Source organism: Salmo salar, chromosome 09 (genome assembly GCF_965601325.2).
Source record: "Salmo salar chromosome 09, fSalSal1, whole genome shotgun sequence".
In the NCBI taxonomy this organism is placed as follows: Eukaryota; Metazoa; Chordata; class Actinopteri; order Salmoniformes; family Salmonidae; genus Salmo; species Salmo salar.
In genome coordinates, this window is record NC_138299.1 from 70,417,590 (window position 1) to 70,489,678 (window position 72,089).

Genomic DNA, 72,089 nt, shown 5'->3' on the forward strand with positions numbered 1-72,089 from the left:
TGATATGTTCGATTGAGTCTCTATCTCGTTCCGTTGTGCACAATGTTTATAGCTGAAAGGGGGAAGGCAAGTCTGTTGATGATCATTCCCAGCTGTCTCTGTGAGATTCCAGTGCCCCTTGTGTCCCAAACATGTGAAAAGGAGAAGCTATCACAAGCTACAGTATCAAATACTGTAAACAGCAGTTAAATGTAGCCCTCTGTCTTGGCCACTGGGACGGTTGGGCTGTAATGCAGTACTGTTTATTGTCTTTGGCTTCATCTGTAATGAGTAATGACGTCTGTGTGGTACAATGGTACAAGGGTACTGAATATGGGCTATTCACATACTTAAGGCCAGCCTTTCAAAACGACTGTCTCCTCAGAGACTGCACATAATTGACAAGTATTGTGAAGAAATGACAGATATGAATGTTCAGTCATGAGGGTATAATCAGAAAGGGGGGCAAATATATACGATGCCGTGAAAAAGTATTTGCCCCCTTCCTGATTTTCTCTATTTTTGCATATTTTTTGATGCTGTATGTTAACAGATATTCAACCAAATCCTAAAATAAGATAAAGGGAAGCTGTTTATAAATAACAACAACAAAAAATCCTCTGTGTGAAAAAGTTATTCCCCCTGACACTCAATAACTGGTTGTGCCACCTTTAGCTGCAATGACTGCAAACAAATGCTTCCTGTAGTTGTTGATCAGTCTCTCACATCGCTGTGGAGTAATTTTGTCCCACTCTTGCATGCAGAACTGCTTTAACTCAGCGACATTTGTGGGTTTCAAGCATGAACTACCCGTTGCAAGTCCTGTCACAACATCTCAATTGGGATCAGGTCTGGACTTTGACTAGTCCTTTCCAAAAATTATAATTTATTTATTTTTAACCATGTCCATGTAGACTTGATTGTGTGTTTTGGATCATTGTCTTGCTGCATGACCCAGCTGCGCTTCAGTTTTAGTCCACAGACAGATGGCCTGACTTTCTCCTGTAGAATTCCCTGATGCAGAGCAGAATTCATGGTTCCTTCTATTAAGGCAAGTCGTCCAGGTCTTGAGGCAGCAAAGCATCCCCAAAACCATCACACTGCCACCACCATGCTTGACCGTTGGTATGAGGTTCTTACTGTGGAATGTGTTTGGTTTTCGCCAGATGAAATGGGACCCATCTCGTCCCAAATAGTTGACTCCAGTTTTCCAACATGCATCTGGAACCACCTGGATGATCATCAAAAGTATAACTTTTTGGACGACATGGGTCCCATTGTCACGTGGCTGTGGCTTGCTATATAAAGCAGGCAGACAAGCAGTGAGCCAGTCAGTTACTGTCAATTGAATGTTAGAACGGGCAAAACGAGTGACCTAAGAGACTTTGAGCGTGGTATGATCGTCGGTGCCAGGTGTGCCGCTTCCAATATCCCAGAAACGGCCAGCCTCCTGGGCTCTTCACACACGACAGTGTCTAGGGTTTACCGAGAACGATGCAACAAACAAAAAACATCCCAAAAAAAATCCAGTCAGCAGCAGTCCTGTGGGCGAAAACAGATAGTTGATGAGACTTCGAAGGAAAATGGCAAAAATCGCGCAAGCTAACAGGCGGACCACAAACAGGCAAATAACGGTGCAGTACAACAGTGGTGTGCAGAACGGCATCTCGCAACACACAACTCGTCGGTCCTTGTCACAGATGGGCTATTGCAGCAGACAACAACACCAGGTTCCACTCCTATCAGCTAAAAACAAGAAGAAGTGGGTCCAGTGAGCACTCGATCACCAACACTGGACAATTGAGGAATGGAAAAACATCACCTGGTCTGACAAATCCTGGTTCCCTGTTGCGTCATGCTGATGGCAGAGTCAGGATTTGGCGTAAGCAGCATGAGTCCATGGATCCATCCTGCCTGGTGTCAACGGTACAGGCTGGTGGCTGTGGTATAATGGTGTGGGGAATGTTTTCCTGGCACACGTTAGGTCCCTTGATACCAATTGATCAAAGTTTGAACCTTGTCGAATCCATGCCCCAAAGAATTCAGGCTCTTCTGGAGGCAAAGGGGTGTCCAACACTGTACTAGATGGCTGTACCTAATAAACTGGCCACTGAGTGTATACACGGTATATGCATATTCTATTATTCTATTATTATTTTACGTCAAATATTAGTATTATCTGTCTTGAGCCACCTGCCTTTAAAATATAGCCATATAGCTACCTTTATTGAAGAAGGCATGTTTTTAGCATTGTAGATCAATATTTGGTTTGATGCTACCTTTGGTCAAAAAGTGAAAAACGTATCTTAAGTCTGACACGTATCTCTTTGAAATAATGTATTTTGTAACCTGTCACTCATGAGGGCCCATTCATTAATTCCTTTGAAGAGTCTCATCTTAGAACACAAGCAGACTTTCCCCATGGCTTTTATGGATTGCAGCATCTTAATAAATTACCGTTTAACATCTTGGTTTAGTATCGGTTCAGTCACGTCGTCTGCCTTAATTAAAATGTTGCCTCATAAGAAGATAAACAATCCCTTTCACCAATTTACAATTCAGGCGATCGCAGCACCAGCTCCCAAGCTAATGAGATATGCAGCAGGGCATGTATATAATGCTGCTCTGAAGTTAATTTGCCGCCTCCATCTGCAACATAATAAATCTCCATCCAGCATGCGCAAATCATTACCTTTTCCTCCAGTGAATTATCATATAATTGCAGGATGTTCAGCAAAATTCAAAATATTTTTTTTCTTCACAATTTATAATTATTAAGAAAAGCCTGGCAATGGCAACCTCTGACGATTTCATTTGAAACCCAGACCGGTACTTTTGTCATAAAAATAATTGATGAGTGGATTTACACAGTGTTTCCCATTGAGAGATTTATCCATGCCCTTACTCTACTACTTCCTCACCAGCTCCTACATTGATCTGTTTAACTGGAGTATTTAGCTGTTTGTGCATGACCATTTCCTTTAACGGTAATTAACATTAGAAATAGATTATGTCTGGGCTGACAGGAGGTGCACTGCTTCACTCCAATCCAGCTCATCCACTATTTGAACTTGTTTCGGAAAAAGAACACAGCAGCATATTGTCCCATCACATGTCCAAAGATCACTCACGTGAACAGACTGGCATCAAAACATGCCAGATGTGTGTCCATTAGAATGCAATACTTCTTGAAATGAGTCTACGGAAAACAATTGTGCTCTTTTCAGAGGCTGTATTGTGAGAGATTGTTGGGATCCAAAACAAGGGCGGAGGAGGAGAAACAGATGTGGTCACTGTGGAGTCCAAGAGACAGACACAACCGGGGACACTCCTTTTTACAGCGCATGATGATGTCATCACCAGATGGTTTGCTCATTAACACCCTGGTTGAATCCCCAAACACCTTAACACAATCCATAGCTGAGGACCTACAACATGGAGCTTATTTATTACTGGCCTATATGGCAGAGTAGGCGTATCAAAGATCATGTCCCCCTTGTTTGTAGTTGGAAGCTCTGTAATCCAAAGAGCAAGATTTGTTTTTTTATTTGTTTGGAATTAGATAAAACAGTTCATTGCCCTTTCTAACGTACAATACCATCCCTGTGATTAGGCCGCTTGTGTATCTCTTCCTATGCGGTGAACTTAGTGAAGCAGAGCTGTGATGGAGCTTGGCACAGAACCTCTGTTCCACTTCAGTTTGATCCAAATGCTGCGATGCATGCAGTGTCCTGGTTTGGCCCTCCACCATCAACTGCACGGTGGGGAAACTATCCAGTGTACCCTGTGGTTATGTAGCTTTAATAACAGGAAAATCTGACCCTTTTGTACATCTACCTTCTGGATTTCCAACAACATGTCCACCCACTGGAGGCTACTGAATAAGGCCTTTATTTGACTTGATATATCTGTCTGCTCAGATGAGTCAGCTAGAAATAATTACAGTTGCGATACAACCTTGACCTACGTGTCATTGCCGAAGTAAACAGTAGACAGCCAGGTATTAGTCATAGATAACACAATTGACACAAGGTTAATTGGGGAATTACTATCCCAGAAGGTGACATTCTTCTCGGGTGAATACAATTATCTGGTCAATCTATGTGTGTATATGTAGGCTTTTTGAGAGTCAAGGCATTAAGGCAGGCAACACTGCCAAAACCGGCAATTATTTGACGATCAAAATGTTGGGTTAATGGTTGCTTAATGCTTAGGGATGCATGTAATGGCCTTCGATGTAAGGTTAGCCAATAGGGCATAGACATTGCATAGTATGGATCTCTGTTAAGTGTCTGGTCAGTTTACAGTGATTTAAAGGATACATTGAGAAAATGATAATAATTCAATTACAATGATGTAACTATAGAGAATCTGTAATTTTCCAGCAGTAAAGCAAATATGTTTATTAAGCACTTTAATATACATCAGACAATTCTGCTTAATATAGTACAGGAAATACATTTTTGAAATGAAAAGTTCAATGTACATGGTAAGTTATTTACAATCAAATTGTTTAGGGTCAATTCAAAACAATATGATGTTTGAGCGATGGCGAAAGAAGTTTGAATACTGTCCAGAATTGATCCTAAAAATGAGTCCTTCTTCCTTTATACCTTCATAGCACACCTTCAAGCTGTACTGGAGAGCGGAGGGCTTTGACTTGGGTTTATACAGTATGTATGTGACGGCTTTTCCATTTTTTTCTCACTTTAACATTGTGAAAAGCCTGCAAAAAAATATGACACACAGCTCCACATAGTCCATGAAAAACAGATGTTTCCAATCCGAGAGCACCATCTTCAAGCCCCTCCCTTCTACGGTGGAGCTGTTGCGGGGTTAACTGACATGCAGCCGCTCAGAGAAGGAAAAAAATGCTTTGTTCCAACTTTGGCTTGACAAGTATACATTTCAAACCATCCTTTAAAACCATAATATTATTGAAGTCTACTACTCAGTGAAGCCGTGATGAGTGAACCTTAAGCCGTTTTTTTTTGTGTCTTGCTCCAAAAATATACGGTAATTATCAAAATATAAGCGACACTGCAATAATAGGGGAAACAATGTTTGAATTTTGTTTCTTGAATTGCAGGTTATAATAAGCATTTCACCAACGAATGCATTCATCACCGCTTTCACTTCAGACCTTTGCATTTAAGCACCAACCTCTGTAGTTGACAGTATACGCAATGGTTATTTTAATCCATTTAAAATGCACACAAAAACACATGAAAAGTCCCACAGGGACAAAATGAAGTCACATGGGTTTAACGTTTTCAATTAACTCTCTCCCTTAGGTATCTGTAATACTACAATACACATAGCAAAGAAAATAGTATCAAGACGACCAAAATGGAGTCCAAAATAACTGCAGGCAACTTTTTGAACAGAGCACCATGATAGAGCATACAATACAACTTAAAGTGGCTTTTTCCTAAATAAATATGGTTGATTATACTTGTATAGTAAATTGCCTTAGCTATTAACATATTACACACAGCATATGTTTAGTACACTGAACGAGGTTAACACAGATTATTTTGGGTCTTCAGAAAGGCAGAGTACCAATGCGCATAACATTATCCCATGTCATTGATTATCTTGATGTCCTCTGGTAAGATGTGATGATGCACTCAGCTGTACATTGCTGTCGGTGTGTGTGATTGCAGGCAGGGCAACAAAAACGAACATACAGTATAACACAAAAACAATGGGTGTTTTTTTTTTGTTGGAACAATTACTTTGAAACACAGGAGCATTAAGGGGAGGCTGAACAAATAAATGTTTGTCATTTTCTCTATTTAAAAAGTGCATACGCTGCATATTAAATATCAATACATTAAAACGATAGTGTGCATGATTACACTGAGAAGGCTGTAACAGATGTAGGCACATTGAAGTATCAGTTCATCTAGGCCTTGTGCAGCGATCAACATTCTTCCCTAGGTTTTCTGAGGTGTTCCACTTGAGAGAGTGGACATTTTTTTTTTAAATCATTTCTTATGCAGATGAAAAAAAAAGTTGCTTTGGCACATTCCCTCCGATGTCTCCATGACGAATGGCATTCAAGACATCTGAAAAGGTAATGGAAATTATTTGTGTTAGTGGTGAGTTGGAAAACATTGCACTTTTCTGGCCTAAAAGATGACATTCTTTGAACGCATCATTCATGTAAGTTTAAGTTCTACTAATGATAGGTCAATATTGACAAGACAGTGTTTTCAGTAGTGGTGAGTGAGTCATTCAATTGTACTTTAATAACAGCATACTGTATCAACAATGTGGCCATGAATCCTAGAAGTAATATAAAGACATTCATAATAGTATACAGGGATTCTGATTTTTCAGCCTACATACCATCCCTGGATGCTTAACATACACTTCTACTATCTTCGCGATGAACCCGTTTAAAATCGTAATGAAAATAAAGCATGTCTGACCTGATCTACTTCTAATATAATGACTAAAACAATTATGTTGAACATTAGAATAACTCTATAGTTGGTGGTTAATGCTTAGAAAAAAGTGTACATTCTAATTACATCAGATTCGTTTGAGAATGAAAACTTACCAGCTATAATGGTGTCTCCTTTTTGTAGTTAAACCCAGGGTCTGATCCTTCTATCTGCAGTTTCAGTGCTTGTTTAAGGCTTAATTCAGTCTCTCCTATAGGGTAGTTCTCCAGCACATCCTGGTGCCCTCTATTCTGTACAGTCCTTGGGACAGAAACCCTCCCGAGAAAAACCTGATTGCCCTGAAGATGGTAGTTGGGGTTGGTCATAATGCCATTTCGCTTCTTCTCTGCAATGCTCTGCTGTTGGATGAATAACTGCTCTTGGGTCAGTCCCCCATCTGGCTGGGTGGAGCCGCCAACCATGATCTTACAATGAGGATCCTTCACTGCAATGTTCGCTACAGACTTGTTGAGCGCAATCCTCTTATCAAACTCGGTCATCTCATATTCCTGACCCTGGGTTGAGCCAATGCTCTTGAGCCTTTTCTTGTCTCCTGACCCCCCTTTGCCGTTGGATGTGTCATTTCCGGTCTTGTTCCCTTTGGTCGACTTGAGACCTGGCTTAACCTGAGCCCAGTCAAATTCACTTGATGGAGACCCCTGATGATGTCCAATGGACTTGGTGGTGGAGGAAGGTGAGACGATGGACTGTCGGCTCCGACTGCGAGGCAGAGAGTGTTGCTGGATTTGCTCGGTGAAGGTCATTCCGTGGAAACTATCTATCGGCACAGTCTGTGCAGTCGCGGTGGACGAGGTGGTTCTCAGTGAGTTCTCAGAACTTTTGAGGGAATTATTTGAGAGAGAGGATTTCTGTCTGTCCACGGTAGAGTCAGGAGATTCTGAAGGGGAGCTGAAGGCGTGGACCGGACCGTTCTGTAGACCACGTCCAGATGACTGCATGTCTCCAGCTCCTGTGCTGCCAGAGCTGTTGGATTTGATTGTGAGAGACTGCATTTTCCCAGCTACAGAGAGTGGGGTTTTTTGCTCCATAGTGTGTACTGGCGAAGGACTACAGCCATTAAGACTTGAGGCCCCATACTTCTCAAGAAGTTTGATGATCATTGAATGCCCCCCTTTTGCAGCCACTCGCATGGCTGTGCGTCCGAACTGGTCTGCGTGGTTGGGGTCAGCGCCATGCTCCAGAAGGATCTGCACTACATCTCTGTGCCCCTCTTGGGCAGCAATGCCAAGCGCTGTTGCCCCCTGATTACATGTATGATCCACGTGAGTGCCATTGTCAATCAAGAACCGCACAACCTTTGTGTGGCCTTGCCAAGCCGCTGACTGGAGGGCGGATCGCTTCTCGTTGTCACAAGAGTTCACGTCGGCATGATAGTTGATCAGCATCCTGACCATTTCTACATGCCCTTGCCAGCAGGACACATGGAGGGCCGTCCTTCCCTCTGTGTCGCTGACTTCCACATTGGCCCCATTTTCCAGGAAGTACTCTGCCATTGCTAGTTGATTCTCGAGTGCCAATATGTATAATGTCGGGCGTCCGTCTGCGTCTTTATAGTCTATATCAGCGCCATGACTCAGCAACAGTTCAACAATATCCCTATGGCCTTCCAGTGCAGCCACCCTGAGAGAATTCCTCCCATCATATCCTCTTTGGTCGATGCAAGACTTGTTTTCCAGAAGAATATGGACACAGTCGTAGTGGCCCTCTTGCGCAGACAATATCAGGGGTATTCGACCATCGTTATCCACCTCTGTGCATCGGGCACCTTGCTCAATGAGGGCATCGCATACTTGCCGGTGACCCTCAAATGAGGCCATGTGCAGTGGGGTCCAGCCTGCGTCATCTCTGTGATTCTCGTCCAGCCCTCTGTCCAGCAGAGTTCGGACCACCTCTACGTTCCCTTGAGCGGATGCTATGCTCAGAACAGTCCTTCCTTCACTGTCGATGCTGTCTACAGCTGCACCCCAGAAAAGCAGGGTATTGACAACAGAGGCATGGCCCATGGATGCTGCAGCAAGAAGAGGCGTTCGGCCATTGTTGTCAGTGTGATCCACGTCAGCTCCACCTTCCAGCAGCAGATCAACTACGTCCACATGTCCTTCATAGGCAGCCACAAGGAGGGGGGTCATGCAGTCTTTGTCGCAGTGGTCGACCTCTGCACCCCTGTCAATGAGGAGGCTTACGACAGAGGCATGGCCTTTACTGGCAGGCACACAGAGAGCAGCAACTGAGAGGGCTGTCCTTCCGTCCGCATCTCCATGGTTCACCTCTGCCCCGTGCTCCAAGAGGTGCTCTACGATTTCTCTGTGCCCCATGTATGCCGCTGCAATGAGAGCTGTCCTTCCTTCATTGTCTGCTTTGTTGACTTCTGCCCCGTGTTGGAGGAGGTTCAGCACGATGTCTTCATGACCTCCCCAAGCTGCGGCTCTTAAGGCCGTTCTGCTGTCGGCATCAGCACAGTCAACTTTGGCACCAGCGTAGAGGAGAGCAGACACCACCTCCGAATGCCCACCCCAGGCTGCAGACCTAAGGGCGGTCCACCCATCATGGTCTGTGTGATTGATGTTTGCGTCACAGCCGATGAGGCAATTTACGACCTTAGTGTGCCCTTGTCTTGCCGCAAGAGTAAGTGACGTTTGTCCATGGTTGTCCTCCATCTCCATGTTTGCTCTTCTGGATATGAGAAAGTTCACCACATCCAGGTTTCCACTGTATGCTGCATTGGCCAGCAAAGTTCTCCCGCTAGAGTCACATTGGTTTACAGAGGCTCCATTGTCTAGCAACGTCCGAATCGAATCCTCTCTCTCCAGTGCCTGCTGTACTATGCAAGAGGCATGGTCGTCGTCATTGTTGACGTGAGCTCCAGCTTTGACCAGAAGCTGCAGCACCTCCTGCTCTTTAGGTATGGAGGTGGAAAGAGAGTCTTTAGCGGGTGTACCATTCCACACCATCCAAAGAGCCAGGTTGAAAGGCTCTATCTGCAGGTTGGAGTTGATCAGATGCAGGGCAAACTCCTGCACCTCCAGCGGTTTGAGCTGCTTGGCCCTGCAAGTGTAACTCATCGCCACCATCCTATGTCCCTCCGCTGCATTACACAAGTACTTTTGTGTACAATGCTTAACATCCAGGAGCCACTCGGCAAAACTGTAGTGAAAGAGGATCTTAGTACCTCCGAGGCCATCAACCAACAACTTGGAGAGGATGTCCATCTTCTTCTGAAAGTCCTCCATGGTGAGAGTCATGTTTTTGGTCCAGACAGCATGGTAAAGCTCCTTGAAAGTAAGCGGCCTGCAGGCTGCAAGGATCACGTTGAGAATAGGCTGGACTCTGGCAAACTGCTTCCGGACAAACAGCCTTTGGCAGAGCCATAAGTAGAGGCCATTGAGCGTGCCGGGAATGTCACGGATCTCTCGCAACATAATGAAGTTCTCCACCACTCCGTCTAGCACGCGCTCCAGGTACAGGAAGCAGCCGCTGCTTTTGATGTGTAGCTGGTTGAGCATCTCGGCCGTCTCCTTGGTGAGGTGCTGGCGAAGGGCCTCCTCCTGGTCGAGCCGGTGGAGGATGTACTGCTGCACGTCCTTGACGATGTAGGCCTTGCGAAGGTCATCCAGGCTAATTTTACGGAATCCTAGAAAAGAGAAAAAAATAACTATTAGTTTACCACATCAAAAGCAATAAATTAAACATCAATGTTCACCCCAACTTCTTTCAACACATTTCCAAGATCAATATGGCTGTATTAGAGTTTATCAAAGTAATACAGAGAGGGTATAATTAGTCTTTCCACTGAGTTTCAGTGCTCATAGTGATCATACGAAGTTGACTAATTCCTTTTTTACATGATTCCCTTATATTCTCAAATAGATATCTGACCTTCAGAATATAGTCACTCCATTTTCCCATTGATCTTTTACCTTTGAAGAATTCTATTACGCCAACCTTTAATTTCCTAAGCCACAGACTAATTAGTGGTGAAGCCATGTTGTTAAAATAAAACCATTCAAAGGAATTGAGAGCATGACCCTGGTCTCTGGCAGAGTAATCAGTAATCAGTTCAGCATCAGTATGACAGATCTTTTGTGAAGGACTATGGAAAACAAAGCTGACGTAATTGATGCTCTAGAGGGGTATTTGATGCAGAAGACCTTTGATTCTCCTAAGAAAGCACAGTACATTATCATCCCAGCCATACATTTAACTAAAGAAATACCAATAGGATTAAAAAAGTATACAAGAAAGACTTCCATCTACATATTTTACCTTTATTTAACTAGGAAAGTCAGTTAAGAACAAATTCTTATTTACAATGACGGCCTAAGAACAGTGAGTAAACTGCCTTGTTCAGGGGCAGAACGACAGATTTGTACCTTGTCAGCTCGGGTATTTGAACTATGCAACCTTTCGGTTACTAGCCCAATGCGCTAACCACTAGGCTACACTGCCGCCCCAATATATCAATATATTTAAAGGGGCAATCAGCAGTTGAAACAATGACTTAGCACACTCCCTGCCTGTTTTTCGGTAAAAAGCTGAGGGGTGGGGCTGGAGAAAAGTAACCACTCTCAAATTCATGGACAGAGCTATGGATGCAAGGATTGTCCATGATATCAACAATATTGTTTAAAACATGTTTTGAGTCTATATAGTGTTTGTTTACATATACTTTGTTAACAAACATTGGAGTAAAATAAGCTTATATTTTGGGTTCTGGTGGGGTACGAACTAAGCTCATGAGGCATTAGTAGCTATATTCTTCAAGAATCAATGGGTACATATCATTAACTTATAAGTTCAAAAATGGATGTAACAACTGCAGATTGTCTCTTTAAAGCTCAAGGCCCAACTAATTATTTAAAAGGCCTCTCCTCACATATTTGAGAGAAAAACACAAAGTAGACCCCTGGAAGAGCTATTTCCATTTTATAGCATACAAATGGCCATAAGACAACTCTGTTGTTTCACACATTAACAGACTACACGCGACCAGCACAGACTTTTAGAAAGAAATCACCATGGGGTCTTAATTAATTACCACTAATGTGCAGTAGCAATCCTTTCCCAGACATAAAGGGGTAACTTTCTCCAGGTTAGAGCAGTCAGCTCAGGCTACACACTCAAGGTCTCAGGCCTGATGGGGGACAGGGCGAAAAAGGGACTCAGCAGAGTATTGTTCAATGTTGTTGTAATTTTTCTCAATTCTAAACTTGCCTCCTGCTGTGGGAAACGAGTAATACATTCTTTTGTTTTATCTAATTACCTATATCATGAAAAACAAGCTGTTTCTAAATATTTCCTGAAGAAATGGGCTTATTCACTGCTGTCTGGGTTAGGATAACCGGATAATTAAAATGTGCATCTTAAATTAAGCTACCTTAAACACCCTCAATGATAAATAAAACAAACACTACAAAATGGGGATCTGAGAGGGTTCTTGACAGAGACTAATGACAACATTTAGACACAATTAACATGCCTATAATCAATCAGTGCAGTAAGTACTATAAACTGGATTGCTTGGATTACATAATCAAAGTTTCTCTGTGTACATGTCTCAAACTGTCGCAAAGCCTGAGGCGTCGTTCCCTCCATGAATGGTTTTGTACAGAAAGAAGACTATGAAATCTTACCCCACACAGGGGCAATGGAGCCACACCAGTAGCAAAATGTGGTGGTAGGGTCTAGGGATGTTACAAATGGACAATTTTGCTTAAAGTTTAAACTGCAAAAGAAATACAAATTTAAGCAATAAGAAATAATCTTATCTTGTACAATAATGGTCCTATTATGTACACTACCGTTCAAACGTTTGGGGTCACTTAGAAATGTTCTTGTTTTTGAAAGAAAAGCCAATTTTTTTGTCCATTAAAATAAAATAAATTGATCAGAAATACAGTGTAGACATTGTTAATGTTGTAAATGACTACTGTAGCTGGAAACGGCTTTTTCTTTGCAACTCTACCTAGAAGGCCAGCATCCCGGAGTCGCCTCTTCACTGTTGGCGTTGAGACTGGTGTTTTGCGGGTACTTTTTAATGAAGCTGCCAGTTGAGGACTTGTGAGGCGTCTGTTTCTCAAACTAGACACTCTAATGTCCTCTTGCTCAGTTGTGTTCCGGGGCCTCCCACTCCTCTTTCTATTCTGGTTAGAGACAATTTGGCTGTTCTGTGAAGGGAGTAGTGCACAGCGTTGTACGAGATCTTCAGTTTCTTGGCAATTTCTAGCATTGAGTAGTCTTCATTTCTCAGAACAAGAATAGACCGATGAGTTTCAGAAGAAAGTTATTTGTTTCTGGCCATTTTGAGCCTGTAATCGAACCCACAAATGCTGATGCTCCAGATACTCAACTAGTCTAAAGAAGGCCAGTTTTATTGCTTCTTTAATCAGCACAGTGTTTAGCTCTGCTAACATAATTGCAAAAGGGTTTTCTAATGATCAATTAGCCTTTTAAAATAATAAACTTGGATTAGCTAACACAACGTGCCATTGGAACACAGGAGTGATGGTTGCTGATAATGGTCCTCTGTACGCCTACATAGATATTCCATTAAAACAAATCTGCTGTTTCCAGCTACAATAGTCATTTACAACATTAACAATGTCTACACTGTATTTGATACATTTTATGTTATTTTAATGGACAAAAAATGTGCTTTTCTTTAAAAAAAAAAACAAGGACATTTCTAATTGACCCCAAACTTTTGAACGGTAGTGTATGTATGACCACTAGGGCCGGGCAATGAAGTTATATCTACCACGACCATTTGGCGACATAGAACACAGCTACAGTAACATGTCAATAGCGACAATTGATAACTTTTCAGATAATAAAAAAATGTGCTGCATCAGAAGAGTCTGTATCTTTTCAGACAGTAGAATTCTGCTCCGGCATATCATGTTCTATTGTTTCCCTGACAACAATAAATGTTGCTGATTGATGTCCTGCTGTGTTTTGTATGCTGTTTTTAACGGTAGTGTAGCAAGATGTGCTCTCTACTAAATGTATTGGTAAGTCGAGGTATTTAACCTCTATGGGCTAGGCGGGACGAATTCGTCCCACCTACGTAACAGCCACTTGAAGCCTGTGGCGCGATATTCAAAACCTTAAAAATCCTATTACTTCAATTTCTCAAACATATGACTATTTTACAGCTATTTAAAGACAAGACTCTCGTTAATCTAACCACACTGTCCAATTTCAAAAAGGCTTTACAACGAAAGCAAAACATTAGATTATGTCAGCAGAGCACCAAGCCAGAAATAATCAGACACCCATTTTTCAAGCTAGCATATAATGTCACAAAAACCCAGAAGACAGCTAAATGCAACACTAACCTTTGATGATCTTCATCAGATGACAACCCTAGGACATTATGTTATACAATACATGCATGTTTTGTTCAATCAAGTTCATATTTATATCAAAAACCAGCTTTTTACATTAGCATGTGACGTTCAGAACTAGCATACCCCCCGCAAACTTCCGGGGAATTCGCTAACATTTTACTAAATTACTCACGATAAACGTTCACAAAAAGCATAACAATTATTTTAAGAATTATAGATACAGACCTCCTCTATGCACTCGATATGTCCGATTTTAAAATAGCTTTTTGGTGAAAGCACATTTTGCAATATTCTAAGTACATAGCCCAGGCATCACGGGCTAGCTATTTAGACACCCGGCAAGTTTAGCACTCACCATAATCATATTTACTATTATAAAAGTTTGATTACCTTTTGTTGTCTTCGTCAGAATGCACTCCCAGGACTGCTACTTCAATAACAAATGTTGGTTTGGTCCAAAATAATCCATCGTTATATCCGAATAGCGGCGTTTTGTTCGTGCGTTCCAGACACTATCCGAAATGGTAAAGAAGGATCGCGCGCATGGCGCAATTCGTGACAAAAAAATTCTAAATATTCCATTACCGTACTTCGAAGCATGTCGACCGATGTTTAAAATCAATTTTTATGCCATTTTTCTCGTAGAAAAGCGATAATATTCCGACCGGGAATCTCCTTTTCGGCAAACAGAGGAAAAAAATCACAAAGACGGGGGCGGTCAGGTCACGCGCCTAAGCCCAGAGTCCCTTGATCGGCCACTTGAGAAAGGCGATAATGTGTTTCAGCCTGGGGCTGGGATGACGACATTCAGGTTTTTCCCGGGCTCTGAGCGCCTATGGACGACGTAGGAAGTGTCACGTTAGAGCAGAGATCCTTAGTAAAAGATAGAGATGGCAAAGAAGTTCCAGAAATGGTCAGACAGGCCACTTCCTGTAAAGGAATCTCTCAGGTTTTGACCTGCCATTTGAGTTCTGTTATACTCACAGACACCATTCAAACAGTTTTAGAAACTTTAGGGTGTTTTCTATCCATATGTAATAAGTATATGCATATTCTAGTTACTGGGTAGGAGTGGTAACCAGATTAAATCGGGTACGTTTTTTATCCAGCCGTGTCAATACTGTCCCCTAGCCCTAACAGAAGAACTTTTAAGTACTTTTTTAGGAGAGTGTGGTATGCCGACAGGCAGCAGGCAGGCTGCGTGCAGCAGCTTGAGATTATTTGATTGACAGTTATGGTCGCCTAGTGATGGAAGTTAGTCCCGCTTCAGAAGCAGCATTACTTTACAAATGCTGTTCATATCTCCAGAGAAGGTTTCGTGTCGGCATTTAAAAAGCCGTAGTGTTGCCTACCCTAACAGACAAACAAACATGTTGTACCTGAGGCGCTTTTGACGGACCACAATTCATTATATCTGAAAAGGGTAATCGATACAGGCTACATGTAGCTGCAATTTCATATTATGAAACAAAAACAACCCCAACCCACCAGGGCCGGTCCTGGCCGTTCTGCCGCCCTAGGCGGGACAAACAAATTACCACCCCCTGCAAAATTACAATAGTCCCTATAAGAAAAATGACGTTGAAAATAAATAAAATAAAATATGTATTTTCCGGACATTTAGAATGCATATTTTCCGGGAGGTTGAAAAGGTGTCTTTTATGGATGTTGAAAGTACGTATTTTCAACTTTAATTCAGAAGCAAATTTATTTTGTATTTTATTTTACGAATTCCCATCCATGTGGTAGGCCTAACGTTTGTAAAACACCAACAAACAAAAAATGTCGGCCGGTACGGACAGGACCAAAAAAAGACGTCCAAAAGACGTCGGCCCGTGTGTAGCCTACGGTGTCGGCCTGCAATGGAATTTTATGAATGCCCATCCACGTGGTAGGCCCACCGTTTGTAAAACAGGCTGTTGCATTGGCTTTATTAGTCCTGATTCCTGTGACTAATCCATTAGGCTATTTAAGCTCTGAATATCAGCTACCCAACTTTATCAGGAGTTATCCTGAGCCTATTTGCAAAGTGTTTACACAGCGAGAAATGCAGAAGTATTTTCCTTTTCGCTATGATCAGCTCGTCAAAATTGTACGGATACAAACTTGAAACCCCTGATTATGACAATTTAGCCCACAGGAGGAAGCTCCTGGACAGCAGTTGTGAGTAGCCTGATTGTCCACTTTCCTTTGACCTATCCTGTTTTCAAGATATGTTGTTTGTTACAACTTCAGTGCATTTTTATATTTGATTGGGCGCCATTTAGTTTCGGTTCTTTGATCTGAGAAATCTGCATGCTGTAAAAAGTGTCCATCTCATTACATTATCATACATTTAATCTCCATCCTGTAGACTCCCGAAAAGGCCACATACTCTACAATATCCTATATCTGCTACGTGATTTATGTTAGATAATTTTTATGGCGGAACGCTGGTGGAGCGCCACAGCGATGCGTGTCTCCAACAGAGAGGCACACTGGGAATGGACAAGCGAAATATTTTGTGGCCCTGCCTTTGAGAAAGTGGGCACTGCTTATCACAGGGTGGCATCAGTGCTCACCTAAAAAGCCCATATGCCACTGGTTGAGAACAAAAACTTACGTGAGGTGGTAAATTTAGCTCAGAAAATGCCGACCTCGTCAATCTGCCGCCATAGCCGGCCGCCTAATCCTTCCTAATGAGCAGGCCGGCCCTGCCACCCACTCAGTAACGAAGAGTACCCCGTGCTCGCAAGACTGTCCTGAAGATACCTCTGTATCTCGGCGACGTCGGTCCCAGATATCCTACAGGCAACAGCCCGAAGACTGAACACATACTTGTGTCATTAGCAAAGAGAAAGAGCAGGTAGCCCAGTGTGAGGGAGAGAGAGGAGGAGCAGGCAGAACCACGTGCATATGTCTTGGTAATACATATCGCAATGTCTTGTCGTGCATGCCTCGCAAATTCACCAAAGTAGCCTAAAGTTAGCCATTTTCTCTCTGGTTTTATTTAAATTTACACAACTGTCCCCAGTCTAGTTAGGCTATAACACCAAAAATAATGTTTTGTGATAACTTCACTGTGATTTTAATTATATGGGGGAAACATTGTTTCTGGGATTAGGGAGTTTTCTTACGTTAAGGATCCCTACTTCGTTTAAACGTTTAAAGTGTTCACACCACTAGTAGGTACCCCTCTAATCATCACCATTGTAGCATTTCGATACATGAACCTGGCAGTACTCAAACACGTGCGAGAAACCTATCCTTGAGGAATATAAAGAATCAATGTTTTTTTTAATGACTAATTATATTCTAAAATGTCAGTCCTAATTAACAAAAACATTCGTGGTGGCTATCTGTGGAACGTTACCATTCCAAGCTATAACGGAAGCGACGAAAAACAATGCATCTAATCTGTCCTATCTAATGCAGTCACTACTAACAGAGTACAGTAGGATTATAATAACCCAGTGACCCAAAGCCTCAGTGTCAGTCAATGTTTTTAGCAACAGAGCATTTTCCACTGCCTCTCCCAGGCCCTGTGACCTCCTGCTCCACCTCAGACTGATTCTCCACTAAGCATTCTGGATGCCTTCAGCTGAGACAGGAAACCCACTGGCCTAGAGGAAGAGGCCATTGGGGGGGGGACTGAACGATATCTAGGACAGATGACCTAAAAGTCAATTTTAGCCAGCCGGGTGCCTTTGCCTCAGCATGTTGTTTTCAAAGGTTGTCTCAATGTGTAATTTAGACGTGCGTTACCCACCAAGAGAGTATCAGTGAATCAGACTACACTGTCCAGCAAATCGTATAATTATTTTTTTTTTTATTCAGACAATGATTAACAACAAATACTCTCCTTCTCTCCTACAGTTTTGAGATTAGTGGCCTCCCACAATTCCCACAAAATTCATCATAAAAACCCAAGAGGAGGAAAAGAGAGACAGCGAGTTAACCGCGGCCATCTTGAAATAGAGCATTAGCCTTGAAAACCCTTTAAAAATATTTCCAGAGGCCCATAGAAAGGGAAAGAAAGAAATGAACAAGCAGGGGCCTCCAGTCTGAACATGCCGAAGAGGCCTTTTCATTCAATTACTATAAATGGAGGAAGCTGACCTACAATTTCCACTTGAGTCATCACAGACATCACTTCATATGGCCTGAAACTCTGCTGTGCAGTCATGGCATTACCATTGTTCTCCTCATGTGGCACAGATAAACACAGGCGCAATGAGAGGAACTGGAGCCAACAACTTCAGGTCACTAGCTACACAATGAACTGCTAACATAAGTCAGCATGACTAACGTTGCGCACACCTTCCAAGAAGATTGTTGTCTTTTAACTGCAGGCAAGGACATGATGCCTGGCCTTGACACTTTTCCAGGTCAACTAGAACCACAGTAAATTCTAACTGGGGGTGGGGGCTGCAACAGTACGAGCATGGACGGCAGGGGTCTGAACAGAGAGGGACTGCTAAACAACCAACAACTGATGCATTCATCAGGGCCAGGGATGCAGCTCCGAGTACAGGCCTCGGAGCCAGCTGCTGCTCGTTACGAAACTGGATAGTAGCCAGGAGAGACACAGCCCTATGTACAATGAGGAACTGTTTTCAGATGACAAATGAGGCAGGGTGTGTGTACGTGTGTTTGGAGTGGGGGGGTGGTTACAGGTTCTGGCCCATGGACCTGGTTCTGAGCTTCAGCATCTTAAATGTATCAAGTTCTTAGCGATCCACCATCTTTAATTCATAAGATCCAAAAGATAAACAGAAAGCCAAGCTCATCTCCTCTAGCCTGCTGTAAACCCCCACTCGACAAACGCCTGTACAACAGCTGCAGAGGTCTTGGCTCCAAAAGCGAAAACTGCAGCCTTCCAAATACAAGTATGTGGAACGAGAGACTGCTTAAACCATCTGTAGAAAAATATGTTTTTTTTCAAAGGTCCAGTTGCCTTTTCATTTTGAAAAATGTTTGCTGCCCGCTCCAATATTGATTACATTAGGTAAATGTTAGTAAACAGTGGAAAGATGTTTTAGACCATTTGTTATTGAGGAAATGCAGATGGTAGTTGGTATTTATTAAGGCAGTACGAAACGAACTGTAGCCTACCCCGAGTCAGATTTATTTGTTGGGAGAAACGTAATTATGTAATTGATACAGAATTTCTCCCTCCAATTTCTATGCCATTTTTGTCCGTGCACGGCACCCTGACATGAGAAGCGGCATCAAACGTGCAACTGGAAAACAATTACATAAACATTCAAAACAATTCATTTGCAGTGTTTATCCTGACGGCACAAGCATGAACAGTTTTTGCCTGAACTTGTCCTCACCTGAATTTCAAACATGGGAGAGGAGTCCTTCCAGTTAGACCTGTTGTGGTTACTGAATGAGAGCTGAGAGCAAACAAAGACTCAGTACGGCCTAGCATTACAGTCCAATAGTCCTATCAAGCCACCTTCATGAAAACGCATCATGAGCTGCAGGAATACACTGCAGAGCCTGGAGACAGATGAGCGGAGATTTCCAGCCAATGAAACACTGTATTGTACACCAGATATACTTTGAACGGAGCGAGGGCCAGAGTATGAGATGAATAAGGCAGCACATCCGAGTGCCTATGCTCAACTCACTCTTTGACCCACAATGGGTCACTATATCTACAGCTGGGTTTCATTGTGACATGAAACCTCCTTATTGCATGCAGCTGCACCAATGACTACCTTTATTAAACTTATGGAGATAAAAATATGGAGATAAAAACCATGTTTTACAACTAAGGGCCAGTCCTTTTTCCTGACCACATGCCTAGTTACCAGAAAGAACAGTCTTGTTTTGGTTACGGTCTTGCCATGACTGAACTCTTAGTGACCTCATTTAGCCCACTCTCCATGATTTCCTGTTCTCCTGCACAGTAATGTGTTCAGTCCTAGATGCCAATCATGTTTTATTAGCCACTTCAAATAAACCTGTATCTGCTACTGGTGTGCAGTCTGGAACCATTTTGGTCAGCATGTCCACACAACAGATTTAAAGCTCAGCCCATGGAATTTTCACAGAGCTCGCTGTAAAATCAGGTACTTGCAAATGTATTCTTGGCATGCAAGTCGGCGGCAGTTTGGGATACCACCCGGTCTTTAGCAAACTTCACCGCCCGTTGCAAGGCGAACCATTGGCGAGCCAGCAATTACAAGGCATTTATTTTCCTGAAATCAAATTAACACCTAATTAAAGATCTTCTCTATCGAAACGAGAACCGACATGCATCTCTACACAGAAACCAAATAAGAATACTAATCTTGTATGTGAAACCGGGATCGTTGGTAGAGCCATGCTGCATACGAAAGGCCCTCACCTAGGAGGCAAAGAGACCCAATTCTTCAACCATATCTCGAGTCACATTTCTGCAGTGCAGCAACAAAGATGTTATAGACCTGTAATTTGCTTGGCTGTCAGACTGCTCGTGGTAAATACAGCATTCAGGGGTATTATGGTTGTCTTCAGTGCAGCCAAAGTATCAACTCAACACGCAGACCCAGAGGCTAACCAGCATACAGGAATACAGACCGGATGCACAATCTGCATATCTAAACACCAACTCAGGTGTTAACAGCAACTGGCCTCTTAAGATATTAGCTAATTATAACCTATATCTAAATATGGTTAACAATTAGATGGCCTCAATAGTATTAGAGACTTTGCAATCAAAACAAACATATCTAAATAGTGACTAGTCCAACCAAATACTATAATTTTAAGTATATTTTAGTCAGTTGAGGCTATGCATCCTGTAAGCAATACGTTCTTAGAAAATAAGTGGTCCACATATCTAGCAGTAAGTTATTTGAAAAGTCACTTCCACTTCTAATGATTTTACCCATACTACATCCAAGCTTCCTGCATCAATGACAATGATAGGCAGTCCAAACACCGCCTTCGTCCCTCTTCGGGGAGCATTCCACTCATGGCACAGAATAAATAAACAGTCCTAGATGCTTTATAGCTGTATTTGTGTTGTCAGCAGGCCAGAATACAGTATATTGAGGTCCCTCAAGTGAGGCCTCTCCATTTGCCCAAATAGTAAGAAAAACAATTCCCAGGATAAAGATGTTAAGAGTGCTGTGACCTTCTTGCTGAGGGGCCCTATGCTCTGCAGCCCCTCGTAGCCACACTTCGGTCTGCGGACAAGATCTGGTCTGAGAGCCGTGGTGGGGGCTGGAGAGTGGGGCAAGCCCACTTCAAACAGGCCCGCTATTTTAATTTCTGGTCAGTGGTGGTAAATCCGGCCTGTCACCTGGCCTTGGTGCAGAGAAAGGTCCATTCATGGCTGGAGCTGCGGAGGAGGAGTAGAAGGAGGCACAGCTCCTCACTAGGGTGGGCTCGAGCCTCTCTCTGAAGATATGTGAGAGAAGGAAACAAAAACACATACCTACCCGAAACCGGGCCGTATAAAATACAGCAGATATCGTGACTTGCCACTCAGTATATCAGCAATGTTCAGAACTGTACAATAATATCATTGAAGATTGATGGTCTTTTTAATCCACTATCCAGAGTCAGGAACAGTTGAAGTTTGTCAATATCTCAAAAGATGGTCTTAAATCAAGATGACTGCAGGTCTCAATCTCAAACGAATGAGGGAAATGGCACCATCTAATTAGATGTTTTTTAGGGTGGAGGATGGTTTAAGAGAACGGATGTGGCATAAATACTGATACACAAGCGTGGGGGGAGTTGAGATAAAGGTATGTGTGTTGTAGACATTAGCTATGGGAAAGATTTGTGCTCAAGAGTCCAATGGATAAATCTTAATAAAATAAATGAAGTGGAAAATAGTTTGTTCCTATGGAGGGCAGAATAATGTCCCCTGGATGGGTTTAGGCTTTCAACCACCATTCCTGGGTGAATAACTGAAATATGCCCGTCTTAAAATCCAGTTGCTATACATAGCCAAAAGGAAAATACCATAAGTGTGTGTGTGTGTGTGTGTGTGTGTGTGTGTGTGTGTGTGTGTGTGTCAGCCAAACTTTATTTTGACAGATGGTAGCCATTACCATTCAGTGACACTTCCTTGATTTGGAGATCACACAGGAATGCATCATGCATTTTGAATGAGTTTTCACGTGATTAGTCAGTCATTTTCAATGACGACCTCAATGTTTCAGCATCAACAGGATGCACACCGCTAACAAAGAGTGCAGGGCAAACAGATAGTAGGAACAATCGAACGGTCCGCGAAGAGGCTGTTTTAGCTTAAATCTGCAATAGACTAGTGTATATCAATCCCGAAAGAAAACAGAACATTACTTCAAAAAGTAGGACCTTTCTTCTTTGGAGAGACTGAAGATAGCTGTTACATTAGTGGTTGAACAGACTTTTTTTCAGAAGTGTTGTGCTAAGCTACCATCTTTAACCCTGATCTTGTTAACCATCAGGCCAAATTTATTGCAAAGTCTGAGATATTCCACATGTATTAACTCGAGTTGTTAAAGCGATGAAGATATCTGCAGTTGAAAAAAAATGGTCTGTTTCTGTTTAAAAGGCTTTTCCATGTCCCACCAGGCCCCCTTCTCCCTGCTCTCCTTTTGCCGAAGGCCCAGTTAAATTGGCACAGATTCCACCCAGCTCACAACCAGAATCGCTGCCTAAGTGTTTCCACCTCACTTGCCCAACGATGGCCTTACAGTAGCACAGAAAACACAGAGGGGAAAGTCAACCATGCTACAATAGGCCGCCTGACACACAATGTAAAAGAGCAGCCTTGCAACACATGTACAACCTTATGTGCCTTCTTCTGGCAGACGTTCACATAGCGTACAGTACACAGCGATCATAGAGGGTTTGTGAAATGGACTCTGTACAATCTGACTCAGCCTAAAAGGATTCTTAAATTTTTTTATTTAAGCCTCTTCACAGATGGCACATTCGTTTGTTTGTGTAGCAATAGCAGAGCGGACGTGATGCTGCTGGCTAGTCGGTGGCTCACTCTTCCTGCATGGTCTCTGAAGTGTTGAGACTTCCCAAAGCACATTCCTCTCGGAGAGAGAGAGAGAGAGAGAGAGAGAGAGAGAGAGAGAGAGAGTAAGATAGAGCGAGAGAAAGAGACATGGAATTGAGCAAGTACTCAGGAATTCCAAGTTTGCTCCTCAGGTAGAAAAGTAAAAGTCATCCTTAATAACGGAATTCCCTTTGAGTTCAAAGCCATGCAAAACTGTGTTTCCCATACTGAGATGACAAATGTAGGATTATTTATAAGGATCACTTGAGCTGGATGGTGGCCCACCCAATGCTTAAGCTTCGAAATTACCCTTCCGTCAGAAGTTGTTCTCCAAAGGCAATCTTTACTATATTCATGCGACCACAAAACACTGTGTACTGGTCTTCAAACACCTCCTCCACTCAGGACAAAAGGGTTATTTCTAATAGTCACATTCGGTTGCTTTGCAGATAGTGTAACGCATGACTCTGCCAACAAACGGGCCTTGTAAACAATATGGAGGAGTATTTTTTGTGTATGCTTGGCCTCAACAAGTCTTTTGGTCTATTTTGGTCATGCGCTACAGGATTTGTAAGTATTCTCACAGCGGTTATAGTAAACCAGTGTGACTAATGGAAGATAAAGTAAGTGTGTATGTGTGTAGAGGGGCTGCAGAGCTGAATGGTAGCTGATGGCGTGTAAAAAACAAGGCACTGAATACAGACAGAACAAAAACGAATAGTTTGAATACATCAAGAGATTGGAGTTTGCATTCTGTGTAGTTTTATGAATGTTACACCGATCACAGAGTCGCAATTCAGAAGCGCAAGCCACTTTATCAAATGTGTAGACTTTGATTCTGTGACTAATGGTACAATAGCTGGGAGCGTTAAAAACATGTAACAGACAGGTAAAACGTAACTCCCTTTTTAATTATGTGTGGTATTTACAGTGACAGTAGACATGGGTTTGTCCCTTATCAAACAGACAACAAAAGGGAAAGAGGAGGGGAGTCAAAGCGAAAACACAAGAGATAACTGTTGTTTATCAGATTGTTCCACGGAGAATAATCCTCTCAATAAAACCATATCAAAACAACCAAAAGACAGGGCTGTCTGTTTAAGCAGCGAGAAGCTTGTAAGAAATATCCCAGTAATAATTAAAATCACTATTATATCAGGAAGCAACTTCCTGATAAGGATTATCATGTGGGATTTAGATTGGTGGCATGTACCAGCGGTAATTCCATCACCAACCTTTGGTGTTGTCTCAAATTAAATCTGCCGATCTATGGTTGGAGGCAAACACAACATTCTGATACATTTCCGCTCAGGATGAGTGGAATAACTGAAAAGTGTCAATCGTATGCAAATTGGACAAAGCCTTCCACTAGGGATGTGCATCTTTCCCTTTGAAGACGATTCTATACGTACACTACATGACCAAAAGTATGTGGACATCTGCTCGCCGAATATCTCATTCCAAAATTCTGGGCATTAATATGGATTAGGTACCCCCTTTGCTGCAATAACAGCCTCCCCTCTTCTGGGAAGGCATTCCACTAGATGTTGGAACATTGCTGAGGGGACTTAATTCCATTCAGCCACAAGAGCATTAGTGTGGCCGGGCACTGAGGTTGGGTGATTAGGCCTGGCTCGCAGACGCCGTTCCAATTCATCCCAAAGGTGTTCGATGGGGTTGAGGTCAGGGCTCTGTGTAGGCCAGTCAAGTTCTTCCACACCAATGTCGACAAACCATCTCTGTATGGACCTTGCTTTGTACACTGGGGCATTGTCATGCTGAAACAGGAAAGGGCCTTCCCCAAACTGTTGCCACAAAGTTGGAAGCACAGAATTGTCTAGAATGTCATTGTATGCTGTCACGTTAAGATTTCCCTTCACTGGAACCAAGGGACCTAGCCCAAACCATGAAAAAACAGCCCCAGACCATTATTCCTCCTCCACCAAACTTTACAGTTGGCACTATGCATTCGGGCAGGTTTTGTTCTCCTGGCATCCGCCAAACCCAGATATCCTCTATTGGACTGCCAGATGGTGAAGCGTAATTCAATACTCCAGAAAAAGTGTTTCCACTGCTCCAGAGTCCAATGGCAGTGAGCTTTACACCACTCCAGCCAATGCTTGGCATTGCAATGGAAACCCATTTCATGAAGCTCCCGACAAACAGTTATTGTGCTGACATTGCTTCCAGAGGCAGTTTGGAACTCGGTAGTGAGTGTTGCAACCAGGGACAGACGATTGTTACGCGCGTCAGCACTCGGCGGTCCCGTTCTGTGAGCTTGTGTGGCCTACCACTTTGCGGCTGTGCCGTTGTTGCTCCTAGACGATTTCACTTCATAATAAAAGCCCTTACAGTTGAACGGGGCAGCATAGGGAATAAAAATAAATGTTTTATTGCATGGTGCAAGACTGAATGCAATTCATTGATTATTGAATGTTATGATGGACACAGCTTTGTAGAACCAAAACACAGCCCCTCCTCAACAAACTGGAACTCGAGAACTAATCCTTTGCGGTGCTGCAGTTCGCGAACGATATTGTGTTATTACCCTCATGCAATGTTTTACGCCAAGTCTTTCATAATCTAGTCCACAACTAGACCTTGTTTGAAATGTATCATAAATAATTTAGTTTCTACGCCTAGCAATCAACAAATGGACATTGTTTAAAGCACACTTGAACAACTCTGTCACAAATGACAGCTCTAATAAGCCCCTTGTAGTGAATGACATGTGAATGAGAAGCTTGTATAATCATGACTCTTTCGAGTTTTCAGTTCATCGTTCGCCGATAGGGGTCCTGCGTGCTCTGGGCGTTACTGACTGAAATGAACGAAATTAGTTGAAACATTCATTCTTTTGACTGAACGAGTTGAAGAGATCTGAATCAGTAAAAACAGCTGAACTTCCCATCACTACTGTGTGTGTGTGTGTGTGTGTGTGTGTGTGTGTGTGTGTGTGTGTGTGTGTGTGTGTGTGTATGTGTGTGTGTGTGTGTGTGTGTGCGTAAATTATGTATGTGGTGTATACTATGTAGGCACCTGGGCTGAGCCATAAGGGAGACTAGGCATCTACCACACTCACTACCAGATGTTTTTGGTCCCCCCCCACTTTGAGTTCTGAAAACACCACCACCCACTAATTAACGTGCCATTTTTGCAGATGAAGTGTTTGAGCTAGTAAGGTATCAATATTTACTGTTTACAAATGAACTATGACATTTCACCCCCGTTCCAAAATCGAAGGGTTTTGTCCATTTGGAAGTTTTCACATAGTGATCTTCTCGTCTATCACTTCGGCCATGCAGTGCACCTCTCAAAAGTGATTGTGGTCCTCGTTATGAAATTATCAACTTTACCTTGTATGTCGAAATATTACCATATACACTAATTGTTTAAAGCAAAATTACCACAAAATTACCATATACACTGATTGTTTAAAGCAAAATTACCAAAACTATTGCTGATGGTAACCTCGAATAATCAAAATGAAATCTATCTGTAAGCTCCGTTCAGCAGGTATAGCCAGATGAGTGTTGTCTCCTGTAGCGTACTTTTAATCCGGCAAAACACATTTTCAACATAGATAACAATAACCTAGCAAATGACATAGGTTGTCACTCAACTAATAAAGCCTATTATCACAAAATCCATGTAGCATTAGAATGCTGAAGGTGCCGTGCAGATGTGCAAGATCAGGAACAAACTGCCTGCCTCGCGTTGGTCAGCGCGCGAAGCTGGGCACAGTGCACATTTTGACTAGGCTACTGATATTGCCTGGGGTTGTCCGGCATGCAAAATGACTTGTTGATCAATGACTGTCAACAGTTGTCGCAGAAGATGAGAGGCATTTTCGGAAAGTTAGACAGAATGTAATATGAGCAACAACAAAAATGTGAACCAGCTATTTGTAACGTTTGAATCAATTTTCTGACAGACTCATGCTACATTTGGTTAGGTTTGGGGTCCCAGGACTGCACTTGTGTCTTCATCATTTGAATCGGGGTGGATGTGTATCGGTGAATCATTATATCCCTAGCTTCCTCTCAGATCCATTTCAACAATGTATCTGTGTGTTCTGTAGGTTGATGATGGTATGGAAAGGAGACATGACAGAGCTATGATTCATCAGCTGCTATGTTATGTTAGATTAAGACTGTTAGGCAGTAAGGTCCAGGTCACCGGTGTAAACTGGTTTAATAAGAAATTAATGTCACTGCAGCCCTTCCAGCAACTGTTACATTTAATTGTCTCGATGCAATGCTTCCATTTTAATTTCATATCTATTTTATGTCCATCGGAATTAACATGCCTGGTCCACAATAGGTTCAAAATATCGATTAGAGAAAAAAAATCCTCTAGCAAATTCCTGCTCATGTTATCGATGTACAAAAGATAACACTGCTATAGAAGAGCTTCAGGCAGGTTTCCAAAGCCCAACGTTTGCTTTTGATCCCAATTCGATCCCAAGTCTTTAACTGAGATCCAAGTAAGTATTTTTACATAGCGTATGTAAATAATTTAGAATCTCTCTAGACATTTCTTGTGATGTGTTTGCCCAGCTACATTGATATTTGCAGTTATTTGGCAGAATATGTCAGCACATGTCACGTCCTGACCAGTAAAAGGGGTTATTTGTTATAGTAGTTTGGTCAGGGCGTGGCAGGGGGTGTTTGTTTTGTGGGTTTCGGGGTTTTGATGTGTGTTCTATATTTTCTATTTCTATGTTCATTCTATGTTCCCTATCTATGTTTTGGCCTGGTATGGCTCTCAATCAGGGACAGCTGTACTTTGTTGTCGCTGATTGGGAGCCATACTTAGGTAGCCCTTTTTCCACCTGTCTGGTGTGGGAAGTTGTTTTTGCATTGCTGTGAGAAGCCTGTGAAACTGTTCGTTCGTTGTGTTGCTTCTTGTTTTGGTTTTTGCTGGTTCACTGTTTATATTAAAATATGATGAACCCAACGCACGCTGCGCCTTGGTCTCATTCCAACAACGGACGTTACAGCACATCTTCTTGTTCAAAAAGTGCCAGCTTCCCTGCGTTAACCCTTCACCCAATGCCAGAAACACACACCTAAACTAGCATTGGAATTCTATTCAGAAAACAAATTGTTATTGCCAACCACTTTCTGAACAGAGCACAGAATGAGCAGAGCTGTTTAAATGGGGTTTTACATAATGTTTCAAGCAGCAACAGGAGGGCATCTGAATCCCCCACATGTTGTGTTTGGAGAGGTAAAGGGGACACACAACCGACAGGTTCTGTGGCGGGTATTACACCCACACTCTCTCTTCTGGTTTGATTAATGCTACGCCAGCCTCTCTGCTCATCACCTAATAGTGGGCTGGTATTGTGACAACTAGATAATGGCTGCTAGTTCGACTTGCCATGGCGTACAGAGCAGTAGTCGTTTTCGTAAGGCATCGTGATATTTAGACGTTCTGTGGCAGGCCCTAATCTTTCTAGCATTTGATGATGTTAAAATGCCTTCGGAATTAGCCTTTTCTGAGTCGACTCGGCTGGAAGCACAACATGACATGTGCTTTGTTTAATGGCTGCAGAAAAGGCTGACATTTATCACAATACGCAATAGAAAAGTTTGTATTGCGGAAGAACATGGCATAACCTGCTCAGTAAGAGTTTAAATATAAGTGAAAAGAGTAGGCACTTTGCTAGGATCGCCTAGCAAAGTGGAAATCCATATATCTCTTGAAAAACATCAGATTAATGTATGCAAATAAAAGCAGTTAGAATTCTGTTTTCTTCTTCAAGGAGACAGACCAGTGTCAATACAAAATGCCAAATCCCTGTTAATTGTTTGTGTGGCCATGTGTTCTGTCTAAAGGAAACAACAATTATTTTGCAATACATTTTCCTCCTTTCGGTGATAGAACAACCACATTTTACAGTAATACCAAATACTGTACAAAAGCATCACCATATGGATCCCAGATATGGACCCCATCACCCTCTTAATTTGGGTGCCTGTATGAACTCACACATTCTTTTTTTACCTGTGAACAGTTTGGTGATGACCTTGTTTTGGCGGCGTGCTGAGCAGATGAGGAGGAGCCAGGGTGGGAGGTACTCGTGGTGGCTGGCCAGGAGCTCAGCGATGGTCCTGGGGGTGCCTGAGCCTGAAGACCTCTGTTCTCCCTCACCCAGCTGACAGCCTTCGTCGATGGAGTCAACCAGGAGGAAGAGGGCCTGCTGAGGTGGCTTGGCACTCAAGAGTGGGAGGAGAACACACCTTTAGGGCAAGAGAGAAGAGGAGAGAGACTTAGAACTCTCTCTGTGCACCTAACGCTTTCCACCCCAAGCTGATGCTGTTGAAGAGAGGTGAGGATCATTGCCGACGTACATCAACAAAAATAGATTTAATGTCGGTCTAAGTCACAAGTTTGACTGTATCTTAGAAACTGTCTCTCTATCCACAGTTCAGCTTTCAGGCCCTTGACAGGCCTTCACAGTGCAAATGCACATCTTTAGGGAATTGAAACCTGCAGTTATAGATAACAGGTGACACCCCCCCCCCCCAAACACTTCTGAAGAAAATCCTGGGGGAAAACACTGGACTGTATGTACTGCATATAGACTGTATCCTAAATATTTGTTCTTAGCCGGGAGATGAAATAACAGAATTTGAACAGAATTTCAATTGAAAACAGACAGAGCAGGTCCATATTAATCAAATGAAGATGTGACAGCTTACAAGGCCGACGACTGTCTGGAATAGCCAGGAAAATCTTTTGAAAATCATTAAAAAAATCGCTGTCTGTGTTTGAGCCTACACACCCAAAAAAACAGCCTCAATACACTGTAAATAATGTATAGTATTAAACCACATCAATCCTGGTCTATACTCACAAACCCAAGGGTTTAAATGCTGCATTAACCTTGAAATAACATGAGCGTGCAAGACAAAGGGAAAAGTGAAGACCCCATTTGCTAATGTGTATTATGACTACGTACATAAATGCCATGAAGCCAGCATTGTATCTGTCCCGTTTTATTTTCCCAACCTGCATGCTTGTGCTGGCAAAACGTCTGTGCCTGTGTACAGTACAGAGCTGCTACCCCCAGCCTGATTCCAGTCTTGAGACATTTTCTTTTGCTGTTGTAAATTACCACCACCGCTAAAACAGCGCTTAGTTATGCATGCCCTCGCTGATCAAATTGGAGCCTTTTAAACATTACTTTTAGTCAGACTGCAATTCCAATGCAAGGGCTCAGCAAACACTTTCCAGCCAAACCTCCCCTCCAAACCTCTATTTTCCAACAGCTCAATTTCTCAAGTGCAAGAAAAGGAGGGTAGTGCGCAGTCATCAACCTGCAAGCTCCATCATTACATCGCTCCATCCCAGAGAAACATGGCCGATTGCTCTTTCTGACGGCTGCTGCCCCACATCGAATCTGTAGCACAGACAGGAAAACCAGCCAAGAGGAATGCCAATCTGCAGAGTTTGTGTACTGCAAACAACTACAGCAATGCCGCCTGCAGACAAACAAATTCACAGAGACAGCAATGCGGGCCTTGTAATGAGACAAAAAGCTATTATTTTCCTTACAATCAACTGCTTTTATAACTGTTGATAACTGACTTTCCTGCGGGAAGAAGACAGGGGCTTGAAATGAGCACAACAATGGGCTGGCTGCCAGACTAACGTCCAAAGAACCGCAGCCAATGATGAGTGTATTTGTGACGCACCCTTTGCCTCGTACGTTAACACTTACTATTTTGGTTGTTCTTATTCCGTCCTCGACATACGTAAATAGCGGAGACCAATTATCATTTAGAGAAAGAAAGAGAATGTGAAATGTCCCTAATGCACCCGCCATCTGTTGTGCTGCAGTCCCCATCTTCCACGGCCCGGCCACATTGTGCAACGTGGGCTTCGCTTTGAAGTTTCAGTGAAGATGTTTAGGCCGACAGGCAGCACTGGGCACCTTGCTCACGTCTTACACATTTACTGCAACACTTTTATGGAGTGGGGGCTGAGCCTGAAATTTCCTTCATCATGCAATGGCGCAGGGAGACTGTGGCTCAGGTCCAATATACTGTGCATGTCCGGCCATGACACCATTCTATTAATGGAAAAGAACAGCAGGTGGGTCAACTACTCACTGCAGAGACCCCATTGAAAAGCAATAGCGACTAGCACAGGGCCCACTGGATACCTGAACGAGACTCTTTTAATTAAGAAAATGAAGATTTCTTCATTTAAAGATTCCATTTAGAGAAAAAGCCTGCTCAGCTTCTTTGCCTTAGTCAGGAGAGCTTAGCAGAAAAAGACTGCATGACAACAGCTGACTCATGGCCCAATCAGGGGGTGGGGAAAGAAAAAGCAACCAGCTCCCAATCTGGAAAATGCATATTACTAATTTATACATAAAGCATGGTGTAATTCCAATCATATTCTCCTAACAAATCAACCTGATAGAGACAATGTGAGGGGTTCTGCTGGGAGCAATGTGGATTCTGAGAATTTAGTAAAATGGCAGCCATGACACAGCAAGCGCTGTTACCCCATTGCATTAGCAATTCTCTAACTTCCTCCAAAATCAGTAAGGAACTCATTTTATTCCTTCTTGGATTGAGTGATTTCACAGACATACATTGACGGTACATGTTTCTCAGCCTGTCATTGGTCAAGGACAGCAAAAACAAAACCAACAAGAAGTTGTGCAACAAAAATGTATGTAAGCGGTTACAAAGAGACTTCAGAGTGCTTCATGAAAAACTAAGCACTTTTCACACCGAACATATGCCACATTTATGCAGAGGTGAATTGGTAACATGCCAACTACGCTGGAATGAAAAATGCTAGCATTTTGTCAAAGAGGAGTAAAGTACAGCAAAGCGTTTATAAAGTGATGGGGCTCTCAGACATGTCAGCATAACACAATGTGAACTGGTGCTGCAGAACAAAGTAAAACCATGTCAAAAAGCTCAAACAACTGCATCTCCACAACCCACAAGCCTCTGCAAGAATATATTTTTTTTCTTTTTACATTTTCTGATAAACTGGCATAAAGCTATTCGGCCCACACTTCATATCTCCATGGGCTCCCCCCTCCTCCCTGCAGTAGCGAGGAGTAATGGATTGGTCGACTGGATTTACTGAATGTGTGCTTTTGAACAAAGCATTTTCTGAATTGCAGCGTACTGTTTTTCTCAGGGGGAAAAAGTATGTATAAATGGTGTAAATCCTACTAAATTCAGCAAAAAAAGAAAATGTCCCTTTTTCAGGACCCTGTCTTTCAAAGACAATTCATAAAAATCAAAATAACTTCACAGATCTTCATTGTAAAGGGTTTAAACACTGTTTCCCATGCTTTTTCAATGAACCATAAACAATTAATGAACATGCGCCTGTGGAACGGTCGTTAAGACACAAACAGCTTACAGACGGTAGGCAATTAATGTCACAGTTATGAAAACTTAGGACACTAAAGAGGCCTTTCTACTGACTCTGAAAAACACCAAAAGAAAGATGCCCAGGGTCCCTGCTCATCTGCGTGAACGTGCCTTAGGCATGCTGCAAGGAGGCATGAGGACTGCAGATGTGGCCAGGGCAATCAATTGCAATGTTCGTACTGTGAGACGCCTAAGACAGCGCTACAGGGAGACATGACGACAGCTGATCGTCCTCGCAGTGTTAGACCACGTGTAACAACACCTGCACAGGATTGGTACATCCAAACATCACACCTGCGGGACAGGTACAAGATGGCAACAACAACTGCCCGAGTTACACCAGGAACGAACAATCCCTCCATCAGTGCTCAGACTGTCCGTAATAGGCTGAGAGAGGCTGTACTGAGGGCTTGTAGGCCTGTTTTAAGGCAGGTCCTCACCAGACATTACTGGCAACAATGTCGCCTAGGGGCACAAACCCACCATTGCTGGACCAGACAGGACTGGCAAAAAGTGCTCTTCACTGACAATTCACAGTTTTGTCTCACCGGGGGTGATGGTCGGATTTGCGTTTATTGTCGAAGGAATGAGCATTACACCGAGGCCTGTACTCTGGAGCGGGATCGATTTGGAGGTGGAGGATCCATCATGGTCTGGGGCGGTGTGTCACAGCATCATTGGACTGAGCTTGTTGTCATTGCAGGCAATCTCAATGCTGTGCGTTAAGGGAAGACATGCTCCTCTCTCATGTGGTACCCTTCCTGCAGGCTCATCCTGACCTGACCCTCCAGCATGACAATGCCACCAGCCATACTGCTCATTCTGTGCATGGCAAATCTGGTGCAGTCCATGAGCAGGAGATGCACTGCAGTACTTAATGCAGCTGGTGGCCACACCAGATACTGACTGTTACTTTTGATTTTGACCCCCCCTTTGTTCAGGGACAAATTATTCAATTTCTGTTAGTCACATGTCTGTGGAACATGTTCAGTTTATGTCTCAGTTGTTGAATCTTGTTAACTTCTTTGGGATAGGTGGCAGTATTTTCACGGCCAGATAAAAAAAACGTACCCGATTTAATCTGGTTACTACTCCTGCCCAGAAACTAGAATATGCATATAATTAGTAGATTTGGATAGAAAACACTCTAAAGTTTCTAAAACTGTTTGAATGGTGTCTGTGAGTATAACAGAACTCATATGGCAGGCCAAAACCTGAGAAGATTCCATACAGGAAGTGCCCTGTCTGACAATTTGTTGTCCTTCTGTTGCATCTCTATCGAAAATACAGCATCTGTGCTGTAACGTGACATTTTCTAAGGCTTCCATTGGCTCTCTAAAGCCGCCAGAAAGTGGAATGGGGTGTCTGCTGTCTCTGGGCGAAGAACAGCAGGATAATTTGTAAGTGGTCAGCCTGGGGACAGTGACACTGGAGATGCGGGGTCACGAGACTACTCCATTCTTTTCTTTCAGCCTTTGAATGAATACAACATTGCCCGGTTGGAATATTATCGCTATTTTACGAGAAAAATAGCATAAAAATGTATTTTAAACAGCGTTTGACATGCTTCTAAGTACGGTAATGGAATATCTTGAATTTTTTTGGTCACGAAATGCGCTCGTGCGTCACCCTTCAGATAGTGACCTGAACGCACGAACAAAACGGCGCTATTTGAATATAACTATGGATTATATGGAACCAAAACAGCATTTGTTGTTGAAGTAGAAGTCCTGGGAGTGCATTCTGACGAAGAACAGCAAAGGTAATTACATTTTTCTAATAGTAATTCTGAGTTAAGGTTGTCCCAAACTTGGTGTGTGTCAAAATAGCTAGCCGTGATGGCCGAGCTATGTACTCAGAATATTGCAAAATGTGCTTTCGCCGAAAAGCTATTTTAAAATCTGACACCGCGATTGCATAAAGGAGTTCTGTATCTATAATTCTTAAAATACTTATGTATTTTGTGAACGTTTATCATGAGTAATTTAGTAAATTCATCGGAAGTTTTCGGTGGGTATGCTAGTTCTGAACATCACATGCTAATGTAAAAAGCTGTTTTTTGATATAAATATGAACTTGATTGAACAAAACATGCATGTATTGTATAACATAATGTCCTAGGAGAGTCATCTGATGAAGATCATCAAAGGTTAGTGCTGCATTTAGCTGTGGTTTGGGTTTATGTGACATATATGCTTGCTTGGAAAATGGCTGTGTGATTATTTGTGTCTATGTACTCTCCTAACATAATCTAATGTTTTGCTTTCGCTGTAAAGCCTTTTTGAAATCGGACAATGTGGTTAGATTAACGAGAGTCTTATCTTTTAAAATGGTGTAAAATAGTTGATTGTTTGAGAAAATTGAATCGTGGTATTTTAGTTGGTTTTGTATTTCGTGCCGTGCGATGCCATTGGCAGTTGGCTTGGGTTTCCGCAGGCGGAACGGGGTTCCGCTAGCGGAACGTCTGTCCTCAACAGGTTAAGTTCATACAAATATTTACTAGAGGTTGACCGATTATGATTTTTCAACGCCGATACTGATTATTGGAGGACCAAAAACAGCCGCTGTGTAACGGTTGTCGTCGGGGATAGAGGACCAAAACGCAGCAGGAATGTGGATGCTCATCTTGTTAATTTATTTTAAATCAAGAGAACACCAAAATAACAAAATGAAGAACTCACGAACAACAAAACAGTCTTGTCAGGCACACTCAGCAAAACAAGAAACAATCTCCCACAAACACTAAACCAAACACATACCCATATATAGGACTCTCAATCAGAGGCAACGAGAAAACACCTGCCTCCAATTGAGAGTCCAACCCCAATAAACTAGACATAGAAATACAAAAGACTAGAGACCACATAGAAATACAAACATAGAACATTACCCAAAAACCCGGAAATAATAAATCAAACGCCCTACTAAATAAACCACCACCCCGAACCACATAAAACAAATACCCTCTGCCATGTCCTAACCAAACTACAATAACAAATAACCCTTATACTGGTCAGGACGTGACACGCTGCCGATTAATTGGACGATTTTTTTATTTATTTGTAATAATGACAATTACAACAATACTGAATGAACACTTATTTTAACTTAATATAATACATCAATAAAATCAATTTAGCCTCAAATAAATAATGAAACATGTTCAATTTGGTTTAAATAATGCAAAAACAAAGTGTTGGAGAAGAAAGTAAAAGTGCAATATGTGCCATGTAAGAAAGCTGACGTTTAAGTGCCTTGCTCAAAACATGAGAACATATGAAAGCTGGTGGTTCCTTTTAACATGAGTCTTCAATATTCCCAGGTAAGAAGTTTTAGGTTGTAGTTATTATAGGAATTATAGGACTATTTCTCTCTATACGATTTGTATTTCATATACCTTTGACTATTGGATGTTTTTATAGGCACTTTAGTATTGCCAGTGTAACAGTATAGCTTCCGTCCCTCTCCTCGCTCCTACCTGGGCTCGAACCAGGAACACATCGACAACAGCCACCCTCGAAGCAGCGTTACCCATGTAGAGCAAGGGGAACAACTACTCCAAGTCTCAGAGCGAGTGACGTTTGAAATGCTATTAGCGCGCACCCGCTAACTAGCTAGCCATTTCACATTGGTTACACCAGCCTAATCTTGGGAGTTGACAGGCTTGAAGTCATAAACAGCGCAATGCATTGCGAAGCGCTGCTGGCAAAATGCACGAAAGTGCTGTTTGAATGAATGCTTACGAGCCTGCTGGTGTCTACCACCGCTCAGTCAGACTGCTCTATCAAATCATAGACTTAATTATAATATAATAAACACACAGAAATACGAGCCATAGGTCATTAATATGGTCGAATCCGGAAACTATCATCTCGAAAACAAAACATTCATTTTTTTCAGTGAAATAAGGAACCGTTCTGTATTATATCTAACGGGTGGCATCCCTAAGTCTAAATATTCCTGTTACATTGCACAACCTTCAATGATATGTCATAATTACGTAAAATTCTGGCAAATTAGTTCGAAACGAGCCAGGCAATGAACGCAAGAGCAGTGACACAATTTCATGTTAGCAGGCAATATTAACTAAATATGCAGGTTTAAAAATACACTGCTCAAAAAAATAAAGGGAACACTTAAACAACACAATGTAACTCCAAGTCAATCACACTTCTGTGAAATCAAACTGTCCACTTAGGAAGCAACACTGATTGACAATAAATTTCACATGCTGTTGTGCAAATGGAATAGACAACAGGTGGAAATTATAGGCAATTAGCAAGACACCCCCAATAAAGGAGTGGTTCTGCAGGTGGTGACCACAGACCACTTCTCAGTTCCTATGCTTCCTGGCTGATGTTTTGGTCACTTTTGAAAGTTGGCGGTGCTTTCACTCTAGTGGTAGCATGAGACGGAGTCTACAACCCACACAAGTGGCCCAGGTAGTGCAGCTCATCCAGGATGGCACATCAATGCGAGCTGTGGTAAGAAGGTTTGCTGTGTCTGTCAGCGTAGTGTCCAGAGCATGGAGGCGCTACCAGGAGACAGGCCAGTACATCAGGAGACGTGGAGGAGGCCGTAGGAGGGCAACAACCCAGGAGCAGGACCGCTACCTCCGCCTTTGTGCAAGGAGGAGCAGGAGGAGCACTGCCAGAGCCCTGCAAAATGACCTCCAGCAGGCCACAAATGTGCATGTGTCTGCTCAAACGGTCAGAAACAGACTCCATGAGGGTGGTATGAGGGCCCGACGTCCACAGGTGGGGGTTGTGCTTACAGCCCAACACCGTGCAGGACGTTTGGCATTTGCCAGAGAACACCAAGATTGGCAAATTCGCCACTGGCGTCCTATGCTCTTCACAGATGAAAGCAGGTTCACACTGAGCACATGTGACAGACGTGACAGAGTCTGGAGACGCCGTGGAGAACGTTCTGCTGCCTGCAACATCCTCCAGCATGACCGGTTTGGCGGTGGGTCAGTCATGGTGTGGGGTGGCATTTCTTTGGGGGGCCGCACAGCCCTCCATGTGCTCGCCAGAGGTAGCCTGACTGCCATTAGGTACCGAGATGAGATCCTCAGACCCCTTGTGAGACCATATGCTGGTGCGGTTGGCCCTGGGTTCCTCCTAATGCAAGACAATGCTAGACCTCATGTGGCTGGAGTGTCAGCAGTTCCTGCAAGAGGAAGGCATTGATGCTATGGACTGGCCCGCCCGTTCCCCAGACCTGAATCCAATTAAGCACATCTGGGACATCATGTCTCGCTCCATCCACCAACGCCACGTTGCACCACAGACTGTCCAGGAGTTGGCGGATGCTTTAGTCCAGGTCTGGGAGGAGATCCCTCAGGAGACCATCCACCACCTCATCAGGAGCATGCTCAGGCATTGTAGAGAGGTCATACAGGCACGTGGAGGCCACACACACTACTGAGCCTCATTTTGACATGTTTTAAGGACATTACATCAAAGTTGGATCAGCCTGTAGTGTGGTTTTCCACTTTAATTTTGAGTGTGACTCCAAATCCAGACCTCCATGGGTTGATAAATTGGATTTCCATTGATTATTTTTGTGTGATTTTGTTGTCAGCACATTCAACTATGTAAAGTAAAAAGTATTTAATAAGATTATTTCATTCATTCAGATCTAGGATGTGTTATTTTTGTGTTCCCTTAATTTTTTGGAGCAGTGTATATATATATATATATCTATCGGCAAATCGGTGGCCAAAAATACCGATTACCGATTGTTATGAAAACTTGAAATCGGCCCTAATTAATCGGCCATTCCGATTAATCGGCCGACCTCTAATATTTACACATGTTAAGTTTGCTGAAAATAAACGCATTTGACAGTGAGAGGACGTTTTCTTTTTTGCTGACTTTACATCTAAAGCTGGGCGGACACTACTTGTTTTTAGCCCGATCTATGGGCTCCCGATCACATTCCGGCGCATTTTTGCAAATCATAGGAAATCAGAGCAAACCCAGCATAAAAAGTAACGCAGCAGCCAGTAAAGTGTGAGCACATACCCAATTTGCGAATGATGGCTGTCACGGGCTCCCGGGCACTCAACAGTCACTTACGGCGTTCCGATAATTTTCAAACATATTGAATACTGTATATTCGGCCTCAAATCAGCCATTATCACCAAGTGTGAGCAGTGCTCAGAGCAGGTGTGAGGCATGTCCCATCGTCAGCCATTCAGTCACTCAGAACTATAAAGGTTCTGAGTGACTGAATGGTGTCAATGTAAATGTGAGAGGTTCTCCAATCGGTAGGCCCAGTAGAACTGGCAAAAATGGTGCAGTGTATTTTAGCCTTTCGCATTAACTTGATTCAAGGTGCAAACAGCAAATTAGTTGGCTTACGGACAAAAAGCGGCATCTGGTAATGGATGTTGCAAAATAAAACAAAAATGTTCAGGCTTCCTAGAAAATGTAGTCTAGAGCTGTCTTATAAACAGTGCTCAATAGACAGCTCAGTTAATGCTAGATAGAGACAGAAGTGGCTAGCGTATACAATTAAATAACCTGCACAAAAGCAACTTATTTTGTACTTTGGACCAAGAAAACAAAACACGAGTTCAATTTGGCATAAACCGAAAATGTATTTAAATGGCTTAAAAGCAGAAAAAGTACACAATTTAAGATAGTTGAATGAACAAAAACAGGTTTAAGCCCTACACTAACCCCTGAACGCCCAGACAAGGTGTGCATTCCCCGGGTCAGATGGACAGTTATTCAACACTGTCAGTGGGATCTGAAATTTCATCCCTTCCAACTCCACGACCCCCTACGCCTTCTTCTATACCCCTGTTAAATTTGACTCTGGGACACGCTACACAGTACCCACATGCTAGATGTCTGACGAAGTCTGATGACGCAGACTGTCGGGAAAATGAGATGGTCTCCTGTATTTCACCCTGATGATGAAACACAAGAAAACATAGTGAGCCAGACAAAGCATAAGTAACTCCCCCTCCCATTCACTCTGGTCAGAACGAGACAGAAGAAGAAGGCTGATATGCTGCACGGCGTTGCAGGATTGACGTCCTCTGAGAGCACAGAAGATCAACCGCAGCGGGGGCTTTCATTTCACATCACTTAGCGACCTCCTAACGTGCGCAGGCAACAGCTCAGTTAACGTTTAACCCGTTCGTCATGCAAACACGCAAAGGGGATCTGATGCACATGTTTGGGCTTTTTAGTGCGATAACACCACCCTCCCATACCCACTGCCCCTGTATGCCAAGTCAAAGCGACGAGGACAGAGAGGCTGGCTCCAGAATGCTGAGTCATCGCGGCATCCTTTAAAAAGTGGCCTAATCTGCATTGAGTTTTTCTGCCGCCGAGTAACGCAAGAGGGGTGCGCAGCCTTTCATCTTCAATTAGCATCCTCTTTTTTCGCTCCAACTGCCGCTCTGCAATACCCAACGCCACTAGCAATTACTAATTGAAATGACTACAATAAGAGTAAATGTACTGGTACAACTTTACAATAAGTGTCCCTTATAATAATGTATTTCCATGGTGTGCAGGTACAGTGTTATCCTAGTGAAGGTAAACATTGTTTCATGGTACTTACCACTGTTGCACCTGTGGAATGCACAAATTCAAGAATTTGCCAATAAACTCAGAGTTGAGATGCATTTTTAGGATATATGATCATGACACAGGTTTGTGAGGTTAGGACAACCATGTGTGACTCACCACCTGGATTCGGTCTTATATAGCAAAATTTGAAATTGTGTTTTTTACATTGGATAAAAGTAGAGACTCAGAGCTACAAAATGGTGTATCATACACTGCATTTTTGAGGAACAATGGGAAAGTAATTCTGCTTTGAAAGTTGATAAACTTGTAAACTCACTTTTGAGAAAATGGCCTTTGAATGTTTTGGTATCTAGTGAAGAGCTCTTCTTTATCTACAACTATTCAGCATCGTTTACACCCTCTTAAGCTTTAGCCCCACCCATCTCGTTTTGCTCTCGGAGCGTTCAGAGCGCACACTTGGCGCTCAAGCCAATGATTTGTTAACCTGTTTAGGATAGGGGGCAGTATTTTCACGGCCGGATAAAAAACGTACCCGATTTAATCTGGTTATTACTCCTGCCCAGAAACTAGAATATGCATATAATTGTTTGATTTGGATAGAAAATACCCTAAAGTTTCTAAAACTGTTTGAATGGTGTCTATGACTATAACAGAACTCATATGGCAGGCCAAAACCTGAGAAGATTGCAACAGGAAGTGCCCTCTCTGACCATTTCTTGGCCTTCTATAGCCTCTTTATGGAAAATAGAGGATCTCTGCTGTAACGTGACATTTTCTAAGGCTCCCATAGGCTCTCAGAAGGCGCCAGAACGGGGAATGATGACTCTGCAGTCCCTGGCTGAAAAACAGTAGCGCATTTGGATAGTGGTCGATCTGAGAACAATGAAACGGGTGCGCGCGTGCACGTGAAGAGTCCATTTTACATTTTCAGTCTTTGAACGAAAACAACGTCACCCGGTCGGAATATTATCGCTATTTTACGAGAAAAATCGCATAAAAATTGATTTTAAACAGCGTTTGACATGCTTCGAGGTACGGTAATGGAATATTTGGAATTTTTTTGTCACGATATGCGCCGGCGCGTCACCCTTCGGATAGTGTCTTGAACGCAAGAACAAACGCAGCTATTTGGATATAACTATGGATTTTTTGGAACCAAACCAACATTTGTTGTTGAAGTAGAAGTCCTGGGAGTGCATTCTGACGAAGAACAGCAAAGGTAATCCAATTTTTCTTATAGTAAATCTGAGTTTGGTGAGTGCCAAACTTGGTGGGTGTCAAAATAGCTAGCCATGATGGCCGGGCTATCTACTCAGAATATTGCAAAATGTGCTTTCACCGAAAAGCTATTTTAAAATCGGACATAGCGATTGCATAAAGGAGTTCTGTATCTATAATTCTTAAAATAATTGTTATGTTTTTTGTGAACGTTTATCGTGAGTAATTTAGTAAATTCACCTGAAGTTTCGGTGGGTATGCTAGTTCTGAACGTCACATGCTAATGTAAAAAGCTGGTTTTTGATATAAATGTGAACTTGATTGAACAAAATATGCATGTATTGTATAACATAATGTCCTAGGAGTGTCATCTGATGAAGATCATCAAAGGTTAGGGCTGCATTTAGCTGTGGTTTTGGTTTTTGTGACATTATATGCTAGCTTGAAAAATGGGTGTCTAGATTATGTCAGGAGAGTACCCAGCCAGAAATAATCAATGTTTTGCTTTCGTTGTAAAGCATTTTTGAAATCGGACAATGTGGTTAGATAAAGGAGAGTCTTGTCTTTAAAATGGTGTAAAATAGTCATATGTTTGAAAAATTGAAGTTTGGGGATTTTTGAGGAGTTTGTAATTCGCGCCACGCCCTATCATTGGATATTGGAGCGGTGTTCCGCTAGCGGAACATCTAGATGTAAGAACATGAAAACAGCTAGCTAGCCAGGTAAACAATGAACCTAGCTAGGTAAACAAAGTGTAAGATCACACACATCACGTAACGTTCGCTAACGAGCCAGCCAGCTAACGTTAGCTAGTTAAGGGCTTGTAAGTAAGCATTTCACAGTAAGGTCTACACCTGTTGTATTCCGCGCATGTGACAAATAACACAATACATTTAAAAAAAGACGAGTTCGACATGATTACCAACACAGACTGACCAGCTCAAATAAACAGATGCATTCTACATGGTAGACCAAATCGAACTCCTCTCTCGGCATGTCCAGCCCACTCATTATCTCAGCCAATCATGGCTATGGGGAAAGTTGCTGTCTTTTTCTGTGGCTTAACCAACAAGGCTGGTAATTTAACAATTTTATTTGTATTTACAGATGGCATACAAGGTTGTTATTAAGGCATATTTTTATTTTATTTTACCTTTATTTAACTAGGCAAGTCAGTTTAAGAACAAATTCTTATTTTCAATGATGGCCTAGGAACAGTGGGATAACTGCCTTGTTCAGGGGTAGCAGGCATTATAGAAAAATAACAAAGGTTTTACAAACAATCTCTCAAGCACAAGCCCACGTGCTACTGAGTAGTCAGCATTGATTTATTTGCTTACTTTTATGAATACATCTTCCTGTCCAACACTTTTTTAGATGTTGAAATCAAGTGGCCTACCTGGTGAAGAAGATGCTTATTTCTCAATATGAGATTGTGTTGCCAATTGCGTCTTTCTATGCTCATTACACATTTAAAAAACAAAGACTAGACAGCTAACACTAACAGTCTGTGGCAAACATCCTGCCAGCGGTACGTGATACCGCAATGTCGTGCGTCACCAGTAGAGGTCGACCGTTTAATCGGAATGGCCGATTAATTAGGGCCGATTTCAAGTACACCTTTATTTAACTAGGCAAGTCAGTTAAGAACACATTCTTATTTTCAATGACGGCCTAGGAACGGTGGGTTAACTGCCTTGTTCAGGGGCAGTGCGACAGATTTTTACCTTGTCAGCTCGGGGATTCAATCTTGCAACCTTACAGTTAACTAGTCCAACGCTCTAACCACCTGCTTTACATTGCACTCCACGAGGAGCCTGCCTGTTACGCAAATGCAGTAAGAAGCCAAGGTAAGTTGCTAGCTAGCATTAAACTTATCTTATAAAAAACAATCAATCAATCAATCATAATCACTAGTTAACTACACATGGTTGATGATATTCCTAGTTTATCTAGCCTGTCCTGCGTTGCATATAATCGATGCGGTGCGCATTCGCGAAAAAGGACTGTCATTGCTCCAACGTGTACCTAACCATAAACATCAATGTCTTTCTTAAAATCAATACACAAGTATATATTTTTAAACCTGCATATTTAGCTAAAAGAAATCCAGGTTAGCAGGCAATATTAACCAGGTGAAATTGTGTCACTTCTCTTGCGTTCATTGCACGCAGAGTCAGGGTATATGCAACAGTTTGGGCCGCCTGGCTCGTTGCGAACTAATTTGCCAGAATTGTACGTAATTATGACATAACATAGACTTAGGGATGCCACCCGTTAGATAAAATACGTAACGGTTCCGTATTTCACTGAAAGAAAAAAACTTTTTGTTTTCAAGATCATAGTTTCCAGATTCGACCAAGGCTCGTATTTCTGTGTGTTTATTATATTATAATTAAGTCTATGATTTGATAGAGCAGTCTGACTGAGCGGTGGTAGGCACCAGCATGCTCGTAAGCATTCATTCAAACAGCACTTTCGTGCGTTTTGCCAGCAGCTCTTCGCAATGTTTCAAGCATTGCGCTGTTTATGACTTCAAGCCTATCAACTCCCGAGATTAGGCTGGTGTAACCGATGTGAAATGGCTAGCTAGTTAGCGGGTTGCGCGCTAATAGCGTTTCAAATGTCACTCGCTCTGAGACTTGGAGTAGTTGTTCCCCTTGCTCTGCATGGGTAACGCTGTTTCGAGGGTGGCTGTTGTCGATGTGTTCCTGGTTCGGGCCCAGGTAGGAGCGAGGAGAGGGACGGAAGCTATACTGTTACACTGGCAATACTAAAGTGCCTATAAAAACATCCAATAGTCAAAGGTATATGAAATACAAATCGTATAGCGAGAAATAGTCCTATAATTCCTATAATAACTACAACCTAAAACTTCTTACCTGGGGAATATTGAAGACTCATGTTAAAAGGAACCACCAGCTTTCATATATTCTCATGTTCTGAGCAAGGCACTTAAACGTTAGTTTTCTTACATGGCACATATTGCACTTTTACTTTCTTCTCCAACACTTTGTTTTTGCATTATTTAAACCAAATTGAACATGTTTCATTATTTATTTGAGGCTAAATTGATTTTATTGATGTATTATATTAAGTTAAAATAAGTGTTCATTCAGTATTGTTGTAATTGTCATTATTACAAAAAAAAAAAAAAAAGGCCGATTAATCGGCATCGGCTTTTTTTTGGGTCCTCCAATAATTGGTATCGACGCTGAAAAATCATAATCGGTCGACCTCTAGTCACCAGTGGTGGGAAAAGTACCCAATTGACATACTTGTGTCACATCCTGACCAGTAAAGGGGTTATTTGTTATTGTTGTTTGGTCAGGATGTGGTAGGGGGTGTTTGTTTAGAGTGTTTCGGGGTTTGTTGGGCTATGTTATTATGTAAGAAGGGTGTTTGTTTAGAGTGTGGAGGGGTTTTTGGTCTATGTTCTAGGTTAGTGTTTTTCTATGTTCAGTCTAGTTTTCTACTTATATGTTTAGGGTTTGTTGATTGACCTTCAATTGGAGGCAGCTGTTCCTCTTTGCCTCTGATTGAAGGTCCTGTATAGGGGTGTTTGTGTTATGGGGGTTTGTGGGTAGTTGTCTCCTGTTTTGTGTCTGTGCACCTGACAGGACTGTTTAGTGTCGTTTGTTGTTTTGTATAGATGTTTCTTTTGGTTTTCCTTCTTTTAATAAAAATAAAGAAGATGAGTATACACATTCCCGCTGCGCCTTGGTCCAATCCTTACGACAACCGTGACAACTTGAGTAAAAGTAAAGATACCTTAATAGAAAATGACTCAAGTAAAAGTCACCCATTAAAATACTACTTGAGTAAAAGTTTTAAAGTATTTGGTGTTAAATATACTTAAGTATCAAAAGTCAAAGTATAAATCATTTGGCACATTTACCAACACTCAGACATAATTTACAAACAATACATTTATATTTAGTGAGTCTGCCAGATCAGAGGAAGTAGGGATGACCAGGGATGTTCTTCTGATAAGTGTGTGAATTTGAAAATTGTCCTGTCCTTGTAAGCATTTCAAATGTAATGAGTACTTTTGGGTGTCAGGGAAAATGTACAGAGTAAAAAGTACATCATTTTCTTTAGGAATGTATGGAATAAAAGTTGTCAAATATATAACTAGCAAAGTAAACAGATACCCCAAAAAACTACTTAAGTAGTACTTTAAACAATTTTTACATAAGTACTTTACAATACAGTGCTTGACAGAAACTGAGCATTCATTTTCCATCATGATCATTGATACTCACGTATGTGAGTTGTTGGGAGTTGAGACAAAACAAGCGTATCATTAGAAGGTTAAGTTATCCTCTAATACAGTTAAATAATGCCTGAAAACTGTTGGTCTGATTAAAGAAGAAATAAAACTGGCCTTCTTTAAACTAGTTGAGTATCTGGAGCATCAGCATTTGTGGGTTCAATGACAGGCTCAAAATGGCCAGAAAAAAATTACTTTCTTCTGAAACTCATCAGTCTATTCTTGTTCTGAGAAATGAAGGCTATTCCATGCAAGAAATTGCCAAGAAACTGAAGAACTCTGGTCTTCTAGGCAGAGTTGCAAAGAAAAATCCATATCTCAGACTGGCCAATAAAAAGATTAAGATGGGCAAAAGAGAAGACACTGGACAGAGGAACTCTGCCTAGAAGACCAGCATCCCGGAGTCACCACTTCACTGTTGACGTTGAGACTGGTGTTTTGCGGGTACTATATAATGAAGCTACCAGTTGAGGACTTGTGTGGCGTCTGTTACTCAAACTAGACACTCTAATGTACTTGTCCTCTTGCTCAGTTGTGCTCTGGGGCCTCCCACTCCTCTTTCTATTCTGGTTAGAGCCAGTTTGCGCTGTTCTGTGAAGGGAGTAGTACACAGCATTGTGCGATATGGCCAAAATCTCATATCCCGATATAGGTCATTTCATATCCTGAAACAATACATATCACGATATAGCACATTTTCTGTCAATTCAATGAATAAATAGTTTATATAAAATGACCACGTGTAAAGGCCTATTTCTCATTACATTTTGAATTATACTCAACAAATCAAAGGTACTTACTCATATTTGATTATTTCTCCTTTTATTTAGAACCGTTGTGCAAATTTTCAATTAAGCATGTAACAAAATATAAAATACGAATGTATAAAATCAACAAAAAAAAAGGTAAATAGAAAACACTTCAACTATAGTTGCAAACCAAATAAATATAGGCCTAAAATATATATATATATTTTTGGGGGCTTGCCTGTTTTGCATGTTATTTTGACATTAATACGTGTCACATATCAATTTGCATTTGGTACCTTAGGTCGAGTGTTAGCACCAACTCACGAAACCCCCGTTTCTCGACCGTGTAAATTGGGGCCATGTCTTTGTAGATGTAAGTTGTAACGGCAGCTGTTATCTCCTTCCATCTTCCATCTTCCTGATACTTTGCCATATGGTGTGCCGTGGACAAAAGCCTCTTGCAATGTCGAGGGTTTGTTTTGAGCACTCAACTGTACTTTTTTGGGTCTCATCTGTAAACCCTCTCCGTACTGAATTCACATGATTCTAGCGTACAGTTGAAGTCGGAAGTGTACATACACCTTAGCCAAATACATTTAAACTCAGTTTCTCACAATTCCTGACATTTAATCCTAGTAAAAATTCCCTGTCTTAGGTCAGTTAGGATCACCACTTCATTTTAAGAATGTGAAATGTCAGAATAATAGTAGAGAGAATAATTTATTTCAGGTTTTATTTCTTTCATCACATTCCCAGTGGGTCAGAAGTTTACATACACTCAATTAGTATTTGGTAGCATCGCCTTTAAATGGTTTAACTTGGGTAAAGCATTTCGTGTAGCCTTCCACAAGCTTCCCACAATAAATTGGGTGAATTTTGGCCAATTCTTCCTGACAGAGCTGGTGTAACTCAGTCAGGTTTTTTAGGCCTCCTTGCTCGCACACGCTTTTTTAGTTCTGCCCAAACATTTTCTATGGGATTGAGATCAGGGCTTTGTGATGGCCACTCCAATACCTTGACTTTTTTGTCCTTATGCCATTTTAACACAACTTTGGACGTATGCTTGGGGTCATTGTCCATTTGGAAGACCCAGCTTTAACTTCCTGACTGATGTCTTGAGATGTTGCTTCAATATTTCCACATAATTTTCCATCCTCATGATCCCATCTATTTTGTGAAGTGCACCAGTCCCTCCTGCAGCAAAGCACCCCCACAACATGATGCTGCCACCCCCGTGCTTCACGGGTTGGGATGGCTTTGCAGCCTCCCCCTTATTCCTCCAAACATAACGATGGTCATTATGGCCAAACGAGTCCTATATCAGTTTTGGAGCACTGGCTTCTTCCTTGCTGAGCGGCCTTTCAGGTTATGTCGATATAGGACTCGATTTACTGTGGATATAGATACTTTTGTACCCGTTTCCTCCAGCATCTTCACAAGGTACTTTGCTGTTGTTCTGGGATTGATTTGCACTTTTCGCACCAAAGTACGTTCATCTCTAGGAGACAGAAAGTGTCTCCTTCCTGAGCGGTATGACGGCTGAGTGGTTCCATGGTGTTTATACTTGCGTACTATTTTCTTTTGATTTTCCCATGATGTCAAGCAAAAAGGCACTGAGTTTGAAGGTAGGCCTTGAAATACATCCACAGGTACACCTCCAATTCACTCAAATGAGGTTGATTAGCCTATCAGAAGATTCTAAAGCCATGACATCATTTTCTGGGATCTTCCAAGCTGTTTAACTTCTTATGGCTGGGTGGCAGTATTGAGTAGCTTGGATGAAGAAGGTGCCCAGAGTAAACTGCCTGCTACTCAGGCCCAGAAGCTAAGATATGCGTATTATTAGTATATTTGGATAGAAAACACTCTGAGGTTTCTAAAACGGTTTGAATGATGTGTGTGAGTATAACAGAACTCATATGACAGGCTAAAACCTGAGAAAAAATCCAATCCAGGAAGTGGGAAATCTGAGGTTTGTAGTTTTTCAAGTCTTTGTCTATCCAATATACAGTGTCTGTGGGGTCATATTGCACTCCTTAAGGCTTCCACTAGAGGTCAACAGTCTTTAGAACCTTTTTTGAGGCTTCTATTGTGAAGTGGAGGGGAATAAGAGCTGATTGTATCAGGTGTCTGCCAGATGGGCATGAGCTTCAGCCATGCGCACGCCTGTGAGAGGTAGCCGAGTTGCATTGCATTTCTAAAGACAAAGGAATTCTCCGGTTGAAATCTTATTGAAGATTTATGATAAAAACATCCTAAAGATTGATTCTATACATCGTTTGACATGTTTCTACGAACTGTAATGGAATTCTTTGAGTTTTTCGTCTGGCCTGCGCGTCGTGAATTTGGATTTGTGAACTGAAGGCGCGAACAAAAAGAAGGTATTTGGACATAAAGGATGGACTTTATCGAACAAAACAAACATTTATTGTGGAACTGGGATTCCTGGGAGTGCATTCTGATGAAGATCATCAAAGGTAAGTGAATATTTATAATGCTATTTCTGACTTCTGTTGACTCCAACATGGCGGATATATTTTTGGCTTGTTTTTGTGTCTGAGCGCCGTACTCAGATTATTGCATGGTGTGCTTTTTCGGTAAAGCTTTTTTGAAATCTGACACAGCGGTTGCCTTAAGGAGAAGTTTATCTAAAGTTCCATGCATAACACTTGTATTTTCATCAACATTTATGATGAGTATTTCTGTAAATTGATGTGGCTCTCTGCAAAATCACCGGGGGTTTTGGAGGCAAAACATTACTGAACATAACGCGCCAATGTAAACTGAGATTTTTGGATATAAATATGAACTTTAACGAACAAAACATACATGTATTGTGTAACATGAAGTTCTATGAGTGTCATCTGATGAAGATCAAAGGTTAGTGATTCATTCTATCTCTATTTCTGCTTTTTGTGACTCCTCTCTTTGGCTGGAAAAATGGTTGTGTTTTTCTGTAACTAGGCGCTGACCTAACATAATCGTTTGGTGTGCTTTCGCTGTAAAGCCTTTTTGAAATCGGACACTGTGGTTGGATTAATGAGAAGTTTATCTTTAAAATGTGTAAAATACTTGTATGGTTGAGGAATTTTAATTATGAGATTTCTGTTGTTTGAATTTGGAGCTCTGCACTTTCACTGGCTGTTGTCATATCGATCCCATTAACGGGATTTCAGCCATAATAAGTTAACCTCTCTAGGCTAGGCGGGACGAATTCGTCCCACCTACGTAACAGCCACTGCTATCCTGTGGCGCGATTTTCAAAACCTTAAAAATCCTATTACTTCAATTTCTCAAACATATGACTATTTTACAGCCATTTAAAGACAAGACTCTCGTTAATCTAACCACACTGTCCGATTTCAAAAAGGCTTTACAACGAAAGCAAAACATTAGATTATGTCAGCAGAGTACCAAGCCAGAAATAATCAGACACCCATTTTTCAAGCCAGCATATAATGTCACCAAAACCCAGAAGACAGCTAAATGCAGCACTCACCTTTGATGATCTTCATCAGATGACAACCCTAGGACATTATGTTATACAATACATGCATGTTTTGTTCAATCAAGTTCATATTTATATCAAAAACCAGCTTTTTACATTAGCATGTGACGTTCAGAACTAGCATACCCCCCGCAAACTTCCGGGGAATTCGCTAACATTTTACTAAATTACTCACGATAAAGTTCACAAAAAGCATAACAATTATTTTAAGAATTATAGATAGAGACCTCCTCTATGCACTCGATATGTCCGATTTTAAAATAGCTTTTTGGTGAAAGCACATTTTGCAATATTCTAAGTACATAGCCCAGGCATCACGGGCTCGCTATTTAGACACCCGGCAAGTTTAGCACTCACCATAATCATATTTACTATTATAAAAGTTTGATTACCTTTTGTTGTCTTCGTCAGAATACACACCCAGGACTGCTACTTCAATAACAAATGTTGGTTTGGTCCAAAATAATCCATCGTTATATCCGAATAGCGGCGTTTTGTTCGTGCGTTCCAGACACTATCCGAAATAGTAAAGAAGTGTCGCGCGCATGGCGCAATTCGTGACAATAAAATTCTAAGTATTCCATTACCGTACTTCAAAGCATGTCAACCGCTGTTTAAAATCAATTTTTACGACATTTTTCTCGTAGAAAAGCGATAATATTCCGACAGGGAATCTCCTTTTCGGCAAACAGAGGAAAAAATCCCAAAGGCGGGGGCGGTCGGGGTCACGCGCATAAGCCAGTGTCCCTTGATCGGCCACTTGAGAAAGGCGATAATGTGTTTCAGCCTGGGGCTGGAATGACGACATTCTGTTTTTTCCCGGGCTCTGAGAGCCTATGGAAGACGTGGGAAGTGTCACGTTAGAGCAGAGATCCTTAGTAAATGATAGAGATGGAAAACAAGTTCAAGAAATGGTCAGACAGGCCACTTCCTGTAAAGGAATCTCTCAGGTTTTGACCTGCCATTTGAGTTCTGTTATACTCACAGACACCATTCAAACAGTTTTAGAAAATTTAGGGTGTTTTCTATCCATATGTAATAAGTATATGCATATTCTAGTTACTGGGTAGGAGTGGTAACCAGATTAAATCGGGTATGTTTTTTATCCAGCCGTGTCAATACTGCCCCCTATCCTAAACAGGTTAAAGGCACAGACAACTTAGTGTATGTAAACTTCTGACCCACTGGAATTGTGATACAGTGAATTATAAGTCTGTAAACAATTGTTGGAAAAATGACTTGTGTCATGCACAAAGTAGATGTCCTAACCGACTTGCCAAAACTATAGTTTGTTAACAAGAAATTTGTGGAGTGGTTGAAAAACGAGTTTTAATGACTCCAACCTAAGTGTATATAAACTTCCGACTTCAACTGTAGGTGGTAAAAGAGGTTAGTGGTGTTTGAGCCTGTTGTCGGGACCGGCCTGCGGCATATTTTGCATAGGACGGTTTTCTGGTCCATGTCAGACTTTTCATACCCAAACCACCCCCATGCGACCGAAGTAGCCCCTCTTTTAGGTACGAGCTCCCTGTCTCTGTGCTCTGTGTCACGTTCACTCTCCTCCATGTTTGTTTGTGCTGCAAATTTCCTTCCACACGGCATGTGTAGAAGAATGCAAAGCGTCGTCCAATTGACAAAAAATATTGCCCGTAAAGAGAGTGATTTGCGACACAACGAAATAAACTATAGAGCATAATATGAAACGATAGACGTTTTTCTATCGTCACACGATATATATCGTCATATCGCCCAGCCCTACACAGAGTTGGATGAGATCTTCAGGGTTTTCTAATGATCAATTAGCCTTTTTTAAATTATAAACTTGGATTAGCTAACATATCGTGCCATTGGAACACAGGAGTGATGGTTGCTGATAATGGGCCTCTAATCGCCTATGTAGATATTCCATTAAATATCAGCTGTTTCCAGTTAACTTGTTATGGATAGGGGGCAGTATTTTCACGGCCGGATAAAAAACGTACCCGATTTAATCTGATTATTACTCCTGCCCAGAAACTGGAATATGCATATAATTATTAGCTTTGGATAGAAAACACTCCAAAGTTTCTAAAACTGTTTGAATGGTGTCTGTGAATATAACAGAACTCATTTGGCAGGCCAAAACCTGAGAAGATTCCAAACAGGAAGCGCCCTCTCTGACCATTTTTTGGCCTTCTTGATCATCTCTATCCAAAACTGGGGATCTCTGCTGTAACGTGACATTTTCTAACGCTCCCATAGGCTCAGAAGGCGCCAGAACGTTGAATGATGACTTTGCAGGCCATGGCTGAAAAACAGTAGCGCATTTGGTAAGTGGTCGATCTGAGAACAATGAGACTGGTGCGCGCGTGCACGAGACGACTCCATGTTTTCATTTTCAGTCTTTGAACGAAAACAACGACTCCCGGTCGGAATATTAGCGCTTTTTTACGAGAAAAATCGCATAAAAATTTATTTTAAACAGCGTTTGACATGCTTCGAAGTACGGTAATGGAATATTTTGACATTTTTTGTCACGAAACGCGCCGAAACACCCTTCGTTACCCTTCGGATAGTGTCTTGAACGCACAACAAAACGCCGCTATTTGGATATAACTATGGATTATTTGGAACCAAACCAACATTTGTTATTGAAGTAGAAGTCCTGGGAATGCATTCTGACGAAGAACAGCAAAGGTAATCCAATTTTTCTTATAGTAAATCTGAGTTTGGTGAGTACCAAACTTGGTGGGTGTCAAAATAGCTAGCCCGTGATGGCGAGCTATCTACTCAGAATATTGCAAAATGTGCTTTCACCGAAAAGCTATTTTAAAATCAGACACCGCGATTGCATAAAGGAGTTCTGTATCTATAATTCTTTAAATAATTGTTATGTTTTTTGTGAACGTTTATCGTGAGTAATTTAGTAAATTCACCGGAAGTGTTCGGTGGGAATGCTAGTTCTGAACGTCACATGCTAATGTAAAAAGCTGGTTTTTGATATAAATATGAACTTGATTGAACAAAACATGCATGTATTGTATAACATATTGTCCTAGAAGTGTCATCTGATGAAGATCATCAAAGGTTAGTGCTGCATTTAGCTGTGGTTTTGTTTTTTGTGACATTATATGCTAGCTTGAAAAATGGGTGTCTGATTATTTCTGTCTGGGTACTCTGCTGACATAATCTAATGTTTTGCTTTCACTGTAAAGCCTTTTTGAAATCGGACAGTGTGGTTAGATAAAGGAGAGTCTTGTCTTTAAAATGGTGTAAAATAGTCATATGTTTGAAAAATTGAAGTTTTCGGATTTTCGAGGAGTTTGTATTTCGCGCCACGCCTATCATTGGATATTGGAGCAGGTGTTCCGCTAGCGGAACGTCTAGATGTAAGAGGTTTTAAAATAGTCATTTACAACATTAACAATGTCTACACTGTATTTCTGATCAATTTGATGTTATTTTAATGGACAAAAAATATGTGCTTTTCTTTCAAAAACAAGGACATTTCTAAGTGACCCCAAAAATTTGAACGGTAGTGTATATATTTTGACAAATGAGTCAATTCAATTAAGTGGCTAATGTTCATTTGGAGGAAAATAGAAATGTAATGTTTGGAAAAACTTCCTTCAACTTTCTTAGCAAAAGGATCATAAAGGAAAAAACATTGACACACTGAGTGAACAAAATACTGCCAAGAAACTCAAACCTGGTTATCAGATTCAAGCCATGATCACTTTCCAAGGTTCCTTTGCTCCCACATACAGATTTGCCTGGCAGTTATTCAAACTACTGCACGCTCATTTAAAAATCCCCCTTACAAACAAACCCCAAAAGCTCTCACCTAAACAAAAAAGAACCTGCCCTTTCAGCACATTTCCTAGTGCCTTGAGCTTTTAGAGTGCCCACATGACTGAGTTTATTCCACCTATTTATTTGTGCTCTTTTGTCCTGAGGAAAAAAGCTAGACATACCGCAGGGAGACTATTTGATCGTTTTAAACGACAAGGTCAAATTAATTCCACTGTTAGTCCTCTAGTCAAAACAAAGTAGCGGCCATTGCTAGAGGGAAAGCATGTTGCAATTAGATGGCATGAGTAAATTTGTGAGATTCCTTTGTATATTATCAAGTTTGAGCAGTTTTGTTGGTTATCAACAGTCCTATACGGTGCTTGAATTCCCCACCACCCACCTTCCTCCCAGGTTTTCACACTTTGTTGTTGTTTCTATCAAGATTAAGATTAAAGGTGTATATAACAATAGCACACAATGGTGAATGGAGAGGATGGCAGAGCATAGGATGGAAACCAGGTTGAACCATGTTTAATGTATTGACACAACCAGTGATTACGATCAACAAACATGCTTGTTTGGCCAAGGAATTTGACCGACCCCTCTGGCACTCACATGCTGGTAAGGTTTTAAAACCGAGTCTGAGGTCAAGGCTCCGCCAGTCTTGTTTACCAGGAGCCTAACCTTTACAAATGAACACACACTATTATTCATTCTTGAGCAACAATATAGCCTCGTTTTTGGAACATGTTTACCTGAGATGAGATTCCATTTCTAAAGTAAATTAGGGGAACCCTAAGTTTGGAAAAATAATACACTTTTATAATCCTCCATTGCTTGCTTTGCCTATTGAACATGTCAGAACACAAAGATAGAGCGGTGGATATGGGCTGTGATACACTTCCCAACTTTCTGCAACCTGATAGGATCTAGTATTTGTGTACAACAGAGCCCAAGATTCTTTTACACCAGAGATGGTGATAAGACATTCTCCAGAGTGCATATTTACTCCACAAACAAAAGGCTGTAATCTTCGTTGGATAAGAATTCTGTCTGTTGTCCACAGAGTCTGAACCAAACCTCAAGCGGTAAAGAATGCACTTGTTTAGGCCAGGCTGGGATGTTGATGCTGTCTGTGAGAAGCTTTCCATTCCCTTGACACTGACCAGAACTGGACCTCTGTCTGTCCACTGGTTGTTTATGTCCCCCATGTTAACCTGCCTTTATCTCAAATTTCACAGTCAAGTCCCAGGCATCAATAGTGGCCTTATTACTATAATAACTGACACAGGGCTACTTCCTCAGCTTCTTTTGGGAAAGATGTAAAAGACCAGGGAAATCAATGAGTCCATTGGCCATTTAAAAATGATTTACCTTTCTGAACGTTTGACCCACTTTCCCAGTGTGTGATGTAGAGATGGTGCAATAAGCATCACCAGATGGCCAGACAAGAGGCATGTGTGTTCAACACTGCATTCCATCCCATGTGTGTATAGTATAGACTGGTTGACCCATCGTGCTGACAAGTCGTGCAAGTAGCATACACACAAGGCAGTTCCTTTAAAAATATAGGTTCAAACCCCTTTTAAAGCCCCAGTCTTACAGAGAGAAAAGTCTGTGTGGATCACATTATATGACCAAGCTTGATCCTGTACGGTACTTTGTTTCACATGTGCAGCCCACATATTCATATAGGGCAGTCCGTCACACACTTCCAAGCAGTACGTTCTTCCCTCCAGCCAACTGAGCCTGGGTGCCACTTAAAATAACTGACCTTTTTCTCAACTAAGGGCTAGCGGGGACAATCCCACAGCATGCCACAGAACGGGAAAACAACAACACAAACACTATGTCAATGGGTAGGGGGACAGAGGACTGCTGGGATAGGGTTAAGGGAAGTGTGTGAGCAGTAAAAGTGGGAGGGGTGGGGTAAGGACAGGGGGGTGAAGGGAAGGGGGTGGGGCAGCAGTCTTCACCTACCTCTTGAAAGCCTCAGTGGGGTTTCTCTCACACTCCCCGGGCTGCAGGACGCTCTGCACCGCTGGATCGCGCACCTTCTCCTCGTAACCCGGCAACAGGCCGCTCCGGCAAATCTGGGCCACCAGACCTCGGATGAAGCCGCCCAGGCAGAGTGTGTCCGAGTCGTCCGCCCGGCAGAAATGGAAGGCCAGACTCTGCTGCTGCAGCCCCCGATGAGTGCCCTGGGCTGAAGAGGGCCACAGGAGCTCCGTGCACAGGGCCGTCTTCCCACTCCCAGGCCCCCCCACCAGCAACACCCCCCAGGCGGTGGCCTTCCCAGAGCCTGCTGCGGAGCTGCCGCAGGGGTTAGATGCGCCCGTGCCAGAGGCACCGGCCTGCTTGCTGGGAGTGCTGGTCAAACCACTCAGGCCATTAGTCTTTTCCTGGAGACAGTGCTGGATCTTGTGGAAGACCCACTCCCTGCAGTAAAAGCGCTTCCCCTGCAGCAAACTGGTTTGGGCCATTTTGAGATACTGCTGTTCTGGCTTTTCCTCATAGGGCTTTCCTTGCCCTCACATTTTCAACCCAGAGTAGGCCAGCTGTAAATTTGAGTATCCATTTTTTTGCCTCCACATGTGCCTTTTCAAGTTGATCGCAGCTGTCCTTAGTGTTGTGATAAAGCCAGTGTGCAACTGAAGCTCCCTTCTGAGAAAACAGAATGGCTGTGGGCAAGAAAAGCAGTGTTTGGGACGTCGCTGAATATCTGGGGCAAAAAAAGAGTCACAATTGAGGCTTGTACTGTACATTTTCCACTAACTTCTTCCATGGCTTTCTCATTGGCTGGACTGAATGCTCAGTGTTATTCCAGGTTTGTTGCTTTAACATGGTGTTGTGCATGACAGGGCACAGTGCTTTGAGTGCATCCACTATCAAACTCAACCAATGCTTGATAAAATTAGCCCTGAGAGTCAGTGATTTGTTTCCCTTAATACATTTCATAGGGAAACTGGAGCGGGTATATAGTTTCCATTACATTAACATTTGAGAGTGCCAGAGTTGTGTTGGTCTCTCCAATAACATTGATTGCCTGGTCACTTTCCTGGAATAAACAGAAGCTTGCTGTAAAAAAAAAATCAGATTACAGATTCATCTGTTATCTAGCCTATACAATTACACAGTTCACTCTCATTGTAAAAATGCATAGCTTTGCAGAATGGGGGAGCGTGTTTATAACACAGTAACTAACAAGACATTGTCGATGGTCCACACTCTTGGATTCTTGTCAAGGTTTCATTCAGTATCTCTAACCTACTCACTGATCTCCCGTCCTTCCTAGGTGGCTTTAAATCGCAAACATTTCACATCCGGGGAAAAACTCCAAATGAGAGGACCCCCTTTATCTGCATACAGCGACATTAATGCTCCCTATCCCACGATGCAATAATGACAAAAATAAATAGCTTAGAAGTGTAGTTTCTTGTCAGATCGGCAATACAGTGAGTGTAATATGGATATCAATTTAAAACACGTGTATTATGTCTGGTAAATGTTATTCACCTTTCTCCTGTTTTCTAGGCGCCCACCTCATCGCGTAACCAATAGCCTGCTACAGCGCTCTCATTTTGGAAATACATGACAAAGAGGCAGTTTTAAACTCATAAAAGAAATGCAACCGCAAGCAAAAGCCTACAAATATGTATTAGGGGTAAACTGTCATAGGTATCGATGAAAAGTGGGCCAAACGACTGGTCGGGCTACGCCGTCTTTTGTATGACAAAAAAACCTCACCCATTTCAAATGAAATAGAATTTAAGACCTTTAGTCAGTCTAAAAACCTACACTATCTAAAAAATAATGGCAATCCTACAAACAAAGAATAGGTCAATGACCTGAATGCGGTCCTTAATCTTGTAAAATACAATGTAAAAAGTGGTTTTTAACTTCAAGCAAATGTGGAACGTTTGCCCATTTTTCAATGTTACAGTTTCAAATACCGTATAGCCTACGGCTTCTCACCTCTTGCTGAATCCCCCTTTTCATTTGGTTGCTGTGTCCGTGGTTAAACCATTTGTCTCTCTAACCAAATGCTATGCTTTAAAAGCAATGTTTGATTGGCTTAATCTATTTCTAAACCCAATCTTCGATTTTTTTCCATCAGCGTCTTTGCATTTCTCTTTCTTTCAGCAGCCGCGGCTCCTCCTGCTATCCAACACAGCGCTGCAGCCTACTATACTTAACCAGTGTCTCAGCCTCCAAACATTCTAATATTCTATCTCCTTGCATTCAGAGCACACACGCAGGATGGACGCAAAGTCTGATGGGAATTAGAGTTTTATAGGTAACAAAGCCGCCATTAAAAGGGCCTTAAAATAATAAACACATTGACTTTCTGCGTTATAGGACATTAATAACGAGTGTAAAGTTTGGAGTTGAAACCATCGCAGCAGTTTTTCTCTTTATTTACATAGATGTTTAACAATGCTAAATTAATGTTATTACAACAATGTTGCATAGAGTAAAAAGTGTTTCAGACATTTCCACACACCTTATAATCACTGATGAAGGTTGACCATTGAACTAAAGGCAAAAAAGAATGACTTTGCAGTTCCAACACATGCTTGCACATTGTGATAAAAACAGTGTTGCTTGTGCCTGGTACATTCTCTCTTGCAGATCACACAGAGTCTAAATTAGTGTTTTAATTTCCTAGTAAATACCTTCCCTTCTTGTAAAAGCGTTGCCTGACTCTCACCATCTGGAGAAGGTATGTTTATAGAGATGCCCCCAGTGGACACGACAGCGGGAGATGAGCAAATCTATATATTGAACCCAGCCTTTCTCCCATAATCACACACATACACACTAATCTCTCCTCTGTCTATTCCTCCAGTGCTGTTAACCTCCCATTAAAACAGTATGCCGTGCAGTTTCTCTGCAGAAAAGTAGGGATCTGCGTATCATCTGGCTGTTCACACAAAAAATGACAAACACCATCAAATCCAACAACACCATTCACTCCATAGAATCAACATCTGCATGGCACTATTGTGAGAGAAGAGGGGTTCTTAATGTGCACTGCACTCCATTCCAATGTCGGCTGGAGCTTGTGTGTTGCGAGTTCATTCCCTTAAGGTGTGGTAAAGCTGCAGGTTGCTGTTCATACCATGCACAAACTGCTCAGTGGGGGTATCCAACAATGCAGCCAAGCCAATCTGCGAAATCTGGGCAATTGCAGCGATTTCCCCTCTCTGTGCCAGTTAAATACCAACGGGTACATTTTTTGCCCAAAACACAGGCTTTGGCAGTCATTGTGTGCCATAATAATGATTATCCTTTGTAAATATGTCAAATATATTCAGATTAAATGTGGCGTCAACAGTGTAACCCACTTGGTGTATACTGGTTGGCAGCGGGTTATTTGTTTAGGGAAACTGATGTAGAGGGAGAGCGTCCATGTCTTTGCCATTTTGTATTTCTTACTGAAATGTTAGCGGATGCTCTACTGCCCTGTAAAAAGGTTGTGGGTATATAGGTATCTTAAACACATACTGAGCCCTTCAGGGCCTGAGAGGGTAGGTTAATGGGTTACTGCTGGCTTTTCATATTGCACTGCCTTGCCTTGCAATGTAAGGCATAAATAATGGGACCTTTAAAATGGCAATGAAAACCAAAAGATATTGGCCATTTGCTGATGCAGAATGCAGATCTAACATTTGTAATATAATGTATCTAAACACTAAAGATAACAAACAAAGCCCAGTGGACTCCAATTTGCATCCTACATTTGAGTGAATACACTTCAAGCTTATTCCACTCAAATACTACAGCATGCATTCCAAAATATGTTTTTTTTGCACGATCATGCATGCAAATCAATGTATTTCACAGTGAAGACAATGTAACAATGATGAACAGTAAGGGCATTGAGGGATTTTTTTTTTACATGAAATATCGCTCGCACTCTCTGAACAGTCTCTGAGTAAAATGCAATTGGCAATCACGGATCCCAGCAGCAGCTCAGCGTGTGAATAATAATTTGCAATCACTCGATGTGGCTCCTTGATTTGAGCATGGTCCAAGAACAAGTACTCTTTTTAAGGTGTGTGTGTGTGTGTGTGTGTGTGTATTTATTACCATATTTACCAAATGAGAATATCCCATTATAGGGACATATTTAGAGACTAATGACATTTGGGTTGACGCTAGCGACATTTAGAACGTTTGCATAGAAAATAGATGCAAAAATGACCTGCTATAGTGCGTTTCCATTGAACTGTCTCATGTCGATAATAACAGCTGGACGTAATGACAAAATAAAAAGGACAAAAAATGCAGTGTTTCCATTATCCATTTAGGCAAATTGTGCATTAATAAATAGTTGATAGTCTGTGCCATGGTGGAACTTGCACTCCTGCAGCCTAGAGCTGAAATAATTGAATGGTTAAAACATGAATCTGCCAACCAAAAAAGGCATTCTTGAAAGTCAAGACAATCCTTGGCTTGTCCTGCAAAGAAACATAATTTGTTATAGTTGAAAAATAGATTTCGCAAGCAGTAGGCATTTAGAATAAACTGTGGAGTGGAGCTTTATAGTTACGTGATGACACCGCGTACCTTAAATTATTTGGCAATCATTTATTCTAAAAACACGGTCTCCATCAACATTTTTCTCAATAAAGAAAGTGCGACAAATTAAAAATGCAACCCTGTCGAATGGATAAAAGTTGTGTCGATCTTTAAAACATTTCTCCTATAGCTGACATTTCCATTACACATCTTTTTTGCAACATTCCTTTTGTCAAATATACCTGGGTCAATGGAAACCTGCCTATTGACATGACCTTCTCCCATCTTCTCTAATTGTAAATATGAAAAACACTTAGATACAAGCATGCATTTGAACTAACATTTTATCTTCTAAAGGCTTGATATGTTGATGTTGATATGTTGATATGTTGATGATATGTTGATGTTGATATGTTGATATGTTGATGTTGATATGTTGATGATATGTTGACACTACTTCCTTGCTGTTGGACCATTATTGGACCTAAACATGTTTCATGTGTTACGCTTTCCTCTCACTGTCAGTTACAAAAATCCTTGGAAGAGCAAAGTCCTCAGGGCTACAGAAACCAGTTGAGGGAAACTCAAGCGGCATGATTCAACAGAGTCCTACGACCCCTCAAACAACGAAGGCAGTTGGCATTTTCAAGGCGAGCTCCACTACGTTTGAGGTTAAATATCATTGTGTTTCGAGGACCATGATGAATTAGCTGCCATCAGGACAGGGAATTAAAATGCAATAGGCCTACTTTTTGTTGTTCTATGGTGTGAATTCACCTCAACTGGCATTATGTCGTTAGACAGGATGTCAGAAATCACACCAAGGCCAAGTCAGGCAATTAATACAACATTTAATAGCGTAAACCTATTTGGTTCACTTTCATCCGTCAACCTATAATGAATTTTATTTTCTCATGGAAAATAATTTTGTTCCTTGCCGTCATTTTGTCTCTGAAAATAAATAACCATCGCTGCCCCAAAGAAATCTGGAATTGGAGAATAATGCTGTCCCACTTGGCACACACTGGTTGACTCAACATTGTTTCCACGTCGTTTCAATGAAATTGAACCGATGTGGAATAGAAGTTGAATTGACGTCTGTGCCCCGTGGGGTCTATCACTTTATAAGACTGATTCACCCCGCTCTTGGACCAAGTTGACTCTTTGTACAAGGTTGTCTAGCAGACTGGAACTAACAACAACTATTCTCTGAAATATTAATATCCATGGAGTGCGAGTGTGTCGTGGCCGTCAGTGGAAAACTGGCACAACATTCAGGCAAACATGTGTGATGCATTACTAGAGGGGGAAGTCTTCTGTCTCTCTCTGTGCCTCCAGGCTACATCTCCCACTATCGATGCTAAATATCCTGTGACTTCCCAGAGCTACTATTTGTCCCAGAAAGGCCCTGTTTACTGTGTACAAAATATCTCCACTCTTCGTCCCTTTCTTGGAGTAATCACTGATCCGACAAGGTTTGATTGGTCAAAGCAAGGGGATGGAAACTACACTATCCATCCACGTACAGATCAGTGATGACTTCAAGGAAAGATACATTTAAAAAGTATTGAAAGGGGGGCACTACATTTCATGCATCCCATAGAAGGTTAATTCACTGAGGTAATGCTTTTAATGGAGGCTTTTAATGAATTGCTGAGTGTGGTTTTAAAATCAGTGTTCCAATTTAAGTCATCCATCATTCTTATTCTTTCCCTATGATACACAACGTGTGGTAATTACAATGGCTATGTCATTGAAATCAGAGCAAGGGTTGTACGAGTCAACACTCATGTAAAGGTACCCTCATATCAAACAAAACCAAATAGTTTACAGGGATTCTATCACAGCTCCACTCCCAAATTACGTTCCCAAATTCTCATTGTAAATTCATAACCCCTTGAGTGCTGAATAATTAATTCTAAAATAACAGAAGAAGACATCAAACAATAACATGTCATCTTCAGAAATCTAGGACGTGGAAATTGGATCGTGAGAATTGTAAAACAATGCAGATTTTAATAATTTATAAAGACTTGGTGGAATCGAAAGCCTAGTGACAGACCCCCAGACTGTGGTGGATACTCATAATAGAGTATTAGTTGTCTGTTTCTATGTCTCTCTGACTCCTTTGAAAAAATAACTGCTTTGTCCCTATGCATTTTGCTTACCTAACCGGCTCATCCAAGAGCTACAAGTTTCACAGCTCTCTTTACTTCCTTACTTTCCCCTTATTAGATCTATTGGATAGGAGCGCCTCTGGAGGAAAGATATATTGTGCAATGACTCTTTTTCATCATAGTGCACTAGCATGTCCCTTGAGACAAACCCATAGAAGGAAAAAAAGGATGTTCACAATGAAAGAGCACTGCATTCTCTCTGGGTGCGGAGTGATGCCCTCGTGCAATCTTTCTGGGTGCAGGGTGATGACATCAAACAGAGAGAATAAACTCTTGGTGCTTCACTACACCGTTGTTTGCATGGTAATTGACACCATTAGGATTCCTCACATTGCACAAAGGACTTGAACTCATTTAAGTAGTGGTTAGAATATGTAAGACATTCTAGTTGCAAAATGGATCTGAATGGAGGCCAACAGGTTGCGGGTTGAGACCTTTGTTGGCCAAAAAACATACAGTAATTACTCATTTATTACTAGTAATTAGAAATGCATTATGAGCGTTCATGTAACATTAATCTTTTGGGCCACAAGGTCTCCAGCACTGCTGGTTTGCATCCTTCCCAACTAATCAGGGGTCGATTCAGACATATGGCACCAGCAGATTAGACTTTCTGGCCTGCTGGTGATATAAATAAATCAAACCAGGGAGAAATGAGGCATAATAAGTCATTTGATTAGAACTCTTAGAACTGCAGAAGTGATTAGGGGCGGATGGATACCTTAGCTGCTTCTCCGTCCAGACAGTCCCACTTCATTCCCCTTGCAGTGACCTCCAACTGACCTGGAGGTGACATGGCTATCTGATGTGTTGCCACACTGCTGTCCAGTTTAACGACTGGTTCAGCTCCCAGCACGTTGTGTTTGTGCAGGCCATAAAGTCTGAGGTCGCGAGCTGCCTATTTTTATAGATTTCCTGGGACAATGTGAATTTGGTGCCTTTTAAAAAGGAGAAGGATGCTGGGAAGGATCTTCACTATAAGAGAGAATATTAAAAAATGTGTGAGAAGACAGGCGACAAAGGTTTTAATGTCTTTTGCATTTGTCTTATTAACTTAGTCTGACTATCAAGGTTAGTGATGACTGGAGAGAGACCATCAGGGATATCTGCACCATGGTGACCCTCTCAACAAATGGTACCGGAGAGGCCGAGGTTGTACCAGGCGTCATGCATTCTCTGATTAACCGCACGCACTCGCGCGCGCGCGCGCACACACACACACACCACACACACACACACACACACACACACACACACACACACACACACACACACACACACACACACACACACACACACACACACACACACACACACACACACACACACACACACACACACACACACACACACACACACACACACACACCAAGAGGTCAGAGGTTGCCACACTTGCAGAAGTCTTAATATGTTTAACAGACTATGTTTAACCTATGACTAATTTGATGGTTTAACAACCATTGCCTTGCCTTCCACTGGGAGTCAAACTACAGCATGCCAAATGCCTGTGCAATAAAACGTATATGATAGACACAAAAGCAATGGAAAATGTTTAGATTCAGTTGTTGATTTGCAATGTTATGTATATAACACTTCAATTACACCTCAACAATGTAGACTTACCCTCATACTGTTAGGGTATGAAGTGTTTATTTATCACTACCTTAATGGATAGCATAATTCTACCCTGTACGATTCCAAGGCTCCGCACTAGTGTTGTCGGTGTTTTCAGAAATATACATGATGCCTACATCGCTTCTCTCTCGTTAACCATGTTTCAACCTACCTTCACTGTGGTTTCGGTATTGCTGAGGAGATTACACTGTCAGGCCCTCTTAAGGTAACCATTCTCAGGGTGGCATTTGATTTCCCTTCCTCACTATGCAATTACTGCCTAAACTGGGCTCTGTCTGAAGCCTTACCAGGTGCTGTTGGAAATTGTGTGTTTGGCGAGAATGCCATCCGTTCAGGGAATACCAACATTATCATCTCCCTTGTAGGCCTTTTATGGATCTCTGTAATTGATAAAGGTTACGAAACACAGCTGAAGCCATTGAAAAAGGGTCATATTGAATATTTTAAATGCACTGTTAGGCCATGGCTGAACATACTGTATATCGTCATGAATGTGGCCATGAATCCATGCCATTTTATCTCAGTGGATCCAAACTGCATTCACAGTGTAAGCTACCCATCTGGCCCTGGCACAATACTTCACTGTACAGTGGCGTTAAGAATGGCCTGTTGACAAATGGACCAGGTCTACTGGAGCTCTTCCGTGACTTATTTACCTCCCCCTCAAAAGGGGCAAAAGCATGTTGGCTACAGAAAAGCTCGCTTCATGTCCAGATGGCCATGCCATGTCGTTGAATGGTCTCCGTTGAGAGTGAAAGAAGGCTGGTTTCAGTAATTTTCTATATGCGGGAACATTTTTACTTATAAAATGTTGTGTACTCAACAAAACAGTGTTCACCACGTAAACCAGAAAGAGTCATTTTAATTCAAACATGTTTTCTTTATTATTCATTTAGACTTATTGCAGAACCGATCACCCTCATTTATATGAACCGTCCATTCTGAGTGGGAGAGGACGACAAGGAATAGGGGGGCCTCAAAGCTGTGGAACATAACATGACTACGTGGAAACCAGGCTTGGTATTGGCAGAGGAAGTGAGATCCTAGATCCATGTTGTTCTCTGGACCATCTGGAGATATATGGAAGCCAGTCGTATGGTGGTGCTGTGCTGCATAGGTGGAAGAAAGAGAACATATGGCTTGTGAACCTCACCAATAGGGGTCTATGAATGCTGTGATGTCAGGCTTTCAAGCCTATTCAAACGTGTTCTCCTGCTCGTTAAAAGAGAGAAGAAGTGGAAAGATGGTTAAATGAAGGATTTCTCACCGTCGTTTTGTTTTCTGTGGTGTTGTGAAGAGTTAACAAATGCAAATCGTGTTCATGGATCATTTGATTTCCAGGCTTTGTCTAGCTACAAGCCAACAAAATTCCCGGAAAAGAGTTAGTGTGGCCGAATCTATGTCAAATGCTTCAACTGAAGATCATTTTCCTGTTTTGCCACACGATGACCATTCAATAACGTCATTGTATCTTAAGCAAGCATAGACGTTTTCCGGTGTCCACATGTCATTACTAGTTGGCGACATTGTGTCACATGAATGTGGAGCGAGAGGTCACCTCGACTGGAGGAGTGCGTTAGCGCCAGCGCTGAATATTGACACAATACAAAAGAAGCCAAGTTTCACCAGCTATCCGTCACATCTCGGAGGCATGTGAACTATGCATGACGAAGTAGGGATCTGTAGGGAACCGTAAGTGGACGTCGAGCTCACAAGTGTGTATTGTTTAACTACAGCCCAAGTGTGGATGATGGAGTCAGAGGATGTTTGTTTGACTGAGTAGCCAGAGGACAGTTTGGAATAGCATGACCTTTCAGCATTGCCAATTATGTTAATGTGTTTTTGTTTATCTGCTTGTTATATAATTCGGTGTTATGTCATGCTGTTACTAATATCAAAAGGTAGTTTTCCGACTTTGTAACAGTTGTGAAATTTGATTCAGTCTGTTATTTTTGTTGTTGTTGAGTATAGAAATAAATACTGGAATTGAGACAGATATACAATAGATCCAACAAATGTTTGATAGTAGCCTCAGGGTTGCCTGTGAGCTGTCCTTGTCAGCGCCGGTCAAGGTTAGAAACTTTTAGCCTTCTCACTTATTTAGTCTGTTGTCACTTTTTTGTTTACTTTACAGTATGCATACTGATATGAGAAAAAAAATCCTGGATGCTAAGAAGAGTATCTAGCACTCTACATCATAAATGTGACAGTTGTCAAATAAAAAGGTCATCTCATATTTATGTCAAAACCACGTTTGGAGAAAATGCGTTATTTATAGAATTGAATTTGAATTTGAGGCATTCACAGTTCAATTATGAATTGAGCCCAACCCTGACGCACACAGGCCATCACTGTCAAAACAAACACACTCACCCGCTGGTAGTGCAATAGGTCAGGCTTCACCTGAGACTGTCCCCTGTGTTACAAAGCGTGACGAGAGTACTGAATCACCATAATGCACATATATAGATTTTTCGAAAATGTTTTGCCCGGCTACAGCCCAATAATGTTACACTATACAGTACCAGTCAAAAGTTTGGACACATCTACTCATTCAAATTTTTTACTATTTTCTAACCAGTAAATTATGAAACAACACATATGGATGTAGTAATGGATGTAGCAACCAAAAAAGTGTTAAACAAATCAAAATATATTTGAGATTCTTCAAAGTAGCCACCCTTTGCCTTGATGACAGCTTTGCACACAACGGCTCAGCCGCAAAGTGGTAGGCCACACAAGCTCACAGAATGGAACTGCCGAGTCCTGAAGCGCGTAGTGCGTAAAAATTGTCTGTCCTCGGTTGCAACACTCACTACCAAGTTCTAAACTGCCTCTGGAAGCAACGTCAGCACAAGAACTGTTCGTCAGGAGCTTCATGAAATGTGTTTCCATAGCCGAGCAGCCGCACACAAGCCTATGATCCCCATACGCAATGCCAAGCGTCGGCTCAAGTGGTGTAAAGCTCGCCACCATTGGACTCTGGAGCAGTGGAAACATGTTCTCTGGAGTGATGAATCACACTTCACCATCTGGCAGTCCGACCGAGGAATCTGAGTTTGCGGATGCCAGGAGAACCCTACTTGCCCCAATGCATAGTTGTCAGAGCGTGACCAGGGGTGTGTTCTAGTCATTGTATTTCTATGTTGGTGGTTTGTATGGTTCCCAATTAGAGGCAGCTGGTAATGTTGCCTCTAATTGGGGATCATATTTAGCAAGCCCTTTCTCCCACATGCTTTGTGGGATATTGTTTTGTTTAGTGCTGATGTGTGCGCTGTTACTTCACGGTCGTTGTTTGTTTATTGTTTTGTTTAAGTTTCACTAATAAAAGCTGTGGAACTCGAATCACGCTGCACCTTGGTCCGTCTATCCCAACAACCGTGACAATAGTGTCATCTGTAAAGTTTGGTGGAGGAAGAATAATTGTCTGGGGCTGTTTTTCATGGTTCGAGCTAGGCCCCTTAGTTACAGTGAAGGGAAATCTTAACGTGACAGCATACAATAACATTCTAGACGATTCTGTGCTTCCAACTTTGTGGCAATAGTTTGGGGAAGGCACTTTTCTGTTTCAGCATGACAATGCCTCAGTGCACAAAGCGAGGTCCATACAGAAATGGTTTGTCGAGATTGGTATGGAAGAACTTGACTGGCCTGCACAGAGCCCTGACATCAACCCCATCGAACACCTTTGGGATGAATTGGAATGCCGACTGCGAGCCAGGCCTAATCGCCCAACATCAGTGCCTGGCCACACTAATGCTCTTGTGGCTGAAACGAAGTAAGTCCCCTCAGCAATGTTTCAACATCTAGTGGAAAACCAGAAGAGTGGAGGCTATGATAGCAGCAAAGGGGGTACCAACTCCATATTAATGCCCATGATTTTGGAACGAGATATTTGACAAGAGTGTCCACATACTTTTGGTCATGTAGTTTATCTGCGTCCCACTTTACAATATGCGTCCCTTTTCTCTATATTTCCTACATACAGTATTTATAAAATACTTCAGTATGCAGGTATAAAAGTAGTCTTCAGGTGGCCTCTGGATACATGCCCGTCAACCGTAGGCAGCAATGAAGCATGTCATTGGCTCACTAATAGGGGGATCATGGATGGCTGTATAATGAGAGCAGAGCCCTGTCAGTGGCCGTCTGCAGACGTCCTTCCCAACCTGCCTTGCAGCAGTACCGCCCAGCACTGTCGAAGGCCTTAAATCTCGTCTGCTGCTCTGCTGATGAGCCAAAGGCGTCCATCTCCCACAGACAAAAGCTATTATGTTTCCACTGAATCCCCAGTATACTGGAGGACAGGAGTTTGCCTCTCTCCATCCAGCTCTGAATCAAACTCCATCCTGTCAGGCAAAGGGTGGTGTGTTTGTGTGTGTATGTATGTGTGTGTGCGTGCGCGCTAAGTTCATAGCCATTAAGGGCATTCTCTGTGTTCTGTCATTTCACTATTACGGACAGTAGACAGAAGTAGGGCAACAGGAAGCAAAACATTTTTCAAAGGACATTTCTGGAAAAACACTGGTCTGGTTTACAGGCCGAAGTAACGTTTTTGGTTTGGTCCAAAATCTGAAATTATGTATCTCCAAGTGTATTTTCTAGGCCAGTACCGTAAGCTAGAGTCATAGCAAAACACACTAGGCCTGTAAGGAAGCAAATCCATCTTGGCATTTCTCTTCCTGCAACACCAGCACAAAGCCTTACTCTATATGTTCTTGTCCACTCTAATTCTTGCAAGTCTAATCGGTTCCAGAAGTTCATAAACATCTGCTGTCAGAAGTTAGTTTGTGTCAAACTAGCCTGGCTGCAGTGAGTGTCAAACAAAACTTCCTAGTAGAGATAAGCACGGTGCTGGGAAATGGAGAGCAGTAGAGGTCCGCCAGCTGACACGTTCTCGATCAGAAGGACTTGGCTGTAAACAGGGGTTAACTGATTCAGATCTACTGATAGTGCCCATGAGAAACGCCGGAGCTGCCTCCTCATTGAGGTTGTTCAGAGAGAAAAAAAACATGTCTCTTAACATTAGACGCACAGTTTTGTTGAACATACTATTTTTACATGGTAAGGGCAAAGCATCACATAGATAACATAATACAACATATGGGCAGCACACCAGAAAGTAATGGACCAGCTTGCATTTAATTAAAACCTCTACAGGATCGGTGGGTCCCCCGTGGGACGGTTGAGCTAATGTAGGCTAATGAGATTAGCATGAGGTTGTAAGTAACAAGAACATTTCCCAGGACAGACATATCTGATATTGGAAGAAACCTTACACATTTGAGCATTCTTGATCCAAAATTTTGAACAGAAATGCAATGGTTCATTGGATGAGTCTAAAACGTTGCACATACACTGCTGCCCTCTAGTGGCCAAATTCTAAATTGTGCCTGGGATGGAATAATACATTATGGCGTTTCTCTTGCATTTCAAAGATTTCAAATACAGAAAGCTGTTGTTTTTTTCTTTCTAAACTCATCAAAAAAGAACATACCTTTTTCAGGACAATGTCTTTCAAAGATAATTCGTAAAAATCCAAATAACAAATAACAGATCTTCATTGTAAAGGGTTTAAACACTGTTTCCCATGCTTGTTCAATGAACCATAAACAATGAATGAACATGTACCTGTGGAACGGTCGTTAAGACACTAACAGCTTACAGACGGAAGACAATTAAGGTCACAGTTATGAAAACTTAGGACACTAAAGAGGCCTTTCTAGTGACTCTCAAAAAAACTAAAAGAAAGATGCTCAGGGTCCCTGCTCATCTGCGTGAAGGTGCCTTAGGCATGCTGCAAGGAAGCATGAGGACTGCAGATGTGGCCAGGGCAATAAATTGCAATGTCCGTACTGTGAGACGCCTAAGACAGCGCTACAGGGAGACAGGACGGACAGCTGATTGTCCTTGCAGTGGCAGACCATGTGTAACAACACCTGCACAGGATCGGTACATCTGAACATCACACCTGCGGGACAGGTACAGGATTGCAACAACTGCCCGAGTTACACCAGTGCACAATCCCTCCATCAGTGCTCAGACTGTCCGCAATAGGCTGAGAGAGGCTGGACTGAGGGCTTGTAGGCCTGTTGTAAGGCAGGTCCTCACCAGACATTACCGGCAACAGTGTCGCCTATGGGCACAAACTCATCGTCGCTGGACCAGACAGGACTGGCAAAAAGTGCTCTTCACTGACGTTTCACGGTTTTGTCTCACCAGGGGTGATTGTCGGATTCGTGTTTATTGTTGAAGGAATGAGCATTACACCGAGGCCTGTACTCTGGAGAGGGATCGATTTGGAGGTGAAGGGTCCGTCATGGTCTGGGGAGGTGTGTCACATCACAGCATCATCGGACTGTGCTTGTTGTCATTGCAGGCAATCTCAACGCTGTGCGTTACAGGGAAGACATCCTCCTCTCTCATGTGGTACCCTTTCTGCAGGCTCATGCTGACATGACCCTCCAGCATGACAATGCCACCAGCCATACTGCTCGTTCTGTACGTGATTTCCTGCAAGACAGGAATGTCAGTGTCCTGCCATAGTCAGTGAAGAGCCCAATCCCATTCAGCATGTCTAGGACCTGTTGGCTCGGAGGGTGAGGGCTAGGGCCATTCCCCCCAGAAATGTCCGGGAACTTGCAGGTGCCTTGGTGGAAGAGTGGGATAACATCTCACAGCAAGAACTGACAAATTTGGTGCAGTCCATGAGGAGGAGATGCACTGCAGTACTTAATGTAGCTGGTGGTCACACCAGATACTGACTGTTACTTTTGATTTTGACCCCCCCCCCCCCTGTTCAGGAACACATTATTCCATTTCTGTTAGTCACATATCTGTGGAACTTGTTCAGTTTATGTCTCAGTTGTTAAGTTTGCTGAAAATGAACGCAGTTGACAGTGAGAGGACGTTTCATTTTTTGCTGAGTTTATTATCTTTTACCAGATCTAATATGTTATATTCTTCTACATTCATTTCACATTTTCACAAACTTCAAAGTGTTTTCTTTCAAATGGTATCAAGAATATGCATATCCTTGCTTCAGGTTCTGAGCTACAGCCAGTTCGATTTGGGTATGTCATTTTAGGCGAAAATTTAAAAAGAAGGGGCGGATCCTTAAGAGGTTTTTAAGCTCGCTAGCTACCTATCCCACCTACTGTGTACTGGGGTTCTAAAAGCCTGCCGAACTACTGCCCTCGCCTACGTCAACAGCGGGAGCGAAGAAAACTGTCTACCGTTGTCCTAGCTAGCTCACCCCGCCTCTTCTTGTGTGGGGTTTATTGTGGTTGGTATCTAACGTTATGGTGCATTACCGCCACCTACTGTACTTTAGCACCCTTGCCTCTCGCCTGTGTACCAGAGTCCTAGCTTAAAAATGGACCAATAGAAGTATAAAGAGGGGCTCCTGCAGATGCACGAATGCCCACATGCAGGAAAGCCCGAAATTGCTGCCGGCAATTGCACACTTCTCAAATTTCTAGGCAGGACGTCAAAATTGGCCATGTATCCTTTGCCGATTAGGCTATCCCGTAACACCTGGCGGCGCAGCAAAAATGCTAAACTATTTTCCAGAAGAATAAGGAATAACTTTGTGAAATGTAAGTAGAATGCGTATTTATTCACCAAATTATGTTCAAATTACTTTCGTATGAATTTTGAATTCAAATGTTGAGCAACTGGTGTTAATCAGCCCGTTCCCTAGCTAGCTAGCTAGCTAGCTAAGTCAATATCATCGTGAAAATTGGCATTTTACAGATCAACAACTAAACTAACTAATCAGAGTTTCTGCAATGTGTCAATTGTCAATACCCGGACAGTTTTTAAATCATGAATCAGTGGACTTGCTAGCCAGCTAAAGACATATAGCAAATCGTTTTTCCCCCATTTGTTTTCAGGGACTAAAGTCGGCACCTGATCGCCTTTCACTCCATTGCATTGGCTTGGTGGGAGAAAACAGTCCTACCACACTCATTTTTTAGGTAAGACATTTAAACAACATCTGATGAAAAGCTTAGGAAATGCAGGCAGCTGTGTTCTGTTCAGTCTAGACTTACTAGCCAAGTTATTATTTGTGCATTCTGTTGATGAGTCTGTTTTACTAGCTGCATGCAGTGTGTTTTACTAGCTGCATGCAGTCTGTTTTACTAGCTGCATGCAGTGTCTGTTTACCTATCTAAAGTTAGCTAACTTTCTCTTGCCACTTTCCCTTCCCCTATTGTGTTGCAAATCAAATCAAATCAAACTTTATTTGCCTCATGCGCCGTGTAGACTTGCTTGAAGTGAAATGCTTACTTACAAGCCCTTAACCAACAGTGCAGTTCGAGAAGAAAATATTTACCAAGTAGGCTAAAATAAAAAGTAATAATAAAAAGTAACACAATAAAAGTAACAATAATGAGGCTATATACAGGGGGCACCGGTACCGAGTCAATGTGCAGGGGTACAGGCTAGTTGAGGTAATCTGTACATGTAGGTGGGGGCAA

At 42.1% G+C, this 72,089-nt stretch overlaps 1 protein-coding gene across 3 annotated transcripts; it reads right to left on the reverse strand.

The window, feature by feature from the left end:
- Positions 1 to 4,353: 4,353 nt before the first annotated feature.
- LOC106611627 (ankyrin repeat domain-containing protein 50) lies at positions 4,354 to 57,499 on the reverse strand. 3 transcript variants are annotated; one of them, XM_014212032.3, is made up of 5 exons: positions 57,245 to 57,499; positions 55,250 to 55,991; positions 28,794 to 29,029; positions 6,548 to 10,083; positions 4,354 to 6,050 (listed from the first exon to the last, which is right to left on the reverse strand). In XM_014212032.3, exons 2-4 carry the CDS (start codon positions 55,750 to 55,752, stop codon positions 6,551 to 6,553), a joined length of 4,272 nt encoding a protein of 1,423 aa, XP_014067507.1. In that variant the 5' UTR covers positions 55,753 to 55,991; positions 57,245 to 57,499; the 3' UTR covers positions 4,354 to 6,050; positions 6,548 to 6,550. The 3 variants fall into 3 exon arrangements, with proteins under 3 accessions (XP_014067507.1, XP_014067506.1, XP_014067504.1); XM_014212031.3 differs by having other exon boundaries at positions 55,250 to 56,327; XM_014212029.3 differs by having other exon boundaries at positions 55,250 to 56,347.
- Between the last annotated feature and the right edge of the window lie 14,590 nt (positions 57,500 to 72,089).

What these genes read in the sequence shown, in the direction of transcription:
- LOC106611627 (XM_014212032.3), bottom strand. Translation starts at nt 55,752, where the DNA reads ATGGCCCAAACCAGTTTGCTGCAGGGGAAGCGCTTTTACTGCAGGGAG. An exon ending in CCCACTGAGGCTTTCAAGAG is followed by an intron (nt 29,030 to 55,249) that starts GTAGGTGAAGAC and finishes CTTGCCCTAAAG; the next exon opens with GTGTGTTCTCCTCCCACTCT. An exon ending in CATCACCAAACTGTTCACAG is followed by an intron (nt 10,084 to 28,793) that starts GTAAAAAAAGAA and finishes TCTCTTTTCTAG; the next exon opens with GATTCCGTAAAATTAGCCTG.